This window comes from Leucopleurus acutus (assembly GCF_964270905.1).
Source record: "Leucopleurus acutus genome assembly, chromosome: 2".
Lineage (NCBI taxonomy): Eukaryota > Metazoa > Chordata > Mammalia > Artiodactyla > Delphinidae > Leucopleurus > Leucopleurus acutus.
In genome coordinates, this window is record NC_139143.1 from 57,656,046 (window position 1) to 57,718,827 (window position 62,782).

Consider the following 62,782-nt stretch of genomic DNA (forward strand, 5'->3'; position numbering starts at 1 on the left):
GCAGGGCGGGGGAGGAGCCAACAAGCCAGCACCCTAGCGCTCTGGGCTCTGTGCCCCTGTGCTGTGTTCTGAGACGAGGCTGCTCTCCCACCACTTCCCAGGAAAACAAGCCCTAGTGGGGTCCCGCGACCTCCCCGGGATCGGCAGAGGACTTCCATTGAAAATAATGGAAATTCACATTGACGCTCTTTTGATCCTTAAAAGGCAAGTCTCTTTTGATCCTTGAAGATATTCTGTCAAGCCAGAGGACGGGTAGGGTGGGGAGGAGAGGTGCTTAAAAAGGAGGATGATCCATTTCATCGAGCCAAGAGGCTGGGCTAGTTGGAAAGTCGGGATAGCCTACACTGCTTCCTGTGGAGATGTCAGAGGTGGGTCCCCCAGCCATGGCTCTCAGCGTCTGGCTTACTCCCTGCCCTGCGTGCGCAATGAGGCCCAAATTACTGTCCACCGTGTAATCCAGCCCATTGAGCAAAGGAGCGTGGGATGGCAGGGACGAGATGGAGGATGGAGACTGGGGGATTCCATAGGGGCTCCCATCCCTCAAGTCCTGATAGGATTGTCCTGTCCCATCCATGGAGAAGCTCCCATTCATTAACTGTCCGCCTGTAACGTCCCCCACGTTGCCATAAATCCTATTGGTGTGGCCAAGTTCTGAGAGAATTTGATCCTCTGTGGACAAAAGAACGGAGATTTATTGTCAGCCGCCAGGACTCCGGTGGTCCCCTGTTCTTCACAACCTAGGAATACCCACGACCGGGAAAGAAGCCCAAGCATGAGCCAGACGCCAACACGTCAGCCTGGCATCCAGAGACTGACCCACGTCAAGGGGAAACAACAGAACCCACACCTGCAGAGACCAAACGCCCAGGTCCCAGAAGACTGGACAAATGTTTGGTGAGTTTGTTGGTCCCATGTGTGCTCAGGTACGAAGATGGCTACACTGAGGAACAGGAACGCCTGAGGTTTGGTGGGTCATATGTTCTCCACATCACAAACGGAAGAAACTCTGCGCTAACAAGATTTCGTCTGAAAGTTTTCAAGCTGAGAAAAGTGCTTGGTTCAGTTAGTTGGGAAACAAGCAGGCCCATGCGGTCAGGGGGGCTGAGGACCTCTCTAAGACGTGTACAAAAGCCTTCTGACTTAACAATCCTGTATGTTCCAGACGTTGATTTCAGCAGCTTAGAGGAGATTAAGTGGCTTTCCCCCTCCCCCGCCAAGAGGCCTGGAAGGTGAGCATAGGGCCCTTGAACCCTCCCCAGGGCCCCATGGGCAGACCTCTGGGCTGGGCTACAGTCCTCTCAGGACATCACGGTCCTGGCGGGCAGCTCATGCCATCTGCTGCGCCACAGACTTCCTTTCTATTCCCACCTGGGCCTGTGCATCCATTCCTACCAAGGCCACCCCAGAGTGGACTTCAACACCCATCCCTTCTGACGACCTGCCCTAGGCTGTCCCTCACCCCCACCCATAAAAATGAAGAGGGGGAGGGGAGTCATGCCCTTTAGAGGGGGCAGGGGTTGAAGGCTCAGCTCCACTGTAAAACGGCCATTAGCTGGCCTTTTGCCTACACCTGTCATCCTGTGCGACCAGGGCCCTCTGTGGGAGCCAGAGGCTCCCTAAAGGGGATGGTCGTGTCTCCCAAGTGTGAAAATGTGCTGAGCGTTCCCCAAACACATTCCCAGTCAGTTGTGTTCATGGATCCCCAAGGACACTGTGAGGTGGGCAAGGATGTGGTTATTCCCCATTTATAGATGGGGAAACTGAGGCTCGAGAGAAGTGAATCCGTTTGACAGAGCCATAACCGGAAGCCAGATTTCTGATCCCCCAGCTCAGGACCCTTCCCTTCGCCCCACAACAGAAGACCTTCCACATTCGAGGACTCATTGCATGAGAACCATTACGGCTATCTGCAAACGACCGAAGGATCCAAAACATGCAGCCATCTGCAACTTCGCTGACGCACAAATTTGAACATAGCGCATGCAGCAAAGCGCGTGCGCTGGACCGGGTGACAGGAGCGGTGGGGGAAGGGATTTCAGAATGAGGCCGGTTCCCACCTCACGTGCGCTCACAGTACTGACTTCCCGGGGCAAAGGGCCCGTTGAGCACATCCTCCCACCGCCAGGAGAGGAGGGGGCTCACTCTAGGGGGTCACGGGAGGGAGCCCAGTGCCCCGGCCGAGGGGAGAAATGCAGGAGGGGGGGCTCAGGGTGCAGGCAGAGACACAGCTGTCCTGCACAGCTGCGTGGGCTGGTGAGGGAGCCCCGGGCCGCAGGCAAGGAGGGGAGGCCTTGGGGCCCATGGGCCTGGGAACCCAGCTTCCATGTGTCCACAGCAGAGCTCTGGTTTCCTCTGCCCTGTCCCCTCTGGACCTGCCCTTTCCCCCCTGCCCTTTACCCCAAGTTGCAGGGAGGGCTGTGTTCGGGAGGGAGGTGGCCAGGCCTCCAGAAAGACCCCTCGTGAGCATCGGGGATGAGTTTCCCAGGGGCCTCTCCTAGGGCCTGGGCCTCGCCCCGGCAGCCCTGCTCACCTCGGAAGCTCAGCTCACTGTCACTAACCCCACAGTCCTCTGCCGAGCTCTCCTTCTCCTGTTTGCTGCCTCCCCGGCTCCTCTTGACGCTCTTATAGAACTGCCCCCAGCGGTGCCGCCCCGCGTCCTTCTTCAGCCGCTTTTCCTTGGCCCTTCTGTTCTGAAACCAAACCTGCCACACAAGCACAAGGGACAATCTCGGGGGGCGTCCACCACGAACCCAAAGCCCCCAGGGTCCCCGAGACAAGAGACAAAGACCGAAGCCTCAGCAGAGCTCAGGGCAAGGAATGGGACGTGCCCACCACTCCCCCTGCCTGGGCCTCAGAAATCTGCCTCTGATTCGGCAAATTAACGGGGCTTGTGGCCCTGAGCCCAACTCCCCCAGGGGATCAGCGACACCGCTGATGAGGTGCCATGGGTACCACTCCCGAAGCCTCCCTCACGTGGAGGGCACAGATGCAGGGACCCGCAGGACAGCCTCCACCCCTGCCCCAGGCCCGGCCTGGGTGGCGCCGGGCCTGGGATCCCCGGTCAGCAAAGGAGGCCCGGGGGCCAGGGTGGCTGGTGTCTCACCTGTACGACCCTCATGTCCAGGCCTGTCTCCGAGGACAGCTGCTCCCTCACGTGCCGGGCGGGCTTAGGGGAGTTCTTGTAGGCGTTCTTCAATGTCTCCAGCTGCTTCGCTGTGATGGTGGTCCGGGGTCGCTTAGCTCCGGCCTCTGAGTCATCTGCAATGAAAACCACTTCTTACTGGGTCCAGCCCATCTGGAGCAGCTGGGTCTCAACCCGCCTTCCTCCTCTCCCCATGTAATCTTGCCTGCTATGGGCAAGGGTGAGGGAAAATGGGGGAATACCAAAGGGGCGTGGTCCCAAACCCCAGGGAGCCCACAGGCCCTCTGAGTCACTGAAAAGTGAGGACCATGTCCTCCTTGCCTCAGTTCCCTGCCTCTCCCCTGCCAGCCCAGCCACACAGGGGCTTTCCTCAGACTGAAGGTGTACCACTCCATGCGCTTCCCCATCATGACAAACACTCTGACTGGCCAACCATGTGAGTTACTGCCAAGGCTGCAAAGGTGAAGGAGTGAGAATGAAGTCTGTGCTCTGGGCTGCCCCAGACGCCTGCCCCTCCTCCCATCAGGAAGGTCCGTTCCCCCAGGTCCCACCCACGGCTTCGCTGCCTTGCCACAGCCCTGGGCTCATACAGGGGTGACCTGTACATTCACTATTCACCTAAGCAGTGGTCATAAATTATGGGTCAGAGCCCACTAGTGTGTTGTGAAGTCAATTTAGTTGATCGCAAACTAAGGGAGGAAATCAAATGGATGGGATGGAGTGAGATGGGATGGGCTGGGACGGGATGGACGAGGCAGATGAGAGCGAGTATTGTTTCATGAAACTTGATCAATGCTTGCTGTATGAATCTGTGTGCTGAGCGGAAACATAAAATGAGTCTCTTTCTGTAGATCATAGTCAACATTTTTGGAAAAACACTGGTCTGAAGAGTGTTCAGGACAACATGCTGATTGACCAACTGTCTTCAGTGGATTTTGAGCATCAAGTTCTGTGGGTCAGAGGCTGTTTATTCTCAGTCAGAGTCAGGCACAGAGAGAGGCACTGGGTGTAAGTGGTTTGCTCCTCTCCCAGCACTTAGACTTACTTCCGTTCTCTGCCTAGCACCCCCGGAGTCAAGCAAGAGGGAACGGGCGGCTGCGTCTGGCCCTCTGGGTTCTTTGTGCCCCGCCCACATGTGTACGTTGAAGGGGGTCTGCTCCATGCCTATCTTCCTACCTTTCTTCCTTTCCACCCAAGAAAACCCTCTCTTAGGAACAACAATAAAAATAGCTAATGTTTATTAAGTGTTTACCGTGTGCCTGGTGTTGACCTGAGAGCTTTATGTGCCTAGGAGCCTCACAACAATTCTAAAAGGTTTTTCTTGGAGTCAGAAGACCTGGGTTCACCATCCTCATTGAGTGAGTGCACGGGCAAGTCCCCTCGCTCCTCTGAAGCCTGGGTGGGTGGCACGTTGTAGGATTAAGTCATCCTTAATGACATGAAGCCCAGGCTCACACTACGATCAATCGTGCACACAGCGGAGGGGGGACAAGGCCCCCAGTCCTCTCTCCTCCTTGGGCCGTTTTCTTCCCCAGCAGAGCACTGTCATCCTCAAAGCCCACCACTCAAGTCCCTCCCTGGGGTCCTGGACACAGGACCAGGAGGAAGGATTCCAGAGCCACTGAGGCACACGCACTGAGGAAAACCTCCAAAATTCTTTAAATTCTGTTGTTAGGAATCACTCCCGTCTGCCCGTATTTATAGAGATAAGAGCATGACAGAACTCGATGCAAATACGAAACAGTGCACTTTAAAAATATCCATACGGTCTTTACGTACAAAATTTGACATAGTGAAACCACCAAAAATTTTTTCAATTCATCGAGAATTGCTTAATTTCAAAATAGGTTGGCCTAGTGCATTAGGTTGGCCAGATGGCAGCGCCACTGGGACAAACCCCTGTCATCCTGGGTTGGGGGCCCCTTGGTTCCGCGTGGCTGGCTACGTACGCGGAACTTTCTTCTTGTGATTATGGGGACTATTATGCTGTTATTTTAACATTCACTGTTATTATAATTTAAAATCTTTTTTATATCCTATAACAATATCATCCAAGTATTCATTAAGTAGCGGTGGCAGTGCTCGTGCTGAAAAATGTACCCGAAAATCAATAACTTTGGTACGGAAGTTAAATGTGATAAAATGCTATGAGGAAGGCCAAGCAAGACCATGATACCCTAGGCTGTTAATTTAGGAGAGAGCATCTGGGAGAGACTGAGATAGTGCTGAGAAAATAAAAAGTAGCATTAAGGCAAAGATACACTTCACTGGTTATGGATTTATGTGCTCCCAGGATACATGCCCGCCCCTCGACTTTTTACATTAATTCTTATGGGAAAATTAGTCTTAAAATATGTTAGTTTTGAATTATGCAGGGTCTCCTAGCACTTGTCCCTGGCCTAAAATGCCACCTCATTATATTGAAAATGCAAATATCCAGGGAGACTAACAAATGAACGAAATCATTCACACCAAGATACAAATAGCTGATATTCAGTCTTTTGGGTAGCACCAGCGAGGGAACCTAAGCCTGAAAGAGGGTTTAGATTAGCAAGGAGGAATTAAAACATAAAAAGAGAGAGCCAAATGCCCCACAGCAGACCAAGGCCCCTGCTGTACCCAGGAGCACCCAGATTTCAAGGGATGGAGTGGCCGCTGCCTCGCTGACAGCCAGAGGCAGGAGGAACGGACCAGAAACGCTGTGTAAGCCCCAGCTGCTGGCAAACCTACAACAGATCTCACCTACTGTTTGCATTTCTTTTCCACGTTGGTCTCTCCCTCGTGGAACGTCCCATTCCACAAGTGTCAGCCTCTGGAAACCTCAGGACACAGCCCTATGTGACAGGTGCTCTGACCCACCCCTATGGAGCTGAGATGCCGAGGCTCAGCCAGGTACACAACTTGCCGGGGGAACCCCCAAGTTAGTGCATGACCCGGCAGAGATGCCCACCAACCTCTGAGGCCAAATTCGGTGTCTTTCCACCATCCTACAGAGGTCTGCTGCGAGGCAAAGCATCCTCGATAAGAGCGTTAGCCCCACTGGGTCATTCTTGCCTCCCCAGCTGGTCTCCCCTTTCTCTCGACCCATCCACAGCAGCAGTGGACGCCGGGCTGCACGTGCTCAGGGTCTAAAGGAGGCAGCCGCTGGCCCTGGGGGTGGCCTGCATCCTTGGGGTCTCTGGTGGAGGGCATCAGAGTTGCACGGGCAGCTTGGGCTCTCTGAGTCCATCTGCGCTGAGGGTTTATCCCTAATCTTCTGTGACACCATAAGTGACTCCAAAGTAACTGCACCGAGTGAGTTTTAAGGGGCCAGAGCAGAGTAATACATTAAGGCAAAGAGCCTGGGAGCAGGCTTGCAGAGGCCCCAGAAAGAGGAGAAGAGACTGAAGGGCGGTCCATGTCAAACGCCAGAACTCTGGGGGTGGGGGCAGAAGAGAGAGGAGGCCCTGCCGCGCTGTCCCTCCCAGCCTGAGCTCGGTTCCCGTGGCCTCACCAACACAAACCCTTGAACTGCATTCGTTAGCAAAAGACTAATTTCTCCATGCATTGATCGTATCTATACAATATATATGTGGGGATCGACGAAAGACCTGGAAGGAGATACATGAAATTGTCATTCCTTTGTTTTTTCATCAAGCCCAGAGCCGTCAACAAAAGTGTTCCGCAGTAACACCCTGAGTCGAAATAAACTCTAGTCAAAGGCAAATGACCTTGGACGTTTCACGAGTTTGTGCGCCTGAGAGTCCCAGGTTGACTTTGGCCAAATGCCATATTCGGGTGGAGGGCACAGCCGTGAGTGAGAAGCCTGAGGTGAGGCTGCAGGAGGTGGGGAGTCGGGCTTGGCTTTCCTGCGGGGAATGGCGGGGAGGGGTCCGAGCCCTCTCTAGCCCTGGGAAGGCCCAGGAAAGACCTAGGGCTGCCCAGGAGCAAGGCCTTGGAGGGCAGGAGCCGCTGCTGCCCAGGCCGCCCCTGTGAAGGCAGGCTTTCCAGGGTGGTTACTAAAGGCTGGGGCCCGACATCAGCCTCAGCCTGTGCTGCGAGCTTCCGTGCAGACCGTGCACAGGGCCCTGAGGTGGCCAGGGAAGGGTGGCGGGGTGCACGGGAGCAGAAGGTTGAGATGGTTGGGTCTCCCTGAACGAGGAGACTGGTTGAGCATCTGCTCCCATATGAGGGGCTTGGGAGACACAAGAGTCGTCACCCCTAAGGCCCTGCCCTCGAGAAGCCCACAGTCTGAGAGGGGAAACACAATACAGTTAACTGAAAACCGAGCTGACCCGTTCCAAGGGCGACCTAGGCCAACGCCAGGGCTCCTGCTGACCGAAGCCTCTGAGGTGCAGAGGTAGATGTGCACCCCGATATGTGAAACTGACGAGCAGCTCCACTGCGGACGGAGCACCCTCCCAGCCCCGCCCCAAGCGAGGGGCCTCGAGATGATGGGCACAAGGTCCTCAGCTGGCGCGCGAGACAGGCAGGCGCTCAGCGGCCGGAAACCTGTTGATGCTTCCGTGGAGCAGCAAGTGCCAAGGGCTGGGGGCTGGGGGTTCCGCCTCCCTGCAGGCATCTGGGAAGGGTCTAGAGGAGGCAGGGGGCGAGCAGGGCTCCGAGGCGTGGGCAGCCCGGACTCAGGCAGGACAGGGGGCACGGCCGGCACGGAGGCCGGGGGAGGGGCCGTGCTGATTACCGTTCTGCTTGGCCGTCTCGTAGTCCTCCTTGCACACCAGCCGTCCGTCCTCCATGAGGTAGAACTCGTCCCCCGTGGCCAGCTGCCGGTTACAGATGATGCAGGCGAAGCAGTGCAGGTGGTAGACGAAGTCCTGCGCCTTCCTGACCACCTGGGTCGGGGGGATGCCCTGCTGGCAGGCCGTGCATTTTGTGCCGAAGCGCCTGTAAGGGCAGCGCGGCGTGAAAAGATTAGAGCGCGGCAGGGAGGCGGGGTCTGGCTTGCGCGCACTTTTCATCTGTCCCTCCCCCACCCCACCACTCCGGGGGGGTCCATGGGCCTCCACCCCTGGGCCACCCAACCGTCCGATTAACAGCTCGTCAGTTCACCCAGGGCTGTAGGATTTTCCAGGTCCCACTGAGCAGGCAGTTTCGCCCTCTGCCTCCTGGTTTCTTCAGCTTGATGGTGAGGCCTGGAGGACCAGCCCCACGGGGCAACCGTGTGCACCCATGTGCATAAAGCATCAGGTGAAACGCCTCTTCCCGTGCTCCCCACGGGAGACGCCACACGCCAGGGTCCACACGGGGCTCCGGAGAAATAACACTTCGGCCGCAGAGCGGGCCTCTCACGATGGGTTCTCTCTCCTGCCTCTCCCCTCCATCCGGCAGACACCAAACCCTCCGTAGCAGCCTCCGTCCCCTTCCCACGCACAGCCCCTGAGATGTGAGCCCGGGAATCTGCGTTTTATACCCCTGCCACCATTCGAGGTGCGGGGCCTGCAGACCTCAGTTTGAAAAATGCTGCCTCAGACCTCTTCCCATCAACCCCTTTCTGGAGCAGCACCGAGGCAAGAGGAAGGTGCCCACCACCCGGGCCCAAGGTTGGGAAAAGAAGAGAAGTAGACTCATTGCAACTATAGTCCAGCTGGGTCATTTAAGCCCCGTTCCCTGTCCTGGCCATACACACAGAGCCACACCAGTGGTCGTAGAGGCCAGAGGGGAACTGGGGGCCAGTGCAGAGGTGACGATGAAGCGGTGGGTGCGTGGGGGGCTCTGCTGCAGGAGGGAGGTGGGAGGGTTAGGGAGGAAGGGGCAGAGTTTAAAACAGCAATCAACCTAATTATTCATGACATTTCACACAGCAGAACTTTATCTTCTTCAGGATGAAAGACTTTGCCTAATGGATCTGGGGAAGGTTTGATTTTAATGGTCCTTTTAACTAATGCTTATAGGCAGCCTGATTTCCCCTGAAAGGACAGTACATATTTCATCCCCATTAATACCAAATAAATTAATTATGGTCATGGCTATCATGATGAATCCCAGATTAATGCAGAATGATGGGTCTCTTGTGCAGTAATGATACCTGCCGGGGGCTGCAGGGGCCTGGAGCAGGCATGGCCAGCTGCGGCTTCAGCCCCGTCCCGGGGGCATGGGGGTCACAGAGAGAAGTGGGGTTCTCTAAGTCTAGATGGGTAACCCCGAAAGAGCCAGGAGCGTGGCCCCAGGGACTGCTCTTCTGAGACGAGATCTGAGGAGGGTGTGAAGGCCTGAGCTGTTTGGCTCAGAAGGACCCCAGGCTTCTGAACTCCTGGAATGCCCCTCGGTTTTGTGAGGACGGTGGCATGCATGGAAGAAGGCCTCTTTAGAGCAGGGGTTCTCAGCCCGGACCTCAGAATGGGCTCTGTCAACTACCCCTGAGTTTTTTCAAAACTGTGCATCGGTGGGGGGCCTGGACTTTCAACAAATTTTCATAGGGTCTCAAGGTTTTCATCAGATTTCAAGTCCAGGACCCAGAAAAGTAGAGATCAAGTTTGTTGAAAAATAAATCAGTGAATAAAGAACCATGATTTTAGAGATTATGCAAGGAGATGGCTAAATCTGAGAATGGAGAACAAAGTCTCCTGTCAGTCCTAGATGGTTCTGAAACTCCCAGAGCACAGGTGAGAACCAGGCAGCTTCCACAGCTGCTGTCTAACCATGTGGCCTGTATTAGAGAGGAAGGCAGGCAGGCACCCAGCTCGTGTGTGTGTGTGTGTGTGTGTGTGTGTGTCTGAAGGACAAAGAGAAAGGAAGCCTGTATATGTGTTACTAGAGTGTGTTTTCAAACTGCCTGTAGTTTGCCATCCAGTCCAGGCCAATTCACAAAGCAGGTGTTCAAAATGCAACAGTTCTGCTCACTGAAAACCCTCCCAAATAAACCACCAAAACCCAAGCGTCCAAATCCTTTGCTGCAAAGGCTGGAGCAGAAGCAGCTCCAGAGAAGAACTAGAATGTTCCAAAAAGCAAGTCCTATTTTGTGGCCGAGTCACAGGGTGGAGACCGGGGGTGGGGGCAGGAGGGGGGGTGGGAGGAGGGCTGAGCAGACTCCAGAACAGAGTGGAGACCCTGCAGCGGCCCCGCCCACAGGCAGGGCCACATCCTCTCCCCACTAAAATGCAGGCTGTGGCTTTCCGTAACCAGAAACCTAGTTGACACCAGAGCCCCAGAGACATGAAAGATAACGAGGGTATAAATTTAATCTACATACCGACAGTGATTCATGCGTGAGGGTGGCAAGTGCACAAGAAAAATGAAAAATAAATGGACTTTCCCACCGGTGTTTTTTAGCAATTGAAGCAATTTTCCTGATTGTGGGATTTATACCGATGGTAAGTGGAAGTTGCCCCTTATTACCCCCCTCCCCTGGAGCACGGCCAGCGGGACCCTCATCGAGGGGACTGCATGCACCCCCTGGGCCCACAGGGCTCTCCCAGGCATGGCCCAGTCTTGAGGGGCTCCCCACCCCAACTTCTGGCCAGAGCCAGCGGGCCCAGAATAAGGCGCCGTCCTGTAGGGCTGCAGATGTGATGACGACACTGTCCTGAGTGTCCAGATCTCAGACCAGCCAGAGTCACAGGTGAGGCAGCCACGGCCTGGAGAGGTTACACAACTTGTTCTGTGACGAGCAATAATGAGATGACCGCGGCTAAAACTCCCGGGTCCAAAACCAGGTAAAACTGTGAACCTGGCTGCTCCACAGAACCAATAGTCTAACCAACCTGACCAAATCTGCAGGATGCTGGGGGCGGGGGCCGAGCAGGACACTGGCCAAGGAAGAGGCTTCCGAGGAATTTTCTAGTCAGCATTCCCTTCGTCCTATCGCTGAGCCCCTACCGTGTGCAGGGCCCTGCCCGCTCGGGTGCAAACTGCACTGGCCTTGCTCACCAGAAGGACAATCTCTCTCTGGTCAACCCTGCCCGCTAGGCCTTCAGGGACGGCCGGTCTCCCCGGGGAAAGCAGCTGGAGCTGATCCAAAAGACAAAGAAAACACAAGGGAGGACTTGCTAATGGCTAACGTTGCTTTCCTTCTCAGAGCAACGTCACTGGCAATGCTCTTATCTCTGCCCAACGAGCAGCAGGCAAGCCACAAAGACCCACCGGAGGAGTGAATGAACGCACACAGGGAGGAATGAGTGCACGAACTGCTCCTTCAAGCACGCGCCCGAAGCAGGAGGGGGAGGGTTAGCACTCACCATAATAACTGCAGCTCCCGGCAAAAGCTCTCCCAAGAAGGGAACTGAACCCCCCATAGAAATGAGGCCCGAAGTGTACGAAAACATAAACTTTCCACCCCACTTTGCTCTCATCATTGCACTCATTCCACAGATGTCTCCTGAGTGCCCAGCCTGGAAGGCGGGGATTATGATGCCTTCTGACAAATGAGAAACTGAGGCTCAGATGGGGGAGGTGCCGGCCTCGGCTCACACAGGCAAAGAGTAAAAAGGCCAGGATTTGAACTCGGTGCTTCTGACAGCACAGCTGGTGCACGGTGGGCATCAAAGGCAGCAAACATCACGGAGCAGCCAGCCGTGGTGCCTCTACTCTGGACTGGAAGTGGGTTCCAGGGGCCCTGTGCCCCTCAAGCATCCCCAGCTGCTCTGAGCCCTCGAGCATGCGGCTCCCAGGCCTGCGATGCGGGGCTGCCCCAAGAGCCTTCCCCCGCGGCGTTCACCTCAACACACCAACTGGTCCTATCCACACCTTCCTGCACCTGTAGCTCAGGCGTGAGGGGCCTGGGCTTCCGGAAATGCACCAGACGTCATGGCTGACGTTCAGGGGCTGTCCCCAACCCTGGGAACAGGGCCAGGCCTGTGTCCTTGGCCTCGCCCTCTGCTCCTGTGCTCAGCCTGAGTTCCCTCTGCCCATTCATCTGTCCACCCCAGCTGCTCTCGACAGGCCTGCCTGGCCCACTGTCCACTTCAGGGTGTCTGGATACTGCAGGAAGGGTGACAGGCAGGCCTGGCAGGCACCACATCTTCTAGAGACAGGTGCATGTAAATCCTACACCGCAGATGTTCCAGCACATTCCTGATTTTAAGTTCTGACCTACCATCAGGCCAGGTACCATATTCTGGTCACCAACACGATTAAAGAGCAGCTCCCGTTTACCAAGCACCCGCCGTGTGCCCGCGTGGTACATAACCTCACTTGATCCTTGCAACTGGCCCTCAGGCCACACCGCTACCTCCCCAGGGCAGTCATTGATACCCCGGCCCACGCCCCACCCCGGGGCGAGTTTCCCTCCTGGCTCACTGTCGCTCTCACCGTCCCTGCTGCCGTAATTGTCAGTGGCATCAGTGTCCCCAGAGTCCCTCCTGCCCCTGCCCTCTCGTTTCCTTGACCTCTTCTCCTGAAAGGCATGGCCTCCCCCGTTCCTCGGCCACTCATGCCCATGGTCCGCCCCGGACCCTGTCACCAGGAACTGCAGCGCCTCCAGGAATAACTTCCAACCTTTGCACCGTCCTGTCCTTCCAGCTCAGTCCCCGCAGCAGCCCGATGCCCACAGCCCTGCAACCCAGCCCCTCTCACTGCCCCTCCCTCCCCTCGTGGCCTCACGTCCCCCCCTTACCCAGCAAAGACTCCGTGGTCCACCTTAGGAATCGCTCTCGCGCCCACACCCCGAACCTGCGCCCCGCTCTCAGTCCTCTGCTTGCTCCATGCAGCACCGGGTGTCTGACAGCACCGAGGGAAACCTACCACCTCCCTGACCGGGCTCCCCTTAAACTCAGGCTCTGGACCTCAAGAGGGCCCGGGAAAGCACAGGGCACTTCCCTAGTGCATTAGCGCCCCCACCTTCCCATACCTTCTCTCTCTCAGGCCCCTCATCCTCCGTCTCAGCTGATGGCCCGGCCTCCTATTTCCGGGAGAAAAACGGAGCTCTAAGCAAAGGCCTGCCAGGCCCTCCCACTGTCCCGTCCACACACACCCCCCACCCCCGCCCCGCCGCCGCTTGCCCAGGTCTCTCGGCTTCCTACAGCTGACTCGGCTGTACTCCTGGTCAAGGCCGACCGCCCGCCTGGGCGCAGAGTCCGCTCCTTCCTGCCTAATAAGATCATTCACCCAGCAACTGGCCCCCTTGCCGCCCACATCATTAACTTCCCCTCTCTACCACATCTACCCAGCAGCGTACAGCATGCTATTATCCATAGTTCCGCCACTTAAAAAAATAAAACCTCTCTTGACCCTACACCTCCTTGCATCTACCAGCCCTTTCTCTACTCCCCTTGGAGCAAAATCCCTCAGAAGACGGGTCTCTAGGCAGGGTCTCTAATGCCCCTGCTCTCAGTCTTCTCTTGAATCCACTCCGATGGTTAATTTCATGGGCAACCAGATGTTTGCTCAAACATTTTCCTGGGTGTGTCTGGAAGCGGTTTTGGACAGATTAACATCTGAATCAGTGACGGAGTAAAGCAGATTGCCCTCCTCAGTGCGATGGGCCTCATTCAATCAGGTGAAGACCAGAAGAGAACAGAAAGGTTGGCCCTCCCAAGAGTGAGAGTGAACTCCCCTTGCCTGACTGCCGGGAGCTGGGACATCGGTCTTTTCCTGCCTTTAGACTCGAACTGAAATGCTGGCCCTTCCTGGGTCTCGAGCCTGCCATCTTTTGGATTGGGACTTACACCATCAACTCTCCTGGGTCTCCAGCCTGCTGACTGCAGATCTTGGGGCTTCTCAGCCTCCAAACTCTTGTGAGCCAATCCTTAAATTAAATCTCTTTACACAAACACACACACACCCACACACACACCCCACACACACCCTGTTGGTTGCATTTCTGTGGAAAACCCTGAATAATACACGCTCCAGTCAAGGTGCCACCGACATATCAACCCCAACTGCACTTGACCAGGTCAGCGTGGCCCCGGCATCGCTGAGTCCAGTGGTCAGGCCTAATCTTCCCTGACCTTCTACCACATCAGCCATCCCTCTCTTCCTTAGAACGCTGCGCTCACTTGGCCTCAGGACCCGACTCTCCTGGGTCTGCTCCTTCCTCGGACAGCCCCTCCTCCACCTCCCACACCTCTTCTCTGTCCCCCCCTACACCCCTGGGGATTCTACTTCCACCTCCAAGCCCAGACCTCCCCACCCAACTCCAGACGGGTACATCCCATGACGTCCTCAGCATCTCGACTTGGACGCCCAAGACCAAACTCCTGATCCAGATGCAGATCCCAGCATCTGTTCCTCAGGAACAGGAATATTTGCAATAGCATCAAAAAGAATCATCAAATATTTTAGGATAAATTTAACCAAACAGGTGCAAGACGTGCACACTAAAAACTACAAAATATTTCTGAAAGAAATTTTAAAAGACCAAGACAAATGGAAAGATATTCTATGTTCATGGCTTTAAAAACTTAATATTGTTAATATGGCAATACTATTCAAAGGGATTTACAGATTTAATGCAATTCCTATCAAAATCCCAACAGCACATTTTGCAGGAATTGAAAAGCCAATCTTAACCCTAATTTCATGGACAACCAGATGTTTGCTCAAACAAACATCTATTGCAAATGTTTCTGTTCCTCCAGTGACCTTCCCCATCTCAGAGAAGGGTGATTTCATTCTTCCAGTTGCTCAGGCCGACAGCCTCGGACACCCGCATCTGATCTGTCAGCAAATCTCATTGGCACCACTCAAAATTATGCCAAGCACTGGACCACCCCTCGCCGTCTCCACCACTGCCTCCCCAGCTGAGGCCACCCTCTTCCCTTGCCCACAGCTCCCCTAAAGCATCCCCTGGCTACAGCCCTTGCCCCACCATCTATCTTCCACACGGTGACCCTGAGTCGGACCATCTCACTCCCCTGCTCAAAACCTTCCAGGGGCTCCCCTCTCACTCAGAGTAAAAGCCAAAGTCCCCTAACTGGCCTCTACAATCCTGCACTATCCGGCCTGCTTCCTGGGCTCGGAGCTCTTTCCGCAGATATCTACATGGCTCACTCCTGCATTTTCTACAGGTCTCCCCTCAGATGTATCCTTCTCAGGGGGCAGTCCTTAACCACCTCCCCTGCACCCCACCCCAGCACTTCCTTTCCCTTCTCTAAAGCACTCATCTCCCATGGATGTACTGCGCATTTCGTTCGTTTATCGTATTGTCTTTTCCCCTCTCTAGAAGACGAGCTCCGTGACAGCGGGGCTGGATCTGTTTGGTTCACCAGTGGACCCAGCGCCTGGAGCAGTGCCTGGCCCGGGATATGTGTTCAGTGACTATTTGATCATACGTAGTGAATGACCCACTCCTATGGTATGCATTAATGCACAATTCCCCCATTTGTAGATGAGGAAACAAGTTCAGAGAGGGTAAGAAACGTGCCAGGGGCCTCACAGCCATAGACCGTGGTGCTGGGATTTGAACCCAATGTTCTTCCTTTCTCTGGGCCGTTGAGAGCAGTCAGTGGAAGCCAGCCCGGGCCCACGCCAGCCTCCCATGTGTAGGAGCTGCCACAGTGCGGTGCACTGTCCCGAGGAAACAAAATACCACACAACTTAATTTTATGCTTTAATTGCTTGGTGGTGATTTACTGCCGGCCGTATATTTTTTTCCCAGTTGACACTTCCCTCCATGTATTTCTTTTATCTATCACCACACTTGACAGGTAAGTCGCTGATATTTACTGTTACTGTATGTACCAATATTTCCAACATATATCACCACCACAGCCATGTCACGGCACACAGAGTTCTGGCCCAGAACGGTCAGCCTTCTCCAGACATAAACGGGGGCCATATTTGGAGAAAGCCTGACACCGGAGAATGTTAGAGCCTTAGAGAATACGGACACAGCTCCCCCATACACATACTCACACATAAAGCTCCCAGGCCCACCAGAACTGCCCCTCAGGCTCTGCTTTTTGTTTTTAATATAATGTTTTTCTTTTCAACAAGCATTCAATATTACTTTGAGATGAATACAATGGGAAAAGCTTTAGAACAAGTGACCTAGTCCAACCTCCTCATTTAACACAGAAGCAAACTGGGAAAGCCCAGAGAGGGTCAGGGGCTTGCCCAAGATCACACAGCCCAGTTAGTGGCAGAAAAAGGTCGACAGCCCAACTCTCCCTTCCCCCAGCCATCCTTCCCCGGTTTCCCTGCTGGGGGGAGATTTGCTTCCGAAGAGGCAATGGGACGTGTAGGATCTGACCCTCTTCTACGAGAGTGCAGCCCATCTCTCCTAATTTTTGTGAACATGCACTAAGCAGTCAGTAGGCACCAGGGGATTTCACGTGAGCTATTTCATTGAAAGCGCACAACAGCCCTTATCGGTAGCTATTATTATTCCCTTTTCACAGATGGGAGAGGCTGCCAGCTGGCCCAACAACATCGTCCCTCCTTCCCACTCCTCTCCTCTAGGCACCTAATCGGCTCTCCTTACTCCAGACTAATTCTTCTCTGCCAAGGTGTTAGCCCAGCTGTCACCAAATTACCCTGTGCAGAAGGGCCACCGGGGATGTTTGCCACCCCAGACTCCTGACTGTGGGCCCAGAACCCACACTTTTAACAAGCCCCACACGGATGACCCCAGTACGGCTGTGGCATGGACCATTCTTCCAGAAACCCTGCGTAATGGACGCTCGTGGCCCTCTCACAGCATCTGCAGCTTGCCTGTTGATTCTTGAGCCCTTCAAGACCTAAGGACTCATTCTCAACAGTGGTGCGGCAGACACGGGGACAGGCAGCAGGATGGACGTTCGGGGACAGAGGCCCCATCCCACCCCCTCCCACCATACCCCCGGCCAGCCCGCTGCATGGATCCATGATGCCCGCCGCAGGGTCCAAGGCTGGTCTGTGGCTTCTCCGAAAGCGGCGCTTCCAGGGGCACCAACGGACCCCAGGAGCCAGATCGGCAAGTCAGAGACTGGTTCTCCCCGGACCTTCGTGTGACCTCGGCCAGAGAAACAGCAGGAAACGTGGTGGAGCCAGGTGGGCTCGGGAGATTCAGGAGCCATGGGGGCAACGTGGCCAAAGATGGGCTGCAGCAGGAAGGCACAGACTGGCAGAGAGGGGATCGAGAGGGGAAGGACAGCCGATTAGAAAAGCTTCCAGCGGTGCGGAGGTGTGGTGACAGGGGACGACGGAGAGAGGAGAGAGGCAGTGGGAATGGAAAGAGAGGCCCTTTGGAGGTGGGACCCCGTGTCTCGGTACCTGAATGGCTGTGGGTGGGAAGTAAAGGAGGGAGGAGGTTGAGCCCCAGTGATGAAGAGAACGGGACTTGCTGCTGCCAGCTGGTGTGTTTTAAGCTGCCCCCATCTCCCATTCCCAGGTCACCCCATCCCTCTTTGCCTGGGGACCATGTTCCCACAGCCCAGATGCCATCTGACTCCCAGGCTGATTTGCAACTATTTGTTTCCAAACAGATTCTCCCAAGGCAGAAAGGTCTCCAGTATGCAGGTTCCAGAGATGTCAGGAGGCCTTCACTGAGAGCCTGGGCTCTGGGAGGGGGGGCAGGCACCGCTGAACGGGAGGCCTCCGGGGCAGGCAGACAGATAATCCCTGGACTCATCACCGCCTGATATACCGCCTCAGGTCCCAGGGGGAACTGCTCAGCTAAGTAATTGCTTCTGCCTTGATTACAGGCCTTTGCAAATGACTATGGGCCTGGTCCCACCAGTGTTTGAATCTTACAAATGTCCACATGCACAGCTACTATCTGGACCATCTGATCGTTACCTTAAGAGGTTTAATTTGCTTAGCGAGGGAATTAGACTATAAACTATTCGGAAATTATGGAAAGTCACACGTCAAAGAGACCCTCCCCTTGTGAGTTCTTCAAGCACTTTTTGCTAGAGTGTGTGTGTGTGTGTGTGTGTGTGTGTGTGTGTCCTAACAGGTGTGTGGTTATCAAAAATAACAAGTGGCTCAGCAAGAACCTGGCCCCAGATTGGACCACAACCAACCCCAGAACTGAAGTGGCCTCTTCCTGGGGCAACAGAGTACAAGCTAGCTAGAGGCGGCCACACAGGCACAGGCGGGACCCTCCCGCCAGAGCTGGGAACCCAGCTGTGGGAAGCGAAGGCTGAGGGCTGCGGTCACTGCCACGGAGCTCTGGACCACACAGGGAGGGATGGTCTCCTGTGGGGAAGACTCACTGGCAGCTCCGCACACCAAGAGGTGGACAGTTGTTCCAATCACCTGACCTGCCATTGCCACTGGACAGGCCCCACCTCCCTCCCCAGGACCCCTGTCTGGCCCAAGGCCTTTTGTAGCCTCTGCCCCAGGACCCTCCTTTTCTCTTTTTTTCTCCTCCCTACATAGATATGCCACCACGGCCTTCATAGGGATAGCTGCCAATAATGACGGCCACTGAACACTTCATTTGACTCAGTCCTCACAGTAACTTGTGAAAAGTAGACATTTTTATTCCCATCCCTTTTTCGAGATGCGAGAGTGAGGCTCAGAGAGGTCTAATGCCCCAAATTCACACTGGGCCTGGATTCAAACCCAGCGCCTGCTCCCTCTTCAACGTCCACCTCGGAGAGAGGTTTCTGGGCCCTTATGGGCCCATCAGGCCCATATTGCCCGATGTCCTGTGGGCGTCTGCCCAGCTGAGGAATGGAGGCCCTGGTCACCGGAGTGACTGGCCCAAGGTCACTAACGAAGACCTGGCCAGAGCCAGCAAAACTACCCTGCAGCTGGGCCAAACTCAGAGCGCGCCGGAGCTGAAACAGGCTGTTCTGAACTACGGGGATAAATCAGCAGCTCCCGGGCTCCCAAGGACGCCGCTTACCTGCCCCTGGCTGACAGCCGCCTGGAGACTGACCGGCTCGGGGAGGGGACACAGCTCCCCAGTGACAACAGCCCAGCAGCCCTCCATCCCGCTGGGTCCCCGCAGTGTCAGGCAGGTGAGGGCCTCAGGGGCAGGGAGACACCCCCAGAGTGGCAGTCACCCCAGAACGCCTCCGACTTTTCCCCACGGCCCCCCTCTGGCAGGCAGATGCCAGCACACATACCTGGCGGCCAGGGCGTGGCTTGAAGCTCCCCTCAAGCCTGGGATGTTCTTAAAGGCTGTGCTTTGCCTTAAAAACATACACGGACTCTTGCCCTTTCTTTGGTTCTATAGCTGTTTGTTTTCATATTATAATAATCACTGGTTTGTTTTTCACGTCTTCATGTAAATTGACATGGCATCTTTGTCACCGGCCCACTGCCATGTACCCTCTCCACCTGCCAGGCTACCCCCGCCTCCATCTGAGGAGTTCTAGGCCTTTAAAAGTCATCTCAGTGGGAAGGTCTCAAAGCTGGAGGGAGCAGCGGGCAGGAGAGGTCAGCTCAGGCCCAGCCCGAGGGAGAACTCTGCCAGCTGGTCCTCCATGGCCGCAGGTCAGGTGAACACATCCAGGGCCAGAAACCCAGAGATACAGCACCTAGCATGAAGCACCCAGCAGTGCTAGACACAGTTTACACACTATCTTCTTCCATTGGTGGCGCAGTGGTTGAGAGTCCGCCTGCCGATGCAGGGGACGCGGGTTCGTGCCCCGGTCCGGGAAGATCCCACATGCCGCGGAGCGGCTGGGCCCGTGAGCCATGGCCGCTGAGCCCTCACGTTCCAAAACCTCATTCCCTTATCTGTTAAGAGGTGACATTCTAACCCACAGAGTTGCATTTCATAGCACCTCTGTGGGTTAGAATGTCACCTCTTAACAGATAAGGGAATGAGGTTTTCAGGAAGGCCTAGTCACTTGTTTGCTGACAAACAGCTTGTAAAACACAGGACAGGAACTCGGTCAAGCTCCGTTTGGGTTCACCAGACCGCTCCACTGATACAATAACTCCCCTTTGCGAAATGCTACTGTGTACCAGGTCTTCTAAAGCAGCCACCGTTAGCGTTCCCATTTTTCCTGCAGAGGACACTGGAGCTCAGAGATGTTAAGGAACTTGCCTAAGGACCCCAGCACTTGAACCAGTTCCTGGAGCAGAAAACCTGTTTTCACCACGCCTCAGAGTAAGGGAGCTGCCAGGCTCATCCCAGGACCAAATCAGTGATGAAAAGGGGGACCCGGAAGCCCAAATCCCAGACCCCTGCTCTCCCCAGGCTCTAGTCCTTTTTGCAAGGAGCCAGGGATCCTCCACATGCTGGGTGCACAGTCCAGAAAAGACCTGCTCAGCAAATGCAACCCAAGGAGTTGTTGGCCCCCTGGCTTGCGATTCAAATTGTAATAATCTTAGAAGCACGCTGTATGAGTCAACTAAGCCTCTGCTCTCAGGCCCCAGAATGTTATTTCCTTCGGAGAAGGGGATCCAAGGACCCAAGAGTCAAAAAAACAAACAACAGCAAAAATCAGCCAATGTTACTGAGCAAGACAGAGTTTACCAGCCCCCGCCCTTCAAACAACATAACAACCACAGAGTGCAACCTTCCGACAGTACTTCTTTCTGCCTGTGCACACACCAACATCGCCCTCTGCTGCCAGTCACCAGTACGACCATGTCTCACAGGCTGGAAGCTAGTGGGAGCCAACCTCCAGCTTTCCTCTCTGTCCCCCTCCCCCACTTTTGGGGTATTGCACACCTCCAGCGGGGCACTCCTCACATTACAGTCTTGAGTCACAAAGCTTCACACAGAATAAAAGATGCCCCTGGAATTGTTCAAAGCAGTGGCCCTGCCCCTTGTTATAGGCAAAGAGATTTAAAATATTGATCCTGGAACTTAGAACCACAGTGTTGATCGGTGAGGTCAATGAATCCTGCCCTCTGCCTCCGAGCCAGGCTTTGGGGCAGATATCATAAAAGGACACTGCTTTTTCTTTTTTCTTTTTCTCTTTTACTTCAAGGAGCATAGAGAAGATGCCTCTGACCAGGCATCTTCCAAGTGCCACGGGCACAAGCGACGGGCAAATACAAGTGCACGGCACCTGCTGGCTCTCTCTCGAGGCTGCTGGTGGTGACACCTGCAGCCTGGTGTGAGACGAGGGAGGGACCTGGGCTGCCTGGGACTGCCCTCCCCTCCTGCCCCACCTCTTGTTCTCTCTGCTCCCAGTGTCCCTCTGCACATGTGCCATCTGAAAGCAGGTGCCTGGTGACCTTTAATGAGCTGTAATGAGGAGCAGACCCACGCATTCTGTGACCAAATCACAGCCTGAGCCCCAAGTGGGCAGCAGGTCCCAAAACCCCTGTGGATGGGAGGTGAGGCCGCTCTGACCGTAGACAATTCTCCCTCTCTGTCCTCACCAAGGACTGTGACTTGCTATACCAAACCGTACTGCAGATGTGCCTTCCTGTACCAAACAGCCATGGTCCCCAAAAGCTGGGTGAGGCCTGACTGCCTGTAAATCCATGTGGCCCCCCTATAGGGCCTCAGAGGTGCCCGATCTTCGTGTCTGATTGCCCCTCCATTGGCAGTGGGAGAATCACTTCAGTTTTAAATTTCTCTCCACCCAGCAGCCCCATCACAGAGGTAATGACCTGGTTTCAGCACTGAATATGCGGCCAGCTCCCCTGCTTTACAAGAGGATCCAGTCCTGAGAGTGGGCTACTTTAGGAAGCAGAGCAGTCCTGCGGAAGGAGAAGAACTGGGGCTAAATAACGGAGGCATCCTGGGCCTCTGTGACTCGCAGGACGCCAAGCCAGGTACGGAAGAAACTGGTCCCCACAGTGCGTTGTGAATTCACTATGTAATCTACTGTCTGTTGCGTCAAACCCAGCGATGGCCTGTGGGCAAGGCTCGGGGCCAGGTGCGTGGGGAAGACAGAAAAATGAGTGACTAATAAGCCTTTCCTCAAGCCAACGGGGAAGATCAAACAGGTTTGTGAGGAATGAGCAAAGCAGGCAGCTCGTGCTGAGTCATCGGGAGAGACAAGGGGCAAGGTGGCAAGGCCACTGAGGGGCTGGACTCACCGTCATGGAAGGATGGAGAGACCTTGAGGGGGTGGACCTCATCCCTGGACGATGAAATAGCTGGGAAATGGGGCATCTTGCTGGGGGCATCGGGTACCCAAGGAAAGCAGTGAGCTGGATGGGAGGCTGGGCACAGGGTGGAAGGCTCTGGCGGCACAGTGCTTCTGGGATATTCTGTAGGCAGAGGGGGCCCTGCTGAAGGAGCTGGGGTCGGGGTGTCAGGAGCTGAGCTGTGCGGGGGACGCTGGTCTGGTGGGGAGGTGTGTGGGCAGCAAAGTGTGGAGAGATGAGTAGGGACATTACTGATAAGCAAGGCCATGGAGACAGGGGCCCAGGGCAACGGCCTGGGTGAGTAATTGTCACTCGTATTTCTGGTCTTGGGCTAACGGCTCACAGGCCTGTGCTAACCCCTCCTTAGCCCATAGGCTGGGCTCCTCCCGGGTCTAGAGCGACCCTCTTTCCTTACCACCACTTCTCCCAAAGCCAAGTCTACACTGCAGCTGCTGCCACCTCCCTTTCCCCCACCCGGGGGCAGCCAGTCGAGGTCCAAACATCAGATAGGGCCCTAGGGCAAGGCCGGGGCTCAAAGGAGCTTCTCTGCTGACAGAGCCCTAGGTCTGTGGTCCTGACAGGTCTTGCCTGAACCCCAGCCAGAATTCTGACCCAGGGACATCTCAGCACCTATCCTGGAGCTCACCGAGGATTTCCAAATAGGAGGATGATGCGCTGGCCCTGGAAGCAGGGACAGCTCAGCAAACCCCGACGGCCAGGCCCACGCACCTATGTCCTCCTGCCCTCCTCCCCCCACGCACGATGACACTCGTCCCATCCAGGGGCCCATAAGAGCTGCCATGGTGCTCGGCCACGGCATCCATGAGGGAGGAAGGCAGAGGCAAACGTGCTGCTGAGAAAGGATGTGGGCAGAGGGGACGGAACCACGTAAATGCCAAAATAAAGGCAACAGGGCGAGGGTCAGAGGTGGGGAGAGCACAAGGAAGATTGGGAGAAAGGGGAACAGTCCACAGAAAAGACTTAGAGGAAGAAGCAGAGGCCCATCCCTCAACTGGAACCATCAAGGATTCATTGGGTTTGCCTGTGCTAGCTACTGCCCCACCCTCAGGGAGCTCAGACATGCACACACACACACAGATATGCGCACACACACACACACACACACACACACTCTCCCAAGGACAGAGCAGTGCTCATTTGACCAAAGTGTGATGGTGACAATGAGTGCTACCTTCTGAACACAAGCCACAGAGGCAGCCCCTGTGGTTACCAAGATCATCTTTAAAGTGCTTTTCGACTCATATTGGAGTAATCAAATTTGAGAATCGGAAATTCAAATCACTTATTCCCCACAGTTAAGCCTTGGGGAGGATTTGTGAGAGATCACGTTCTGTGTCAGGACTGGCACCTCTCCCTATTTCTCCTCCCTGTCTCCAGAAAACACATCCTCTGAAGGACGCACACCATCTCTCCGGGGCTTGTTCGTTTGTGCCCAGTGTGTCCCGGTGCTGGCGAGCCTCCCGGCAGTCCCACCACGCTCCACGCACCCCATGGGCCACCCACACTGGGCTCTGTGTCGCTGACAGACACCCCCCACCTCCTGCTCTTGGCTTTGCTGTTACCAGCTGGCCCACGTCACTTGAGGCATCAGCCTAAGTGCCTCAGGTAATAAATTCTTGGAGAGAAGTCTCAGACTAAATGCCATGGAAAATAAATTCTAGGAGATCCCCTCACTTTGACCTAAAGTTCCAACATGATTCGTTTCTGATGGACCCAACCCCAGAATGAAAAATGAAGGACAGTCTTAAGAGCTGATACGCATGTATCAGGCAAGAATCCGAAGGAATTTACACATGTTGACTCATTCAAAACTAACAACCCTATGATTATCATCCCCATTTTACAGATAAGCAAACTGAGACACAGAGAAGTTAAATAACTTGCCCAAGAGCACACTGCTAGTAAGTGAGTTCAAACCCAGGCAGGGTCTGGGCTCTAAACCGTCACACAAAACTGTCTCTTTGTCATATTTCCATTGAAGTTGATGGCACTGTCTGAGCCTGGCTCAACCCCTACCAGGAGCAACACTTCTCTGAGACCCTAGGAGCAACCATAGAGATGCCCCTAGATTTGGGGCACAAAATTCAAAGTACCACTCTGAAGGCCGCAGGAATGATACAGCCAAGTGCCCTGGGGCACCAACTCACCAAGACAGAGAGAGCAACTCGTTCTAGGATTTGCGGGGATCCTTTGTCAGCCCCCATGGAGAAGTCTGGCTCTTGCCTCCTGCTGGCTCCCCACCCATGGCCCTTGCAGAGCTCAAGTGAGGCCGAGATTCTGGGCCTCAGGGGGTGATGGGGCCGGTGATCAAAAGGGGGCCCTCAATGAGGAACAGCCTCTCAGCACCAGGATTCACCCACCCCACCCAGGGTGGACCCCCGCCCTCCCCACCCTGCCTTACTGAGAGCTTCCCCTGCACTGCATGGGGGAGGCAGTTAGATCAGGGCAAGGAGAGCAAGGTGCAGCCCCCAGCTCTGACTTACTTGAAGAAGTCCTCCTTGCAGTAGACGCTCCCGGCCCTGGAGAAGCACCTGTCAGCTAGCTGCATCTGGCAGTCTGCACACTTGAGGCAGGAGCTGTGCCAGTGTCTGTCCAGGACCTTCAGGATGAACTTGTCCAGGATATGCTGGTTGCAGCCAGCACACTGGGGGATCTCTGTGGAGAGAGGAGAGAGAGGCAATGTAAGACTTCTGTACGGCACCACTAACCAGGTGCTGTTTGGATGTCTTCTCATTCTGCTTGTTTTGGGAAAGGACATGAGCCAAACCCTCAGGGCTGCCACATACAGTTGTACAGGTTGTACACTGCACAAAGGTGCCTGGTCAAAGGAGTAGGTTGGGACTGAAATCCAATCCATGCTTTGCTGGCCTGGCTTTGGGTGGCTTTGACCCAAAAGGGTTGCCTGTTTCTAAGAGCACCACAAGGCTAGCAGCATCAGCTAACTCCACTTTTGCCAGCTGCAATTCCACAGCCAATGGCCAGGAAGACCCAATAACATTCACCTTTATTTCTATGACATTTTCACTACTGGGTAGAATCTGTGCTAAAAACCTCAGCCTCTAAAGTAAGCCCTGCCTAAGCATGGATTGAGAGGTCATCTGGCATAAAAAAGAAATGATATGTTGGGGGTGGGTAGTGACCAAAATCCATGCCTGAAGGTATTCCTGGAGAGAGAATCTCAGTATTTTTTTAAATTTTATTTTATTTTTTTTTATACAGCAGGTTATTAGTCATCAATTTTATACACATCAGTGTATACATGTCAATCCCAATCGCCCAATTCATCACACCACCCACCTTAGTGTCCATACGTTTGTTCTCTACATCTGTGTCTCAATTTCTGCCCTGCAAACCGGTTCCTCTGTACCATTTCTCGAGGTTCCACATATATGCGTTAATATACGGTATTTGTTTTTCTCTTTCTGACTTACTTCACTCTGTATGACAGTCTCTAGATCCATCCACGTCTCTACAAATGACCCAATTTCGCTCCTTTTATGGTTGAGTAATATTCCATTGTATATATGTGCCACAGCTTCTTTATCCATTCGTCTGTTGATGGGCATTTAGGTTGCTTCCATGACCTGGCTATTGTAAATAGTGCTGCAATGAACATTGGGGTGCATGTGTCTTTTTGAATTATGGTTTTCTCTGGGTATATGCCCAGTAGTGGGATTGCTGCGTCATATGGTAATTCTATTTTTAGTTTTTTAAGGAACCTCCATACTGTTCTCCATAGTGGCTGTATCAATTTACATTCCCACCAACAGTGCAAGAGGGTTCCCTTTTCTCCACACCCTCTCCAGCATTTGTTGTTTGTAGATTTTCTGATGATGCCCATTCTAACTGGTGTGAGGTGATACCTCATTGTAGTTTTGATTTGCATTTCTCTAATGATTAGTGATGTTGAGCAGCTTTCCATGTGCTTCTTGGCCATCTGTATGTCTTCTCTGGAGAAATGTCTATTTAGGTCTTCTGCCCATTTTTGGATTGGGTTGTTTGTTTTTTTTAATATCGAGCTACATGAGCTGTTTATATATTTTGGAGATTAATCCTTTGTCCACTGGAGAATCTCAGTATTTTGAGAGAGTCTCCTGAGAGAGAATCTCAGCATTTTAATGAAATGTAAAAGATACCATCGATTAACTCGATCAACATACCCAACTAATATGCCTTCATGTACTGCAGACAGGAAAACTAGAAACTGCTTTTCCAGATTCCCTTGCAGCTTGGGTTCTGAAAGTGATTTAGAGTCTGCCAATCAGGTGAACTTAGAAGAGACTTGAATTCAGAACCGAGTTGAATGGAGCCTGCCAAGAGGCAGGCTCCCACTATACCGGTGTGGATCATGGCAGAGGCTACAGGGTTCTTCATGGCAGAAGCAACAACATTCCGGGGGCTGGGAGTTATTCCCAGCAGCTTGGTCCAGAACTGGCTCCACTGAGTTAAAAGTCATCTACTACATATCTGGTAATTGATCACTCTCCACTTAAATAGTGAAAATGGATTCTGTTGTCTGCAACTGAACCTGAACCACTACCGCACCCTGTTCCTGTGCTGGGTGACTTCCTATCCAAGGTCTGTTTCTCTGTCATCCCATCTCTACCAAGGGATTGCTCAGGGGGTTGATAGTATTTTGAGTCACTGAATTAGTTTCAAAATGGTCAGGCTTTCACAGCTGGATGAACAAATAGTGCTAGCATCTCTAGCCATTTTCCCTGGTCCTTTTCCTCAAAAAAGGGAAGGTAACAAATGTTAAGAACAAAAACATAAAAGTGCAAGCATTTGGCCTCCTATGGTTGCCTCGTGATATAGCATGTCATGAGACTGGTAACCCTGGGGTTTCTCACCTCTATTATAAATAGCATTTTTGCTAATTGTTTTTTTTACACACCATCTTTCCCATCAGAAGGTGAGATCCTCAAGGAATAGGAACAGCATTTCTTTCTCAGTTTTGTATCATCCGTGCCTAGCACAATGTCTGGCACACAAGAGTAACGCCACAGATATTTTTCACCAAATAAATTACTGATCAAATCCTCTCTAAGAAGCTCACTTGAAACAGTTCTTCACTAGTTTTTCCTGCACACCCCAAATGTCAATAAAAGTACTAAAACCAAATCTCTCGTGGGATTTCGTGAGTCTAGTGTTTCTTGATTCATAACAAGTTTGTTGGTTGTGATATAATTTTAAAGTGTTGAAATAAGGAATTAGTCTCAAAGCATTAGGGGGAAATTTTAAGCACATCTAAACCTATGTAGAGAGAAATCTTTCTCAAGTATTAAGTCATCTGTATCTAAAACTTACAGACACACTGTTGGGACATTCACTAACTGTCATCGTTAGCCCTGTACACACAATTGTCTATCTTGGACTCAATTAAACCCCAGCACAGCTTGTTTCCTTCATGGTCTTGGCAGCCACCACCATTTGCCCGAAAGTCATACTCACTAGATTCCTTGCCCTTTGACCTGATTCTCAGACCAAAATGCCCCATGAAAACTACCAGATACGTGTAGCCCTGGACACTTGGTACCTGTCCCAGTTCAGATGGGACTTTCTTTTTATCTCAAAACATTTCCTCCTTGGCAAAGAAATTGTTCAACCAATAAGTACTTACCAAGGAGTCCCAGAAAAGTGCTCAACACATGACAGCTACACGAATTTCCATCAAATAAGAAGGGCTAGGTAGGACACAGATGAAGACCACGGATTCTGAAACCAGACTGCCTAATTTTGTGTCCTGGCTCCGCTTTCTAAGATTGAACAAATTACTTTGCCTCTCTCTGCCTCAGTTTTCTCACCTGTAAAAGTGGGGTGATGATAACAATAGTACCTGGTAGAATTGTTGTCAAGGTAAATGAATCAATATACGTAGGATGGGACTTGGTATACAGTAGGTGCTCAGTAAAGGCTTGCTATTATTAGGAGATAAGATAACTGCAGTAACCAGGTGCTCGAGGTGGTGCCGCTGGACTGAGAGTAAGGAAAGTTAGGGGCCCACGATCCTGGGCTTGACCTCATTGAACTCCCACCGAGAATCTCCGCAAAGATGTCAAGATCCCCCCACGGAGGTTCAGAGAGGGCTCACATCACACAGCAACTGTGCCGTGGTTGGTGGGGAGGCGTGCTTGGCACCTCCAGGCAGGTGCCCGTTCAACCACACGCCTGCCTCTCTCCAGGGACCATCAGGGACTGGCATCCCTGGAGCGGCCAGGGAGGGTTCTGAGAGCAGGGCCCTTACCAGCTGGAGGTTGGGAAAGAAGAGGTGAGACTCTAGGGAATGAGGGGAGGATAACCTGGAGCTGCTGTGGTATGACAAGTCCAGCCTGGGCAAGCGGTGGAGACAACACAGGTAAACCTGGCCATTAAGCGGGAAAGGGTGTGGATCTCCCCTGCAGGAATCCGCGTTCGGAGCTGTAGCAGCTGCGCAGCCAGGGGCTTGAGGAAGGAGGTGTGGAGGAAGATTGCTCAGGCATCTTTTTCGAAGAGGGGAAGGAAGCCCTAACGAGAAGCCCTCCGGCTCAGGGAAGAGGTGTGCCGACGGGCGGGTGCCGAGCTGCAGGAACCTTTGCCCCCGGAGCCGAGAGTGCCCGGCCCGACCTGTGTGTCGCCGTGGACCATAGGCCCCGGGGACATGACCCGCTAGGGATGTCTTTGTCCCAGGAGCCAGGCAGCCGGCCAGCGGGGGCAAATTAACCCCTGGAGAGCCCGACGGTTGGGGGTTGGGGTCTGGGGACGACCCTCGGGGCGCGAGCCCGCTCCTTCCCCGCACCCCGCCCTCCCCCCGGGCCAGAGGGCCGCCAATTCCCACCTAATTGTTGTTTGGCCTCCGAGGAAAGCGGTTATATTTCTCCTCCTGGCCACAAATGCATGGGGATGAGGGCGAGGATGCATGCCCGTAAAATTTATTTCGAGCAAGGTATCTACCGGGAGCCTTAATATGATGAGTATTCAAGAGAGAATACATTAAGGCTAATGTATGCGGGAAGGGCGGGCAGGGGAGTTTTAGAGGCTTGGAAGCTGAGGCAACATCATATTTAGGAACAACACTAAAAGCAGCAGACAGCCATTTCTTTCGACCTCCAGCTTGCAGGGGATGTGTCCGGCAGGGACAGGCTGGGCTGCCCACACTAGGGGTTCTCAGAGAGAGGCCCTGGGACCCAACTGGGGGTCGTTGAGTCTGGCAAAAATGTAAGAGACATACTAAGGGTGCTTTTTAAGTTAAAAGAAAACAAAACTTTTCCCACTGTATTCCACTGTAGATTTTGAGAGAGAGAGCATTTTTAAAAACAGAGATAATGTGGAAATGGTTTAAGAGACCCACAATATACCTATAGTAATAGTAAAACCAGGCAACAAGAGCCTGTTATAAACTGTGCCAGGTCCTAAATGTATGTTTCCTCAATGCGCACAACTTGGTGAGGGAGGTGTTATTATCCCCAATTTACAGATGAGGAAACTGAGCCTGGGAGAGATCAAGCAAAGTGTCCAAGGTCCCACAACGGGGGAACCAGGATTTCAACTGGGCCTGTGTGCGAGATGGGCTCACCCGACCCCAGAGCTGGAGGGTCTGAGACATCACCCCACCTGGCTGGTTCTACCCTGTCACTTTATGGAGGGTAAATGGAGGTGGCTCAAAGCTGCTCTGTGTGCAGTGACAGGAGCAGATGAGCCACTGGCCTCTGGTGCTCCCCAACAATTAGGCAAATGGAAATGTCTGAGGGACAGATTTCCATCCTTTGCACAGAGTATGCATGTGTTGTAGGGGACAGACACCTAATGCCCAAGGAGGGCTGGGAGTGGGAACCCCTGTCCGGCTGATCGCCTCCACCCAGCTGCAAAGTGCCAGCTTGTGGATGGCGTCTGTCAAGTTCAGATTCATCCCTGCCTGTGAGGGGGTGGTGACCTGTGAACTCAACCCCACACTTTAGGAGACGGTGCTCCATGCAATTATTTAGATGAAATAAATGTGTGAAATATGAACGAACTAGAAAATTTTAAAGAGCAACAAATCTTTTTTTAACCTACAATAAATTATGATTTTTTAAAAATAATTTAGAGTCTGAACAGAAGTTATATAGGTTTCCTAAGAGAAATAAAGTTGTAACCAAAATTTCCAAATCCCTAGTAAACTCAACTTATTCATGCAGTATTTGATATCACGAAATTTTACTTTAAAAACTGGAGTTTAAGCAGATCCTTGCAGTCACTAAGACAGCATTTGATCTATAAACTCAGTTCCTGATCCAAGGAGTCGTTTCATTTAAAATGAAAATTTTTATCTTATCTGCAGGAAAGTGTTCTGTGGTGATGCTCTCTGCTGGGGCTCTGCAGAGGATAAACCCAGGCATGAAAAGACAGCAACATCCCTTGAACAGGCAAGGAATCTGTGGAGATGCTGGACCACACAGTACAATACACTCCCATCTGCAGGGCCATCCACCAGCACCCAGGAGAGACACGGCCCAAGGCACAGACCTAAGCCCACAGGGAGAACAGCTGTGTGTACACAGCTATCCAAGCAGACACCATCACACACACTCACACAGACACATACACAAGTCAGATGTACACACATTCACACATACTTACAACATACACAAAGACACAGACATAATCACATATACACTCAGACACACAGAGGAAAACATAATCACGAATAGAGATACACTGAGACATACACATACATAGACAAAGGCACCCACACATACCACATTCACTTAGACACAAGCGCACCTGCACATATTCACATATACTGAGACACGCATATTTAGCACACACACATACTCATATGTACACACACATATACCACAGATACTAACACACACTCACACATGCACATGAACACATGCACACACGTATCCTGATACAAGGGCTAAGGCATTGTGATTCCAGGAAAAAGCCAATTCTTCTGAAGTCAAGCTGTGTCTATGGAAAGGAAGCCACCTCCGAAATGAGGGAGCTGTCCAACTCGAGCGGTGGGGAGAGTGGGCAGTGAGTGAAATAGAAAACTAGGGGGAACTAGAAAGTTTTGCTCAAAGACCTTTTGGGAAAACTACTGAGGGAATTTGAAAGTTTTCAGTTCTGTTAAGAGTTTAGATCTTCAAATTTTTAGGTCTGCCAAATTGTTTACAATAAATCCCAGGCCAGATTTTGAGATTCTGATTCTACCATGTATGTGATTTTGGACAAATTGCTTAACCTCTTTAAGCCTCAATTTTCTTATCTGTAAAATGGAGATAATAACACCAGTCTCTGGGGTTGTGGTGTTGTGTGATCATATCAGTTAATGAGTATAAGACCCTTAGCCCCATAATACATTTGTCCAAGCTCAATGGCCAGCTCCCTTCTCCCTTTTCCTGACCAGCCACCAGCAAGATGGATTTATATATTTAAAGTGTATCAAAATTATTTCATGCTTCTTTATGTCCCAATATAATTTTCCCACCGCCCCCTCCAAAACACTCAAAACTCTCCTCCACACTCCTAGTTCTAAAGCATCTGGAAAATGTACAACCCTTTCTAATCAACATTATCCCAGAGTATGAACAGCAGATAATGCAACATTACAAGATTCAGTTTTTTTGGAATAAAGAAATCTGTCAGATTCTTTCTTCCATAGAATGAGGGCAAATTTGCCACACCTTGGTCTCCTCCCCACATGTGAATGGTGAGAGTGGGGCGGTTAGGACCACCAACTGCCTGACCTCACTTCACTTTTGCTGTAATGTATTCAGGTAAGAAAGGACTGAGTTCATATTAACATTTGAGGCTTCTAGTATTTTTCTTAGAGACATCTAAATGCCCAATGGTGAAGTGACTATTTCTTATTTGATATGAAATAACTAAAAACCCTTTGCCTGTAGCCATAACCTACTTCTTCATCAAGGAAGCTTATAAAACACACAACGTGATGTCCAGCCCTCAAATCACCTGAGTGCCCTAGTGGAGGTACAAGGGGCTTGTTTTTCAGAGTGGTCCATCAAACAATGGACTCTGTTTTAAATCCCCAAATTCCTCCCTTAGTGAAGTTTCAGAAAGCTGGGAAGTGGAAGAGATCAAAGGTCTGATGTGGTCTGTGGTAGATCAAATTGCCCTCAGCCCTCTGGTGATATAGCATAACTATTGTGCATTTTTATTCCCCACTCAATGTTTCTTCCTTTCCAAGAAACTGCTCTCAAGGAACCAGGGGCCACCATGAAACATTTCAGAAATGGTTTGTGTTTGTCTGATCGATTTTAATTCTTTGAAAAAGTGTGCTTTCTGTCTCTTTGGTCACAGAAGATGAACAACGTGAGGAAAAACATTTTTTTCCACTAAAGAGACTAAAACTAGAACCAACATACTTGACGATGACTTCTAAAATGTATTTAAGAAAGTGTACCTTTCTGGGAAAGTGGTTTAGAATTTCAGATATTTCCACTGGACTCATAATGCAAGTGAATACTGTAATATTTTAAAGACAGGTATTCTGTACTGGTCGGAATAGTGTTCAGAACAGATTCATATTTTGTAAAATTTGGACTTCGATGGGCCGCTTTGGAATCCTGCAAGACATTGCTTTTTCACTACCTTTTGGACAAATAGAGTTCTTCTTTTTGTTTCACAAACAATTTGGCTTGACAGCCTAGTGCCCAGGAAAAGGTTTTCCTTGCTTCTTTCTGGATAGGGAGCTGGTCCAGGGGAGATGCTTCCAGGGTTCCCCGTTTGCAGACCCCACAGTGCTCCCTATCGGCTTGGCCATCCCCTTAAGACACCCAGGAGCACTCCAGCCCGCGGAGGGTGACTCCCCCTGCAAAACGGAACCATGATCTTCCTCTTTAAGTTCACCAGCACTTTGAACTTTGTCAAGTACTTGCAAATCTGCAAGCTCATTTACTCCTCCTAGAGATCCTGAGAAAAGTGAACCTCTAATCTACATTTAAAAGGGTTTCCCTTAGGGTACACAGTTGGGGGCCAAACTAGGGCTGGAACCCTCTCTTTCTCTGGGATAGATTCTGGGGCTGACTGAAGACCAAGGTTTCCAACTGTGTTCACCAAAGCCACCTCTGTCTGGTGGGTTTCATCCCAAATCCTTTCGCTGGTAAGTAGTTTTTTTGAACTCTGTCTTAAATAACATTTTGCCAATGTATGTTTCCAAAACTACACAATTTTATTTATTTGTTAAGCTTTTTTTACTGACTACAAAAAAAGCCAAATGGGGCTTTAAGGAAACACACATATAATTGAAATATTATGCAAACGTTTTTCTTGGAATTCTCTAGTCCTTCCCCACATAGAAGGGGGAGAAAAATTAACGGCAGACAATGCTGCTCTGTTACCTAAGGTTCTCTGAGTAAGAAGGAAGATGGTTTTGAAAAGGCGGGCTGGGAAAATAATCTCAGTGGGGGCTCCTTGATTTCGTCTGGGAATGAAATTCTAAAGTGTGTCAACATAAAGCCACAGGACATAAGTATGACACCAGGCCTGCCTAAACTCATACCTAAGTTCTGGAATATCCAAATCTAAGAATTATAACAGAGGTACAGTTAAATTAAATTAATTAAAAGTTCTGTTATTCGATACATATTTTAAAAATAAAACTTTCCAAATCAAAGTCACTGCCATCACCATTGACAATAAAATCCTGTTTTCTGGTCACAACTCCCCTTTTAAATCACCTGCTAACTGTGACTGAAGGAACAGAGGACTGAGACCAAGGATGCAGTTTATATGACAAATCATAACTAGATGTGTCTGGTTTTTTTCCCCCTCCTGGCTCTTTATTTGCTCTTTCCCTATTAAAGACACTCCATTTTTACTGAACAGCTTAGGGTTTCCTTATTTATATGTTCCCTTATTCTAAACCAATGTATCTTGAAGAGCCCATAACATAATTTTCCAAAATGTTTTCATTAACTTTCTCTTAAGGGATCTCAATAACCTAGTAAGAATAATCTCATAAACAACACAGCTGAAGCGTAAAATTCCAATATTAATTCTTTTAAACTTAAGGATAAGAGGTTTATTGAACTTTGTGATGGTGATGGCAGCATTAAATATAGGAGTAATCTGGGCCAGCCACAAAAATATTGGGAAAAGTAAAACAAACAAACAAAAACACTGGTATCACATTTAAGGTAAATTATATTCTCTAATATAATTCTATTCACTTACATACTTTGAAAATACTTCAGTCTACATCTTATCTAATTTCTAGTTTGTTTTCTAATTTGTCTTGACAAATGACTCACAACTAGGAAGAAGTCAGAAAATCCTTTTCATATCAGAAATGATCACGCCTAACGTTCTATTTTCCCTCCATTTCTCCTCCAGAAGCCTTCCCACCGCGGGTCCTATTTGTTTCATTTGGTGGTTTGACGACCCTTTGAAAATCTCCTTTGTTCTTCTGCTTAGCTCAAAAAATAGGAACCTCTTCAATAAAAGATCAAAAGTATCCTGGAGACAATTTTGATGTTACCATTTTAAGGCTGAATCTGAATAACATTTTAATAGGAGGAGTCTCATAGTCAATAAAATAAGAAATGTAAACATATATTTGCAGGTATAGAATTATCTTCTAGATTATATACTGACACAGAATTAGTAATCTTCAGTAGGATATTGAATATTCTCAGTAATTGCAAATAAAACAGAAAAATCACATTAAACAAATCCATGACAGTCTATGGAAATGCCGTACACATCTATTTCCACTCCATTTTTCACATTTAATCATTGCTAAATCTCCACAACGTATTTTTCTGATGTCTCATTCTGTGGCAATATTCCACATGTTTGGCAACCGGTCCCTCATAAGAAGAAACTTTCAATTAATTTGGCCGCAAGTTTTCTCTCTATTAAGCTATTCCCAGAACCAATCCCTTAACCCCCTAACATTATAATGAAAACAAATTATACTTTAAAGGCATTTGGGCGTGAGATGCCGCAGTAAAACATCTGTGACTAGACCCAGATTGACAGAGGGAAGGGGAGTGGAGCGATCTGAGAAAAGAAATCCACCAAAATAACAACAGGGGTTAGGAGTTGCCTCCCAAGATGATTTTCCAGTCCGCCACTAACACAGTTAACCCAAAGTACATTTTCCAAGGGAGAATCAATTTCAATTTTGCCAATTAAACCCAACCTGTCCACCTACCCCCAACTGCAGTGCCTCAGAATGGTTGATCTGTGTTCCATTTTGATCCGGGTTCCGTAAAACTGAGGACTAAAAGAGGTAAAACCTCACAGCGGCATGTGAGGATTCCTTCCTACAGCAAACAATAGCCCAGCTTCAGGGCTGCTTCTGGTTCTGGACCCAGAAACTGCTCTTCCCTCCCAGGCCTCCTGGGAACACAATGAGAGAGATGGATCTCACCTCTCTGTAGCTTGCTGGGCACTCAACCCCCAATGGCACCCCGGTGCTCAGAATTCCTGCACAAACCCATGCTCCTCCCCGCAAAGATCTCACAAAGGAAAGAAGGAAGAGACAGAGGAAGGAAGGGATAAAGGAAGAAGAGAGAGAGAAGGAATACAGATATTCAAGCCACGATGGAATTTTACTAAAAACAGTAGACCCTGTTCGCTCACGTTTGGGTTACAGGCATTGTTAACAACACATTCCAGGAAGGGAGGAAAGGCGGAAAACCATTACAAAAGTAAGCCCCACCCCCAGCCATCTCGGAACCCAGCAATCTATATACAGTAATGCATCTGGTGCTGCCATAGCAAACTGCTGTTTCAGTCTGTCTCCAACCTTAGGTTTCCCAAAGTGGGTAAGATTACACCTTGCGTCCACTCAGCAGCTAAACTGGTTCCAAGTCTCTCTGCATTCCAAAGCTTCTCAGCCCGAATCCTGATAAATTTCCCTAATGGCACAAGGTCCCTCCATCCAACTCCACCAACCCTCCCCCTCCACAACTCCTTAATTTGGAGAAGATTAGTTTCCCAGGGAAAACCACAAGATATCCACCAGTACTGACTAAATCAAGAGGCTCGAAGGAGATTCCTTAACAACGTGATAGAAAGAAAGGTGAGTCCCTGTTAACTAATTTCCGAATCCGGATGACTGCAGGTGTGACTGTCTCCCTCCCCTTCCTCCGCGGCAGCCCTCCCAGCGCCTGAGTCTCTCCGGGTTCTGTCTGCTAATGCGGTGCTAAGTAATCACTAATTGACTGTAGCACAGAGTGAAAGGACACTAAAATCCGAGGCAAAAGGGAAGTGTTAGGACAATGGAAATATTTAGGACTTGAGGCTGTCTACACCTGGTCAGCGGGGTCATCAGGTCACTGTTCAAAATCCAAGACGCCCCTGTGGGCTGTGTTTTGTCTACTCAATGGAAAGCCATTGCTTTGCCGGTTTCCCGCCTGCCTCGACCCCCACCTCACCTCTAGGACTCGATTTTTAAAAAATCGACCCTGGTATTTGGTCGCGTAGGCGGTCCCCAAGACGTCTTGAGGACTCACGTTGCTCTAATCCCCAGAGCGTTCAGCCTACATTCTTGTCTTAACCCCGCTTTGTTTTCGGCGTGTCAAGAGGGAGGTACAACTAGCTTTGGTATTCCTTCCTTTAACTTCCGCCGCTCCTGGTTTCATCCCGCCCGGGGTTTTGCTAGTAATTCTTCTTCCTGATTAGTTTCACCCTTCAGAATCCTTTAAAAGACATTCGCCCTGGCTTCTTTAAAAAAAAAAAAAAAAAAAGGTCTCATCCGTGATGAAGCCAACCGCTGAGCCCCAAAGAGTGAAGCCTGCGCTGAGTGCCAGGCCAGCCGCGGCTTCCTCTGTAGGATGGTGGGTACAACCCGCGACCCGCTCCATTTCTGCCCGGGCACACAGTGTTACCAATTCCCTCCCCATGTCGAATTTAATTTACAACAACGGCTGCGCAGGTACAGACCTCGTCTCTCTTGAGCCTGCCACATTTCAAGCGCTCTTCAAGTTCCGCTGAGCGCTGGGAGCCCAGACGAGAATGCGGGCAGGGCGCGCGCAGCGCAGGGACCCGCCAGCTGCCTCCAGGCTCTGTGCCGGAGGAGCCGCTCCCAAAATGTGAGAACAGCTTTCTAAGGGTTAAAAAGTCACGGAAAGACTTGTGCCGCCAGCGTAGGGGGTTAATTTTGTCTTCCCAAATTCTTGGTGCGAAATGGGTATGCGCAAGAAAAGAGCTTACTGTCTCCGCTCTCTGGCCGCGCTTCCACCTGCCGCGCCTCTTCGCGCGAAAAAAGTCTGCCCGGCTGCAAACAGGTAGGAAACTGGTTCCGGGTTTGGCCAATCCCAGACCAACAGGGATAATAAACTAGGAAGAGGAACGGGCAAGGTGGACGGTGGGAAAGGGCCAAAGAGCAGAAATGCCTAATGCGCCGCGCGGTGGCCGTCCCTCTTTTGCCCCCTGCGCAGTTGCGACCTCCACTCGGGGCGGCTGGACGCGGTGCGTGCGAAGCCGGCTCCGCGGGAAGGGCCACCCTGTCCGCACCTGCCTCCCCTAGCGAGCCCTCAAAAACCCAGGGCGCGCGGCAGGCTCGCTCGGGACCTTACGCCGCCCATAGGTGCGCAGCAAACGCTTTTGGATGCAATTCCTCGTCAGTCCCCCGGGCCACCCAGGCCGGCGCCTGCCCGCGGGGCGGAGGAGCTCTGCCCTGGTGGCGGCAAGGTCACGCAGGTCGCGCTCCCAGACCCGAGGACGCCGCTCCCGCCCGGCCCCGCCTGGCTCTGGTTTTCCGCGAGGATGGACGGCGACCGAGCGAGGAAACCACTCGAGTTAGGTCCTGTCTCCTCTCTTCAGTCCCGACTTTTCGTCTTACCTAGACACGGACATGGGACCGCTCAGTGCAGACCTTCGCCCCTCACCCGCCCCACCTGCCTGCTCTTTGTCCTGGTTAAATCGTTAATTCCTCTCCCTGAGCGCCCTGAGTCTGCGCCTTCCCAGGCGGGCTCCCCTCCGCCCTCTCTGCCCTCTCCGATCTAGGCAAGGGAACGGAGGAGGCCGGAGCCAGCGCGCCCCTCGGGCGCCCTCGGCCTCCCGCCACCCCAAGCGAGGCACGGCCGCAGTCACCCGGGTTTCTCCAAACTCCCTCTGGCTGGTGCATGGCTCTGGCCCGACGCTGGGACGGGATCCTCACGGTTGGAGAATTTGAATCCCCAACCCGCGAGGCCCGAATCTGCCGACGGGGACAGCCAGTCTGACCTTTAAAAGTTGGCCCGCCCCTGACAATATTTTTGTGACGCGGGGAAGGAGGTTTGTGGCGTCGGGGGCTGCTGTTTGGATATCTGTACTGGAATCTGATGGAATTTCAATCTCTATATTTTTTTCCGTTTTTTTTTTTTTTTCCTGGCACCACGAGAAAAGACAGGAATGGGAAGAAGAGCAAATCCCTGCTCTAGAGTTTGAGAGAACTGCCCACCGGGAAGTGAGTTCACTCCACCCTTAAGAAATGGCCCGCAAGAGGATAAGGTCGGGGACGAGGATTCTAACGCGACCAGTGCAGGGAGCCTCACCCCACGCAGGAGCGCCAGGAAGGGAAGAAAGGGTAGTGAGGCGTCCTGAGGAGTCCTTCGCCCCCATCCTGCCAAATACAAAATCAAATGCCCTTTCCCCACAGCTTCGGGGTTCACATGAGCGCAAGATAGATCTTTTAGGAGACAAGGAAGGGATGGGAGACGCCCGGCCTGGCTTCTCATTTACCACTCCCAGCCTGGACCCGGCGAATCACTCCTTCCTCCCGCGGGGCTGGCCTGCTCCCTAGCCAGCATTCCGGGATGTCCGTTGTCCTTTCCTGCGAGCCCCGGGAGACTACGTGTGAGATGGACCAAAACCGAGGGCAAGGGGCGGATAAAACGCCCACCTCCCTGGACGTCCCTCACTATTCCCAAACGTCTTGGTCAGCAAGAGGGGCCGACAGGACCCAGGTACGTGGGGGAACTGCTGGATTCGGGGAGGAGAGAGGTTCGGAGGAGGCTAAGAGGCCAGCGCTGGGTTAGGCGCTGTGGGAACTCGGACCTTGGCAGCCCTGGGGGAGGCAGCGGGGACGACCCCGGACAAAGGCAGGTGTGCCGGAAACAAGAGAAGCCAGCCACCCTAAATCGTGCGCCAAGTAGCTGGGACGCATCAGTTTAGGACGAAGTCCTTTTTTGAACCTATCCACTGGCGCCCACAAAACAAGGAACTCTGCGCGTGCTGGATGTGACCCCGAGGGTGTCGAGGGTGTTGCCTCCTGCAGAGCACTCCCACCACTCAGAGCAAGGAGCCGGGGTTCGAGTTCCCTAAAAAACACTGACCTGAGGCGGCGGGAGGGGGGCTGCCCCGCCCACCAGTCCGCGCTTTCGGGGGGCGCGGGGTGTTCTATTTCTCTACCCAAAGTTGGTCTCGGATTGCTCCCAGCCTCCTCCCTCCGGATTCTCCCGAGCTCTTGCTCAGGCCTACGCCCCTCAAACGGATAAAGACCCCCGAGTTTGTCCGGAGAAGCCCCAGCCAGGCACGGCCCGATCGGGCGACCCAGGGGCTCTCGGAGCGGGAAGGCCGGGACCTGCTCCGCAACCTCTGCACGGAAAAGCAGAAGGCCAGCAATCGCTTCAAAGACCAGGCCACCCAGGAGCGAGCAGTGTCGGGAGGCGCTGTGTGTGGGGGGCGTACAGGGTGTAAGGAAGAAGGCCACCAAAAGAGAGAAATGATTACATAATTTGATAACGTTTTCCTGAAGGGAATGCGCCTCACCCATCCCTCCAAAGCAAAAGACTATACTGGATTCCAACCCCTCAAACACCCCTAGAGGCCAGGGCACCAGAGGCACTGAGGTTGGGGAATCTCTAGACCTGCGCTGCCAAGTGCTCCATCTGTGGTGGCCCAGGGTGAAGAAGCAGAACCTGGTGGTGGGGCGGCGGGTGACCCTTCCAGTTGGCAGGTTGGAGGGATCCCTGCAGGAGAGCCTTTCTGTTGTCTCCTCCACTACCAGGTTTAAACACCCACAGCCGGAGATTAACCCCTCTTCCTCCCTGAGGCCCAAGGGCATGTCCACCACCCCCCCTCCCCACCATGGAATTCTTAGGCTACTGGGTCCGATGCCCCAAGAAAGAGAATGATCGGGTATATGTGCCAGAGGGGACCAGTCCCCCAGTGCCCAGCACCAACAGCTTAATAGCCAGAAGCCAGATCTGCTGCAATGGGGGAGGGTAAAATCCACACACACCCCCAAAAGAAAAAAAAAAAAGCTGACCCCAAAGCCTTCAGGGATTGGTCCCCTAAATTTTGGCCAGTGCCTCCTCCCACCCAGGCCACAGAACCACGGCAAGACAAAAGGAAGGTCAGACCAACCCCTCCTGGTTCAGCCTTGCCTCACTGGACCACCCTGGGATGAGAGTCCCCTTCTCTACCTCATTAAGTTTTCCAGTTCCAACCCAGACGCCGAGGCCTGGCGAACTGTAGCTCTGAAGGGGAGTTCTAGGCAATTTAGGAAATCGAGATCCTGACGACAAAATCAAAGCTGTCTCTGAGTAAGAAAAACGAAAAGTGAGACCTTCTGAGAGTGTGTCCTGCGCATCCAAAGAAAGGCTGTCAGAGCAAAACCCACCGTCTTACATTGCGCTCCTAACAGAGGCCACCTATGGACCACAACTATTAAAGCACAGCTGTATCGGGTAACAAGGACATGAGTCACACACACCTGTGCCCACTCACACACTCCCCTCACTCGCGCAAAGGTACAATCAACTTAAGCTGCAGCACCTTTGCCAGGGTTTGTGTTTGTGCAGGGGCTGACGATCCACTCCCTCCCTGCCCTCGGTGGGCTGGGGTAGTAAGGAGTCAGTGAATCCCCAACGCCTTCCACAGATACATCTTAACGGTAAATTCCCCAAGGCACAGCGCAGACTTGGAACTGCTTGCCAACAGTTGACAGAAAAAGATACAAAACATAGCTGTAGTATATAGTCAAGGAACAACCTAAGTAGGTTTGAGTGAAGCTATCCTCTTCTAGTCCCTTCTCACAAACTTCCCAGGAAGTCGCGGGGTAGGGGTGTGAGGGGACAGACACGCTCGCCAGCCTGCCTTGGTGGTACTGCTGGGGCAGAAACCATGTCATGGAGAGCCGGGGCGCAGGAGGGCGCGCTGCTGCGCCCTAGTTCCTAGGTAGGCACCCTCCGTGGATGAGCCGGTCCTTACTTAAACCTCAAGGATGTAGCTACCGGTCCACTGAAGAAGTCGCGGGCGGAAGCACAGCCCCTTGGCGAGCGGAGTGAGGGAGCCCCTCTTCTCTCTACCGTGCCCAGGGGCTTTCCGCAGAACCCGCGAGCCTGCGGGGCAGGGCTCACGCGGCGCCAGCCAAGCGAGCGCGACGCCACGGGACCTGCTCTGGCCTCCGCACAGACTCTCCACCGAAGACCTCGTTCACCAGCAAGGAACAGAGAAAATTCTCACTGGGAAAATCCCTGCGCGCGCGCACACACACACACACACGCACTCACCTGAGGATAAACAAGCCCCGAGCTCCGGCCGCCTTCCTAATTTCGGGGACGGGAAAGAAAGCGCCCGCACACCCTTATCTCTCTCCTTTCGAATCTGAACCATACTGAGAGCCTGCTCTCGCGTGCGCCAAGGCTGTACCCCGAGTTCACAACTTCGTCCCGGTGCTTCTCCCTCCCTTCATTCCTCGGCTAGCTGGAATATGGCGAGCGGACTTCCTCACCAGGAGCCGGCAGTCCCTGGCGGCGCAGGCGGCGGGCGCCGCGGGCAGCAGCGGCTGCGGACGCACCAGGCGCGCACGCCCTGCGCGCGGGGACAGCGCGTGTGGCCTGGGCTTCTGCGCCGCCAGCCCCGGCGGCGGGGGACGCGCTAACTTCCCGCCAGCTGGGGTGAAGTTGCACTAGCGGTACTGCGAGCTTTGACCGTAGCCCCCTCCCCCGGCGGGGGAGGAGGGTTTGGGGGACCACCCCAGCGCTTAGGCCTGGCCTGCAGCTCTTTCCTCTGGTGTCTGTCCCCAGACAGCACTCTCCCCAAGGCTCCTAGAAAAAACATGGGCTGGGGATGCGGGGTTCGGTATCCCTAGGCTCGCCTCAAGCACCATCCGGGAGGCTTTCACTTTCGGCCCCCAAAAGCCAAGGGCCAGGCCCTTCAAACGCACTCTAGCTGGTGCCCCTGCCCTGTGACCGCCTCTGCGCCCGGGCCGCCGGCCCCCCGCCCCGCCCGTCCTCTCCGGTCCAGGCTACGCGCAGCGTCCGGCCCGCCCCAAACCGGCCAAAGCTGCCGGCCGTCTCGTTATCAAATTAAGTCAGCGAGAAAGGGGGGTGTCTTACGTTGCATCGGCACACCAAGCATCTCCGGGAGCCCCTTGACAGCCCCCTCCGCGGGGACAGCTGCGCTCTGCATCATCTCCAAGCGAGAGCCAGCGAGTCGCAGTCTACGGAGATTTCTCGTTCTCTCGCTCAAGCTGGATTCAGAAATTTGAAAATAATAAAAAACCCAACCAGACCGCCGAAGTCACGGTGGAAGCCGGACCCTCCGCCTCTACAGGAGGATTCCACAGGCTGCCTGGCCCCCTCCCCCCGCCAGTCCTCAGTCTGTTTCAAATCCCTTTGATCTCGCTCTCCCGGGTTGGTGCACATCCCGGGTTGAGGAGACGCTGTTGCTGCAGCTCTGGCTTTTTTCCCCTCCTCCCTCCCCCCGCCCGCTTCTCTCCCCCTCCCCCTCCACCCTTCGCGTGCCGGCCGCCCAGGAGGCCGCGGTCACCCAGGCATTTTGATTCATTCACACTGCAGGAACGGCCGTGACGTCGCTTTCCGCAGGGAGGCCCGCCCTTCAGCCAAGCCCCCCACCCAGCAGCGAGCGGCGGACCCAGGCCCGAGTGGTGGTGCTAGCGCCCTGAGAGAGGCCGGCCGGGCAGGAGGGCCGGACCGCATGGAGCGGGGCGGGGCCTCACGGGCCGTTCCCCCTGCTCCCCGCGGTGCGGGCTAGCGCCCCGTGTATAAATACTGCAGCTGGCTCGGCCGCGGCAGCAGGTGGTCCCGGACGGCCGCGTCTGGGGCTCGCAGGTTTCCGTGGATCTTCTCAGGGTTCCGGCCTCAGCCGGCGGCTCGTGTCCTCTCCGCCCCTCCGTTCGAACCAAGGGGCGGGGAAGGGCGGGGCAGGCGCTCCGGAGGCCTGGGTCGCACGGCGGTGTCTTCCCGTCGCGCTCTCTTGGTCCCGGGCTTCTCTCGGGCGGACGGAGCGTGCTCCGTAACTAGATGACTCCATCCTCCTCCTCCTCCTCTCCTCCGGCCAATTCCTTTCCCGCCGGCGCTTCCCAGCCCTTGCTCGCTCTCCCCCGCGTCTGGCTGAGGCCGGGCCAGGGACAGCCAGTACTCAGCCTGGAACGCGCGAGTCACGCAGCGGGCTGCGGCGGGCCGAGGAGAGCAGCCAGGGTCTGCGCACGGAGGTGGCAGGGCGCGGGCCCCCGGTGCGCGCCCCCGCACGCCGCGGCCTGCAGCCCCGAGTCGGCTCCTCAGTCCTTCCCCGCCCCGTCCCGACTGCTCTGCCCGCGTCCTCTCAGCTTGTCCTGCCCTCGGTCCTCAGAGACCGCTCTGCCTCAGCGCTGCGACCGCGGGCGTTTTGAACAATTCGCCACCTCGTGTGTGCGGGGCGGCAGCGAGCACACCACCCCAGGGGCTAACCAGCAAAGGCGTGTGTGTTGTTACGGTATTTACAACACACACACACACACACACACACACACACACACACACACACACACACACACACACACACACACACCAATTCTCAACGCGAGTTCCTCGAGGAAATAAAACAGAAGGCCCACCGCTGGGACAGGTCTCCGCCGAGGTTTCCTCATGCTTCATCAGATTCTCTACGCCGCCTGACCGGCAGACGCGGAACACCCATCCCCCGGACCCGGCGGCTTTCTGGATCCCAGAGCTCGCGACACCGCCACCCGGAATTCGTTCTAGAGATGTAGACATATGTGTAATCCCAGCATAGTGGAGTCCAGCCCGGGTGGGAAAGGGAACTGTGTGCTCTCTCCAACTTTCCAGCGTGTCCCCTGCTTTTTCTCCTGGCGTTGTCCCCAAAAAGGGGACACCAGGGTTGGTGAGGGACAAGCATGAGTGTGGGAGCGGATGGCATGGCTGTCAGCGCTTAGAATTTGTTTTCAATGAAGTCACAGTGACTTCTATGTGACCTAGTACTGGGTTGGTATCATCTCTTGCCCTGTTTACCTGCGAGGTAACTCCAGGGCACAGGAAAAAAGCCAAGAACCCGGTGACATTTTCAGTGTTTACCAAAATGTTTTCTACAAAAATTTAGCTAGTAAACAAACACGAGGAAATGCCAGCCTCATTAAGAATCAAAGACAGGAAAAACAAAGCATCGTAGCGCTTACACCTTTTTTGTCTGTTCAATGAGTAAAGGGGGGCGGATGGTAGAATTCAGTGCTGGTGAAGGTTATTTGATACTGCTACTCTCACAAATATTGTTGGTGTGCTTATAAGCTCTTAAATTCGTTTGGAAAGCAATTAGGCAATATGTATCAAACCCATAAATTTTTCATACCCTTTAGCTCATGAAATGCCACTTTTGAGTGTCTATTCCACAGAAATAATAAAATTCAAAACAAGTTTCATACATGAAGATGCTTATTACAGCATTACATTTTGGAGAAAAATAACCTAAAAATCCAACAAAAGAAAAGTAATATACAATTATTGAAACTAATTATGAAACCTAGCAACATGGAAATGCTTGTGAAATACTAAATTTTTTAAAAAGCAGAATGCACTATTGTATGATTATAAGTATGTAAAAATGTTAAAGATAAAAGCAGTGATAAACCCATTGTTGGCTAGGGTGTGGGGAAATTAGAAAACAGTTTCCTGGTGGGTATGCAAAGAGGGACAATGTCCTCTGAGGGCATTTTGGCAATATCTTTTATAGCCCAACAGTGTGATGGATTTGACCCAATCCATACAAAAATTTGTCCACAGTAAATAATCAAGAATATTTATAATGATATAGTTGCAAGGACGTTTAAAAAAGAGAATAACCTGCATATCCAACAGCAGGGGATTATTAGAGTATATAAAATGGAATGATACAGTCATTAGAAAACACAACACAAGAGTAATAATGTAGAAAAGTGTTTGAGATTTATAAGGAAGTGAGGGAAAAAAGAGAATATGAAGCAGTATGAACTTTAGGATAATTATTTTTTAAAGAAGCATAAATAGAAATATATATAAATATAAAAGTGGTTACCTGTACATTATAATTTTTATTTTCTTCTTTTTGCTTTTTTCAGTTTCCTCAATGAGCACGTTATTTTATAAAGTGGAAAAAAACTAATAAAAGTTGTTTTCAAAAACACGGGACAAACTGGAAGGAAATATATCAGAATGCTATTCAGAAGTACATTATGGAAAATAGTATATTAGGGAGATGTATTTTATGAAATTTTTTCTTTCTTCTCTTTTTCAGATTTACTGTAAAGTTGTTATATGTTTTCAGTAATATCCGTAAAAGATAAAATATTTATATGCAGTGAAATATAGAGCATATGTGGTAATTATTTTTATAATTTAATATTACATTTTTAAAATGCTCTCTGCGGCTCCTACTCCCCTGATATGAACCTGCCTGGGTCCTGCCCTCTTCCCACTGCATGTCACTAAGTCATTCACTGGGTGAGGGGCAGCATTACTGTGGTGGAGACTCTCCTGTGCCTAGGGCTGGTTCAGGGGATGCCACTTTCAAGTCTATCCAATGGCAGAGGAGCCCTGGGAGATCCATTTGGCTCTCAGTTCTTGACCTTGTGAGCAACTGCTCCCCCCGCACCCCTCTGTGTTCCCACATGTACACGCAATGTAGCTCCACGAATAAATGCCCTTGTTACATTCCTAAACTTTTCTAGAGGTATTTGCCTCCTGGTATGAGCTGAGTCCCATTCCCAAGGTCTTCCACCAACATCTACATCTGTCAAGGTATTTCACTTTCTTCCTGGGGCCTTAGCCTTCCCATCTAATAATGAATCCCCAATAAAAATCTTTCCTTAAATGTATTTTTTAGTGCCTGCTGCTGCTGCAGATAGCGATAATGATAACAACATAACAGCGTATGGTGGTAATAATAATAACCAACACTTATGGAAAGTTTAAAACTGTGTCAGGCACCAGGGTAAGTGCTTCTACATGTATAATTCCACCTATTATTCACAACAGTTCAATAAGTGGTATTGGTGGATGAAAAAACTGAGGTTAACAGGGGCTAAGCTTGTCTCTACCCTCACAGAATGGAAGAATGGCTGATTCCCACAGAAGGCAGATAATCTCTACTGTGGAATAGCCCAGGAAGACCATTGGGGTGCATCTGTTCGGACTTAAACCTCTGAGCTGACTCAGGGCTTTTCCCACTGAAAGCTGCCCATGGCTGGCCAGTGACGTCCCAGGAGCAATGGTCCTCAGAGCCTCCTCAGACCTGTGCCTTCCAGCTACAATCCAATGGGAGGGTGGGTACCAGAGGATGGCCTGGTGGTGACGTGGCTTTCCCCAGGTCTAAGTTCTGTCAGGGCGTTGGTCAATAGCCAGTAAGAGTATCTGGTACTTTCTGGACATTTACATATTACATTTCTGGGAACCAAACCCAACATGTCAGTGGATCCAGTTCTAAGGGAAGAATCTCCAGAATTCAACTTAAGAAAATGATTAAAGCTTCCATTCGTCTTTACATTTTACAAAGTTCCTCCACATATTTTATCTCATTTGATCTTCATAATCATGCCTGGGCTTGGGTATGATTATCAGGAAACGGAGAAGCTAAGTGGTTTGCCTAAGGTCACACTGCTAATAAGTTGCAGAGTCAACTGGAAATTAAATCCAGCCTCTGACTCCCAATCTGGTGCTCTGTCCACTCCGCACAGCAGACTTGTGTGTCTTCTAACCCTTGCACTCTAGGAACTTCACAGAGTAGGCAAGTTCACCCTCAGACACCGGGAATCCTGAGGCCCAGTCTCTTTCTCCACTGTGGGATGAATTCGCTGCCTCTGCTCCTTGTCACCCCATCTCCAATTATTTCCTCCTGTCCTTATTCCTCTCAAACCCTCTTTTATCATTTGCATTTTGAAACTGTTTCCTTAATTATTCTCCTGCTGTTGGAATCCTGCTCCCCCTTGTCTTTGTGGCATCCTTTGATTTATCTCTGTCTGGATAACAGCTCCCCGATTCTCCTTGGGGAATTCAATTTTCATTCATTTTTCTGCTGGGCTAGATTGATATAGACCCTCTGCCCCGGTCCATATTAGTCATCCCAGCAGAGAAAACCAGGGAGACAAACCCTAAGCCCAGCCCCTGGGGAGTCACTGTCTTGTTCGGGGAGCCACAAGGAGTTCTCCAATGAAAGGACAGGGGCCTTTGCTCTTCTCCATCTGTCCACCCAGTCCTCCCAGTCATTTGTCACAGGCCCCTTTTGTGAGCCCACCACTTTGTCATTTGTCTCCTTCTCTTCCCAGAATCTTCCAGGGATCTCTCCCTGCTGGGATGCCGATTAGTTACTGCTCATCTGAAACCTGCCCTGTGTCCTTGACACAGGAATTTAAGGGACATGGAAAAGAGATGGTCCTGTACTTGGACATCTAACTCTTAAAATGAGATTATGAGTCAGTAAGTGGCTGAGAAACGGAATAAGTAAAGGGCACTGGGATCCTTAGAGAAAGAAGGAAAGTGACAAAAGCTAACTTTATGTCGCCGGCACTGCTCTAAGTGCTCCGTATATGTTAACTCATTCAATCCTCACAAATCCCCTGAGGCAGGAACTATTATTATCCCCATCAGATGAAGAAACTGAGTCAGCACAGAGAGGTCAAGTGATGTGCCCAAGGTTGCACAGGTAGTAAGAAGTGGAGCCAGGGTATTGCCATAGGTAGTCTGGTTATATTTCTGCCAGCACCATAAAGTAACATTTATTTAAAGGTTCCTGGGCATCGCCAGGTGGTGGGTCCACACAGAATACATGACCTGGCAAGGCCAAATCCTCAGATCCACCTGTGCAGCTATCGTACCCCATGGCCTATGTGTATGGGAAGCAGAGGAATGAATTGGGGAACTTGGTTTCATTCTAATCTCAGGGTTCATTCTTTTGATTTCCTATCAAAACTCTAGAGTATTTTAGGTTATTTCTTAATTCATGCATTCACTGAACATCTATTGAATGCCAGCTTCTGGCTGGACCCTGGAAGACAATGACCGGGGTGTCAGGTGCAGATAGCCCGTAGCCTACTCTGCTCCAGGATTCCCAGCCTGCCGGTGACATAGTGTCAGCAAAGTTCCCCAGGTGCATCTGCCTTCCTTGTGCTGGGAGGGACTCAGAGACTGAGTTAGCAGACATTTGGGTTCTAGGCTCAGGGTACCTGCATTCAAATCCCAACTTGTGTACAACCTAATTGGGGTAACCTTTGGAAGTTTCCTTGCTTTGCCTTCTCAATGGCTAAATAACAACAGTACGCTCCTCACAGATGGCCACCTGGAGCGCCTAGGGAGCTTTTCCCTAGAAACGTTGGCTGGCATCATTATTGTACCCCCTCTGTAGTATTTTGCCTGCTTTTCTTTCTCTTGTTTTATATTTATGGGAGAGGCAAGAAACTCTCTTGGAACTTTCAAGCAAAGACTAGAACTTGGGAGCTCTTCTTTCCTAAAAATGTTAGTTGGGAGAGAGACCCATGATTGGTTTGTTTTCCCCCTTTTGGAGGCGGAGGAGACCCCTACTCTTACAGCATGGTTACAAGCTGAGGTCAAGGTGCCTAAATTACTCCTTGGTGAAATTTTAACCATCTTGTGAAAAGCTCCCACTCCACTATGGAAACAGGCAGCTTTTGTACCAAGCAAAGGAGACAGGATGGTACAGCTGGGTGGTAGCTGGGAGAAGGGTTCCCTGAAAATAGCCTTCTGATGCAATGGGTCAGACCATCAGGGCTCACTTGACACCTAGGGCAAGTTACTTAATCTTGCCAACTTCTTTCCTCAACTGTAAAATTGGGAAACGCCTCCCCTACATTGCAGGGTGCTTGTTGGATTAGAGATGATGCATATAAAGCCCAGAGCCCTGTGCTCAACGCACAGAAGGCAATCAGATGTCATTGTGGTGGTTGTTAAGAAGGTGACCCCCAGTCGTAATCAGTAACTGGGCTCTGCTCTTTCTGCATCCTTCCCCAAACAGCCTCTCCATGGCACACTGAGATACTCGATGCTATATCTTCTCTTCAGAAGAACCGCTCTGCCCACACAACCTGCAATTATGCTCTCTTTGCCTTTGTTTTTAAAGTTGACCTAATATCCAAGTTCATTTAAAGAAAGAACTTGGACTCCTGATGTTGCACAGCTGACACCCTTTCTCCCTACCCCATTTCCCTCTTCAGTCTCCAGGACTCAGGGGCATCCTGAATCCAAGAATGATTCAGTGACCAACATTTTTGTGGTGCTTTATAGCTGGTTAAGGGCCTTCCCACACCTTTCCTCACCCAAGCCAGGTAGGGCCCATCGTAATCCGACCACATTACCGATGAGGAAACAGTGCAAAAATGTGGGGCTGTCTACACTACCATACCAGGGCCCACTCCCAGAGCCTCTAACCTGATGATCTGTTGTCTCAGCTTCTAAGGAGGAGGCTATAAACGGGGAGCAGGAGGAAGAGGGGTGGGAAGTCCAGCTGCAGGTGTCAAGGCTAACCTATAAAACAACCCTGTCATCATCTCGGCGAAAGAATTTTTACTGGAGGAACTTAACTCAGCAGTTTCCTCTCAGGAACTGACTTACAACCAAAAAAACATGAATGTGCCAGATGTGGGCAGAGGTGACAGGAGAAAGGCCAGGGTAGGGGTGGAGTTCATGTGAGAAGTGGTGAGGCGGGGGTCAGACTCCCGACCCCGAGACCAGATGGACTTCAGTTTCGCTGACTGCTGGAGGGTGACCCACTCTGAGCCTCCACTTACTGACTGGTACGTGGAGAGTGCTAGTATTGTCACAGGAGGGCTCCAGCTGTTAGCACAGGGCCTGGCACATGGAAAGTCCCCCACAGATGCCCGCTATTGTGAGTGTATAAGGACGAGGAACTTCTTTTACTTCTCTCACTGCTCGGCCATCTCCTCTCTTCACAGCCCTGGTTCACTGGGAAGGGGCCTGCCCTTCATCACCAAAACTTTCTGCCTGCAGTGAAGGGACAAAGACATACTGTGACTATGGCCATTTTGGATGGTCAAAGAAGAAATACTGAGAGCTTTGGGGGGCAAAGGATTTCCCCAAGACCTCACCGAGGAAGCAGTCCATAGAAGACATAAACCCTGGCTCTACTCTACCTCTGAGCTTGGTGGCTGTGAGAAGTTGTACTGTCCCAGCCTCTGTCTTCCTGTGTTAGCTGGGGATGATAATACTCAGATAGTTCTCCTGAGAAGGGGTTGTTGGGGATCATATGAGATCATATGAAAAGCCCCTGAAGCAAATGCTCCGTGAAAGTTCATTCTACTCCCCCGTCCCTGCACACACAGGATCCTCGATTTACAGTGTGCGTAACTCACCTGGGAGTTTTGTTTAAATACAGATTCTGATTCCGCAGGTCTGGGACCTGAGATTCTACATTTCTAACAAGTTGCCAGGCCACGCCCTTCCTGCTGGCCCGTGGACGCCACTGTGTGTGGGCATGCTCTAGGGCACCGCTGTCCAATACAGGAGCCGCTAGTCACATGTGGCTACTGAGAAATGTGGCTGATAGGAAAAGAAATGTGCTATAAATGTCAATTGCATGTTGGATTCTAAGACTTAATACAAAGAAAAGAGTGTAAAGTGTCTCATTAAGATTTTAGAAAGTTTTATTACATGTTGAAATGCTAATCTTTTGGATATATTAGGTTAAATAAAATCGTTTATTAATTTCATTTCTTTTTTCTAGTTGCATAGCTACCAGCAAACTTAAAATTACTCAAGTGGCTGGCATCATATTTCTGTTGGACCGTACTGTTCCTGGGCGTTCTGACCCGACTGTACTGTGCTCACACACACACACACACGCATACAGCAGTCCCTTTTTTCCCCCTTAGAACCTAGCACATTTTCTGGCTTCGAGTAGGGGACTGATAAGCATTTGCTGGTGCATGAGTGGGGAGGATGCCCACAAATGGAGCCCCATGAGAGATGGCCCCGCACGCTGGTGAAGAGACCTCAGCTGCAGCAGGGAGCCAGCGGGGCTGAGCAGGTGGCTCTGCCTGAAGAATGGCCATCTCCCCCTTGCAGTTGACCCTGACCTGCCACCCATCCATTCTCCGTCATCCTCGGCCCACCCTCTGCTCTTTTCAAGGCTTTGATGGCAAAGAAAAAGGAATTCTAGTGTTCCCTCCCCAGGGCTCGCCAGATAAAGAAGATGGTCACAGGGTCGCCTGAATCCAGGGACCAGTCTGGGCCCCGCAGGCTTCCTGCTTTCCCTGAAAGCCACCTCAGCTAACACTGGGGGCCCCACCCCTTTCCTCTGCTTTTCTCTCCCAGGCTTCTCTCTGTGGTCTTCACCCCATCCCTGCTAGGAGGGGTGGGGGGTGAAGGGGGAGGGATGGGAGAGAAATCCAAGATCATGGGCACGGGCCAGGTATGAACGTGCATAGACCTCCCTGAGCCCCTGTCACAGCCCGACGGGGTCTTAGAGAAAGAGATGGCAAGCAGCTTCTAAAGATGCTCCCCACGTCCACTCTGAAATTAGCAGGACCGCTCAGAGCCCAGATTCCCACATCTTCTGATCCCACCAGCGACCAGAGTCAGGTTCCAGGGCACTGCAGTCTGAGATCTGGGGGTACGAGGACATACGGGGGAAGGAAAACCAGCCCAGAAGAGGTTGTGGTGGAGCAGGAAAGTCCCCAGGGTGCTCGGGAGCTGGGCTCTGCCCCAGACCACAGGGCTCCGAGGGGACTGCTGCCGCCTCCACCGGGGCCTGGGCACGTGTGCACGTGGGCCCTTATCCTCCCACCTCAGTATCTCCCGCACCCGCCTCCTGACTGTTTCCTTTCCACGCCTCTGATACTAAGCAGGACAAAGCATTCTCGGAGCATGTGAACTTACCAGAGGTCAGGGGAAGACTCTGCCTTCATGGTGAGGACTGGAGGCTGGAGCTGCTGTTCTCAACGCGTGCTGAGTGCAGGCGGCTCTAGAGGAAAGTCAGAGAGTGTCTGGGAGGGGAGCGGCACCCCCATCTAGGGTGGGAGCTGGGGGAGGGGCGTGGGGGGCAAGGGCGGGGCTGTTCCAAAGGAGGAGGCCAAACGGACAGATCGGGACAGAGCCCAGGGGAGGCCCTTCTCCTCTTTCCTCTGAGGAAAGGTGCTCTGCTCCCCCTTGGAAGCTGGGGAAATGAGGGTCTGTCTGGGGGAGGGTAGCAGAGGGGCTAGAGACCGCCTCAGAGAAAATTAAATTGCACTTGAGGGCAAATTCTATTAGGGAATAGAGCCTGTCTCTCAACAGCCTGCGTCCATTTAGGTGATTAGCTCAGCCCAGCACCTCCACCCCAGAGCCTGGTGAGCTCTCTCCCTCAGCTGGGGGAGACGGGCCTGTGGCCTCTGGGGGCCCAGCCGCCCCTGCTTCCCTTTCCTGCCCCCCAGCCCACCCTGGGAGGACCCTTCTCTCACCACTCATGGCCCCCCAGGCTCTTTGAAAGTGGCCAAGAGGGTGTGAGCCCCTGGCTGTCCTCCTAGAGCACAGGCCGAAAACAAGGACAGGCAAGGCCAGGGAGGACCGAGCTGGGATTCCCACTGCTTGGGCCTGGGGCAGGGATGGGGGAGGTCAGAGGTCAGATGAAGGAGACCACTGGGCACCGGGTGGTCAGATGGCTGGAGGATGGGAAGGATCTGGATAGGAGGAGAAGGGGGAAGAGAAGGGGTTCCCGTGAGCGAAAGGGCACAAGTAAAAGTGAGGAGATGGACAAAGAGGCAGGGTTTTAATGGGCAGAATTTGGCACCAGGGAGTAGGTACAGAGAAATACAAGTGATGACACTTGGAGAATGTCCACTGTAATGATAAATTAATGTAATGGAACAGTAACTGGTAAAATAAATTCATCTGTAAAATGGGCATCATAATATTATCAAGTACTTTACGGGGCTGTTGTGCTACCTAAATGCACATACTGAGTTCACCAAATGTTCAGGATAGTATTATTAGCTATTGGCTGTGTGTTAATACCTGCCACACCGTATCCAAGCTTTGGCAGAAAGGTCTAGATTGAGGCCCCGTGACTGAGGCCCACTTACCAGCCCCCTACTTCCTAGCACCAGTGGCACCTGATTCACCAGGGTTAGGTCCCTGATTCACGGGCCAGTGTCAACCAGCTGGACCAGCCTCTGGACCCTGCCGGCCATCAGCCCATGAAGAGATGGCGTGGGGCCTCCTCTCCTCGGTATTGAAAGCGTTTGCTTGATTTCCTTCCATTTCTGGCTATAAAATTATTTCATCTGCTTAGCGAAAGCACCTGAAATGTATCATGAGGAGAGCCCGTACGTAGTTTCCAGAACGAGCAGAAACATCAGTGCAGGCAACATAAAATGAGTTCTGAGAACACATAATGCAGCAGCATCTCTGACCTGCGGCCGGAATTATTCTATTGTATGTGACCCTCCTCTTGAGGGCTCGTCTAAGGCTCCCCCAAATGCCTTGAGGACATAGAATTTCAGCCCCAAGCGAGCTTGACTTTTAAACCAAGGGTTAAACCGTTTCTTTATATTGCTGGAGTGGTTGCACTAGCCCAAATAGCAAGAAATGTGTGTTCTGTGGGGAGGGCAGCAGAGGGGGTGTTCAGAAAGGGAGGGAAAGAAAGGAAGTGCGTGCTGTGCAGCGTGCAGGAGGTCCCCAGTCTCGAGGCCGCGTGCAGGATAGTCACGCTGTTCATTGCAGCGGGGAGAAGCCCAGGACTGCTCTGCCCATTTCTCCAGCCTAGGGTCTCTCTCAGAGAAGCTACCCCCGCCCAGGGATGGGCTCCAGTGAGTCCCGCCCACCCCTGCCTCCTGCTCAACTGTCAGGGTGTGGGTTTACCCCTGAAGTACAGGTGAGCCCTAGGAGCCGGCTGGCGCCCTCCCCGTGGAGGTTGCCCAGGTCCCACAGGGTCCAGGCTTTCTGGCCTCAGACACACCAGCTAGTGTGGACGAGGCCCCTGCTTCCTGAGAACGCCCTCCCCTCATCCCTGTGCTAACATGGGGCAGGTCCCTCCTGGGGTTCCAGCATTGTCATGACAACAACATCCATGATAATACACACATTGCTGCCCTTAGCTTGGGTGCCCGCACCTTGTCCCAGCCACTCAGTCATGGGGATCCTCTTGGGCGGCTCTGAGAAGGCATTCAAGCACTGTTGATTCTCACTAGCTGTTCTCTCCAAAGGCGACCTCATTTACTAGCGGCCTCAGCGCTGGAGACCTTGGGCAAGTTACTCAACCACAGGAAAACGGAGAGAGTAACACCTGCCTCAGGATTACACCTGAAATAATTGCGCTCAGGGCCTGGCCCTGAACAGGTGCTGTGTATATGGTAATAAATGTTGTTATGACAGCCTTGGGCCCCGTCCTTGACATTCTCTGCTGACAGTAAAGAAACTGTCTTATTTGCCATTATGTCTCCAGCTCCAAGTGTAGGGACCAGCATATTATGGGGTCTTTGTAAATATATGTTCCACGAACGAATGAAGGAGCGAGTGAGTTTGTAAGCAATCCGCTGCTGCAGCCCGAGAATGGGAGGAGCACATCCTCCCAGGGGCAGAAGCAGGCTCTCAGCTGCTGCTCCCCGGGCGGCCACGCGGCCCTGTCGGGCCTGTTTAGGCTGCCGGGCCTGTTATCAATGTGGTCACTGGCTGGGGACTCAGGCTTACTCAGCTGTCAGGGCCCTACTTACCTCTCACCCTTAATGGTCCCTGGCTTTTCATGTACTTCCTGCTCTCCCGTGGCACTCTTTGGACTTTATTACCTATGCCACGTGATCCCTGTGATGAGAGTTAAAGAAGGGGAAAGCCTGGGATAACCACCCAGACACCAAGACACAGGAAAAGCCACACCAGCCTCCTGCTTCAGCGCTGCTTGTTGGGACAAGGCTGGGGGATTCCTGCCCACCAGCCCCCAGGGTGCGGCTCCAGGCCCAGGGTGCACACTGCTTCTTTCCTTCTTTCCAAGTCCTGGCCCCTTTTTAAAGCCACCTCTGGCATCGCAGGACCGGATCCTCAGGCTGGAAGCCTCTGAGAGGACTTCTAGCCCACTGCCTGCCCTGCAGAATTAGGTCTGTGCACCCCTGTGCGGCACGCATCTGGCCTGTGTGTGGACACGGCAGGTTTCAGGGGCTCCCTCTTCAGAGGCAGCCAGGACCATTACCAGGCAGTTCTGCCCAGGACTATTCCTTCCCACAGAGTTTTGCCTTCGAATAAATTTAATTGAAAGTGTGATTTTGCTATGTGTATGTTACGTATGCTTTAGAGTTAGCGCCCAAATTATTGTAAATTCTCTCAAAATAACTGTACCATCTGGAGTTACTTGCTTTTCCACCATGTATTGAAATGACAATGATAAGAGATGAGCTCCAAAATTCACGATTAGATCTTTGCTTTTTCAAAGTGGGCTATGATTTTTAACTGAATTTTAGATTGTTGACTATTTCCTGAAAACACAAAAACGAGTTGCTCTCAAAAATTTGGTTGCCACTTACATGACCACATCCTTAAAGAGCACACACAACCACACCACATTCTCATCCATGGAGTAGACCTTTGGGGTTTATACTAGTCAGAAGAGGTCACATGGTCGTGTGTCACACAAGTGATGTCTGATGAACATCTCTAGTATCTGCCTTTGTGGGGTATCCTCCCCTTGAATCTGGGCTGGGCCTGTGACTTACTTTAACCAGTAGAATGCAGCAGATGTGTCACTGGGCCTGTTCTGGGACTAAGCTTTAAGAAGGCATGGCACTTGGGGGGGGGTTGGGGGCCCTGTGTTTATACGATGTTCAACTGCTCTGCCGCAGAGACCATGTGCCAAAAGCTCGCCAAAAAGAGTCTATCAATGGACATATCTTACAGCGCTTCTGAGAACGTAAATTAAAAAAAAAAACAAAACACTTTTTGGCATCTCTGCTCTCCCTAGGGTACTGAGTGCAGCCAGGGCAGAGAGCCGAACTGGCCTGGGACAGAGAGGAGATGAGTCTTAGCAAAGTCAGGAAGTGTTTTACTTACCAGTGCGTGTGGAGGTCACACATTCATTCATCAACCACTCGTTGAGCAGCGAGGGTGACAAACAAGGAGATACAGGCATGGAGAGGACGCAGCCCCTGCCTTCCCAGAGTTCTCAGTGTGACGGGGGAGGCTGTGTAGTCAGCACGCACCTTCAATAATGCAGGAGCAACAAGAGAGGAAAAGGAGGGTGCTTAGTGTGCCTGTAGAGGGGAGGGGAGGAAGAGCCTGATTGTGGGGTTGGCGGCGGGGTGTATAAGGAGGGCCAGAGAAGGCTTCTCAGAGGAGGTGACCTAGGATCCCAGACAGCTTGGTGGGGAAGGAGTTCTGGTGGGGAGAAGAGCACATATGAGGCCCATGGAGTGAGAGATCCTGAGACTTAGGGGGCCCACAAGTCCTACTGTCCAGCCTGGGGTGGGGAGGGTACCTGTGGGTATGGCCAGAGAGGCAGCTGGAGAGGCGGGCAAGCATTCAGAACACGGCTGGGCAACCGCACCAAGGTGTTACGTGTTACTGGCTGAGGAGAACTTGGACCTCAGGCCTGCACCTTTCACAGCAGGCACATCTTGCTAAAAACTACCTGAGACTGTGCCCTCTCCTGCTGAAACACCCCACCCGCCCCTGCCGATCAAGTCCCGACTTCCAGGGACTTCCAACCCTGCCCCCATGCTAACTCCCCAGTGAACACCTGCTTCTCCTGTGTGCCTCCCCGCCACTTCCCCTCCTGAAGAGCAGGTGACAGCTCAGGGTTTCCTCAGCACCTCAGCCATCCTGTGGCGCAATTATAATGGAACTCATGCTCCTTGAGGATGGCACCATATGCCTATCTGCTATGATTGTTACTGCCCCTCAGGAGAAGCCCACCCAAAACTCTCCCCTAGAAGGGAGATAAGGCGCGAGGGGCAGCCCCTCTGTAGGAGACTGTTCCCCAATCTGCAGCGCGTGTGGCCTGCCGGAGCAAGTCCTCTCTTGTCCCCCAAACACACACACAACGTGGATTCAGTCTTTTCAGTCACAGAAACAGGGCAGTGGTGACAGGAAGGGTTGCTCAGGCCAGGAGCTGGACACAGAAAGGAATTCTCCCAGGAAGGAGCAGAATTAGCCCCACTCTCTCCCCGAGGCCTGGAGATGACAGCTTCCTTTAGGCGGGTAATCCACCATGAAGGCCGCATTTCACACTTGCAGCTCTGGAACAGGCCTGTGGGGAATTGCTCCTGGAGAGTGAAAATTGGAACTCATCAGGATAATTTGTCCATTTTACCACACACGTTTGGTCTGACCTGTGGCTGGCCATGAGTGAAACTGGCCTCAGAGAGAAGACTTTGAGAACATAGTGTTTCTTGCCTTTGAGGAACTGTCCTGAGCCGGGCCCTGTCTCTGCCGCTCCACAGCCGTAGGGAGTGGCCAAGCCTCCAGGCCAGTTCCAACACCCAGGGCCTGGGCGCCTCGGCGCCTCATGCAGCCAGGGGTGTTGGCTGCCTTGTTGTCCCTTGTTGCTTGGGTCTCTGGAGTCCACCGCCCTTCCCGATGCCTGGCCCGCTGTGATTAGGAGGGAAGGCTGAAGCTATCGATAATGGGACTCTGTCTGAAATCCTGTGATGTGCTGGGCCCTGTCACACACACACCTTTAACCCCATGCTAGCTTCTTTACAGATGAAGAAACTCGGGCTCAGAGAACACTTGCCAAGGTTATGTGGCTGGTAAAAAGCAGCAGCAGGATTTGAAACCAGGTCTCTTGACTCTAAAATATCGTTTATCCACAGTGGTAATAATAATTATACCACTTAATAATTTCTTAAATTCTTTTTTTTTGTGGCCACACCATGCGGCATGTGGGATCTTAGTTCCCCGACCAGCGATCGAACCTGCACCCCTTGCAGTGGAAGCATGGAGTTTTAACCACTGGACCGCCAGGGAAGTCCCAATAATTTCTTAAATTCTTAACAATTTGTTTTTCCCTCATCCTAACATCGTTAAGCATCTTTGACGCTCAGGGCACTCACTGAGCGGCACTGAAAGCGGTACGAAAAGGGACAACATGCTTTGGGAAATGCAGAACCTAGGATGTATGCCCATTTATTCAAAAGACATCCGCTGGCCACCTCTGATGTGCCAGGCCCCGTGTTAAGTCCTGGCGCTGCAGTGGAAGAGCGGAAAACTGTCCCTGTCCTCGTGGAGCTCAGAGGAGCTGGGGGAGGAGGCCACAGCCAGGGGACCTCGTTGCCGGGTGGTAATGGGGTTGGCTCTCACGGGGTTGGCGCACCTGACTCAGGCTTGAGGGGCTCAGAGGGCTTTGCCGAAGGAGTGAGGTCTCAGCTGAGTCTCAAATCAGGTCACAACTCATATGCCCAAGAGGCAGGCAGCTGAGGTAAGGAATGAGGTGAGCTAGCTCCATTCATAGACAGAGATATGCTCTGCCTATCAAATATATAGGAATATTCTTCACACAGATAACGCTTTCTTCATTTTTCTTGAAATATGACTCATGTAGTTAAGAGATATGAGTGCTTGGAAATATTTCCCTCTTCTAAATCAACAGTGCAAATGTGATGATAAAGGTAACTTGTCCCTTGGCCTCCAAATCGGGAATGCAAAAGGAAGAGGTGGGAACTATGGCCCTGGGAAGGGGGGACCCAGTTGCCCTGTGGGCATTGCACTCCGTGGGGGCAGGTCTTCTGATGGTGGACATGTAGGTGTTTCCAGGTTTTGGTCAGTATCTCTGATTACTTCCTTAGGATAGATTTTGAGCAGTTAAATTACCGAATCAAAGAGTATAAACATCTTTAAGATTGATTTTTTTCAAAAATATTCTGCCAACTTACATTATCACCTTACCAACATCAGATTTTATTGTTGCATGATGTATAGAAAAAGATATTTTATTAATCTTTCACTCCCTTGATTATTGAAAAGATATTGTTTCATATATTTATTGATCTTTGTATTTCTTCTTTTATGAATTGACAGTTCATATTCTTGGCCTGTTAAAAGTGTTTTCAGGGCTTCCCTGGTGGCGTAGTTGTTGAGAGTCCGCCTGCCGATGCAGGGGACACGGGTTCATGCCCCGGTCTGGGAAGATCCCACATGCCGCGGAGCGGCTGGGCCCATGAGCCATGGCCGCTGAGCCTGCGCGTCCGGAGCCTGTGCTCCGTAACGGGAGAGGCCAAAACAGTGAGAGGCCTGCGTACCACAAAAAAAAAAAAAAGTGTTTTCAATTGTACAAGTAATATATATTTATTTAATAAACATAAGAAAATACAGATAAATAAAAAGAAAACCAAACACCCATAACTCCACCACTGACTATTAACCACCGTTAACATTTTTGGTGTATATATCCCAGGTTTTTGCTCCTATATCCAGTATCCATAAGTATATGTGTGTTTTCTTTTTTCAAAAACAAGATCATACTATTTCTGCAACTTCATATTTTCACTTACCAATATGATGTGGAAATATTTTCAGGTTAAAAAATACACATTCAGGGCTTCCCTGGTGGCGCAGTGGTTGAGGGTCCGCCTGCCGATGCAGGGGACGCGGGTTCGTGCCCCGGTCTGGGAAGATCCCACATGCCGCGGAGCGGCTGGGCCCGTGAGTCATGGCCGCTGAGCCTGCGCGTCCGGAGCCTGTGCTCCTCAACGGGAGAGGCCACAACAGTGAGAGGCCCGCGTACCGCAAAAAAAACCAACAAAAAAAACCACATTCAAATCATTTCTGTTGGCTGTATTGTATTCCACTGTAATGATGTACAGAATTTAATCAATCTCCTATTTTGGACTTTAGGTCAATCTTGTTTTGGTATTATAAATATTCATCATGTAGCAAATCTTAGTAAATATCCTCAATTACTTCCCTAGGATAGATTCCAAAAATAGAATTGTTGGATCAAAGGTTATATATTTTCTTAAAGCTTTTAAAACTTATTACCAGTTGCATTACATTAAACATTACATATATCCCCAAATTTGTATCAGTTTATACTACCACTAGCAGTGTTTGAGAGTGCTCTGTGGCAGACTGTACGAAGGTGACCTCAACAATCTCTTCCATCTTATATAGTTTTCCAGAACTTTTTATCACTGACCCATCAAAAGGTGGAGGCTGGGACTCCTCTTCTTGAACCTGGGAAGCCCGTTGTATCTGCATCCTGGGTGAGCCTTTAAATCTGCCTCAACCAATGAAGAATGGCAAAAGTAATGCTATTTGACTTTTGAGGCTAGCACATAGAAATGCCATGCACTTCCACCTTGTTCTCTTTGGATGTTTGCTCTTGGAGATCAGCTACCATGCTGTGAGGAAGCCCAAGCAGCCCATGGAGAGGCCCTCGTGGAGAGGAACTGAGGCCTCCTGCCCACTGCATAGCTGAGCTTCCAGGTGACAGCCAACATCAACTTGCCAGATGGACCACACTCAGATACACTGCACAGAGCAGAGATGAGCCATTTTAGGCTAAACTCTGTTCAAGGTGCAGACTTGTGATCAAAATGAACGACTGTTGTTGTTTCAAACTGCTAAGCTTTGGAGTGGTTTGTTACACAGCAATAGATAACTGATGCATCTCATTTCCTCTCACTCTAGCTACCACTATCTTTTTTTTTTTCCTTCCATTTTTGCCAACAGGATAGACAAAAGTGGCATCTCTCTTCTGGTTTTAATACTTTGGCTCATCATTTTTAATAGGGCTTTAGTGCTTTTCTTATTTACAATAGACCTGTAAGATCCTTTAATTCTATTTATTTTCCTTGTTATTTTTTTTGTTTCAAAAATGTTTATTGCAAAAATTCAAAAACGTACTTAAGTGTTTAAGTCAGAGCCAGGATGAGGGTGAGGCTATGGAGGCCCCTTGGCACCAAATTTAAGGAGGCACTCACTCTCAGGGGCTGACCTGAAATAGTGGGACCCTGAAGATAAGCATCTCCTTAAGTTTTGCACCCTACATACCTCCCTTGATCACTCTAGTCCCTGCCCTGTTTTAAGTCCACCCAACCTCACTTTCTAGATATAACTGCACTGGTCATAGTTTGGTGTATATTCTTCCAGACTTTTTCTAGCCAAACATTAACATATATATATATATATATATATATAAAACAATGCTATAAATTACATTATTAATATAGATGGATATATTACATTTAATAATTTTACATTAAATTACATTCAATAATTACAGTGTTAAATATGTACATTTATTAATAAAGATAGTAATAAATAGTAATATTTATGTTAACAGAAATGTATCCTTGGACATCTTAGGTCAATACTTGCAAACTGCTCTCTTTCTGAAGATGGCATATTTCATAATGGACATATTCCTTTTTAATATTTTTTTTTAATTTATTTTTTGGCTGTGTCGGGTCTTAGTTGCAGCATGCAGGATCTTTTAGTTGTGGCACATGGTCTCTTCACTGCAGCACTCGGGCTTCTCTCTAGTTGTGGCGTGCAGGTTTTCTCTCTCTAGTTGTGGCGTGTGGGCTCCAGGGCGCATGGGCTCCACGGCACGTGGGCTCAGTAGTTGTGGCACGTGGGCTTAGTTGCCCCGCGGCATGTAGGATCATAGTTCCCTGACCAGGGATTGAACCTGCATCCTCTGCCTTGGAAGGCAGATTCTTTACCACTGGACCACCAGTTGGAAGTGCCTCTTTTGTGATATTTATCACATATATTTCCCAGTTCTTTTAATAGGTAGCTTGATTTTATTTTTAACTTATTTTTAAAAATTGGTGTTATCAAGTAGTTCAAACTCTCACCTTAGTTACCTTTTCCACTGTTTTTGTGCTTAAAACACAGTAAAGTATTCAGCTATATTTTCCGATGCCTTAATTTTTGCATCACTGGGATTTACTCTGGTGTATGGTGTAAAAATGGGATCTTAGCTGAGTTTTTATCAAATGATCAATATTCTTAACATTATTTGCTAAACTCTGTGACCATCGGAAGCGCTGAGGGTTGAGAACTTGATGGGGACACGGTAGAGCAGAGTCAACCTAGACGAGGTTTTGGTCCCTTCCAACCACAAGCTGCAATTCTGCCGTGGCAGAGGCTTCCAGGAAGACAGTGGTGAGGGCAGGACATGCCATTGCGGTGGTGGAGGAAGGAGGTTAACAGGCAGCACTGAGGCCCGCTGTTCTCTGGGGGAGCCCAGCCGCCCTAGGTAGGGAGAGGCCTTTTGCTCTCTCAGTGTAGAGATGAGTAAGTCTTGCCAAAGAAGCACCTGGAAACTTGCCAGGCCTGCCAGGTAGATCTCACCCTAGAATCTAAATAGATGCTCCTTGAGTCTTCCTCTACATGCCCAAGGCCTATGCCCCCATGGGCTGGCTGTCCCCCTTAGCTTTACCCCTCCTTTCGGCAGGGGTGCCTCCACCTTTGCCAAGCCTTGCCCATCCTGTGCCAAGGCTGCCGTGGAGGGGCCAGGCGAGAGGTGGGCCCCCGCTCTGGGCCCTCCACAGCCCAGGGGTGGCTTCTGAATGAAGCAGCCCTTCAGGCTGGTGGTCCCTCCAGCCCTGCCCATGGGACCCCTTCTTGGCTTTCCTTCCTTCAGGCTTCAGAGAAACTTCCCCATCCCCCTGTCGTTCTTTAC

At 51.5% G+C, this 62,782-nt stretch overlaps 1 protein-coding gene across 1 annotated transcript; it reads right to left on the reverse strand.

Moving 5' to 3' along the window:
- Positions 1 to 274: 274 nt before the first annotated feature.
- On the reverse strand, positions 275 to 42,370 carry LHX4 (LIM homeobox 4; the record flags this gene model as incomplete). The annotated part of the gene is made up of 6 exons (XM_082834432.1): positions 275 to 669; positions 2,531 to 2,702; positions 3,104 to 3,258; positions 7,824 to 8,026; positions 24,517 to 24,688; positions 42,295 to 42,370. The coding sequence occupies 6 exons, from the start codon at positions 42,368 to 42,370 to the stop codon at positions 275 to 277; spliced, it is 1,173 nt and encodes a 390-aa protein (XP_082690558.1).
- Positions 42,371 to 62,782: the final 20,412 nt, after the last annotated feature.